The sequence below is a fragment of the Ammodytes marinus genome, assembly GCF_949987685.1.
Source record: "Ammodytes marinus genome assembly, chromosome: 10".
NCBI lineage: Eukaryota > Metazoa > Chordata > Actinopteri > Uranoscopiformes > Ammodytidae > Ammodytes > Ammodytes marinus.
This window is the reverse complement of record NC_137214.1, coordinates 25,099,670-25,171,299: the sequence shown is the minus strand read 5'-3', so window position 1 is coordinate 25,171,299 and position 71,630 is coordinate 25,099,670. Positions and strand designations below refer to the sequence as shown.

Genomic DNA, 71,630 nt, shown 5'->3' with positions numbered 1-71,630 from the left:
TGGCTAGTGGCGCAGTGTTTAAGCTAGGCTAACGTTAGCTTATGTGAAAGTTAGCCTTGTGACAAATACACAAATAAATAACTACCAAAAAAACGTACAATAGTCTTAGTCAAACTCAATATAGGTAGGGTTTGTATCGGTTAATATTAAAGGGATAGAGTATAGAGATTTTCTCCGTTACGATGTATGCCTTCAGTCTTGGAACCTGTAGGAGACGACTCATCCTCCCATAATGCCTTTCTTCTGTCTTCTTGTTCTTCTGCCACACATCCTTCAATTAAAGTTTAATTCAGTTGAAAGTGAATTATGACACAAATCAAATCCCTTTCCGGCTATTATGTTAAAATCCATTTAATCTCTATGCAATATAATCATGTTTGCAAGATTTAGCTTTATATATTTAAAATATGCATTTTCCCAATGTTTCAGTGAGTTGAAAGACGTTTCATAATTCCCCAAAGGACAATGACACACACACAGTAAAACGAGGATCATTGTAGCGATTTCAATGGCCTCTGGCGATAAGAATGGGAAGGAAACTCAAAGGAAAGCAAATTTGGGAGGATTATCCAATATTACGCATGTGGCCTTCAAAGTGGTTTTGTCTCTCTAATGCGGTGAATTACAAAGTGGGGTCATTTAGTGGGCTGGAGGGGCTCTACATGTTGAACCACTGCATTTGCACATAAGACCACAGCAGAATACAAAAAAAATTAATAGTTCATTATTATGAATAGTAATAATCTATTACAATGTAGTATTCTGTGGTGTATGTATCTTTACCATGGATGAAATGATTCATTATTTTCAGAAATTCAACAGGCATAGACTATAACCTAATGTATTGTTATCTGACACATAAATAGTTGTGGGGACCTGATCTCAAGGCAAATATTTACTTACATACAGTTACTGTGACTACTGTATGTGTCTCCATATAATCCACATCTAACCTAAAGGACGGTACTAGTTTAAAATGTTAGGAAGTTTCTTTCTTTGATGTCTTTTTTCGTGTGATATTATCTTAATCTCATTGTGTGTAGGTGGTGTAGTAATGCATTTTGGACAGACTTTTCCTCCTGCTTCCAGTATTTGAGTTAAGATTATTATAAAATTATAAAATAATTTGAAATGCATTTCTTTGCCCCTGTAGAGCACTTTGAATTAACTTGTGTCCGATGGTGCTGTATAAGAAACATGCTTTGCCTCTAAATTGCAACAGCAAATATGTTTGAAAACCATTTTTATCAGCATAATTAGTTTCATTTTCAATGAACATATATGTAAAGTTGCTAAATGTACTTGAATATTTTTAGAAAAAATATAGCACTTTTTGTAATTGAATGAAAATCACAATTATTTCATATCCATAACCACACGTTTTTGCAAACCTTGTTATCTGGTTTCAAATTCCTGTAAGCTGTACAAGAACACACCCACTATGACCACCTTGGCATAAACGAACAAAAAAATTGTGATGTAACCAAAATCAACCATGACAATGAACAAGTGAAGTGACTGTAGTAGCCGACTGTTTCCCCATGGCGACAAAGACAAAGGACTTCAGACTGGACTCTTTAAATCAGTGTTCCAAGTTTATTGCAGGAGTTTCCAGAAGACATACAGAGGATTTCAGAGTGAGCATGATAGCAGCAGGCTGAGAGCCGCATGGCACCTCTCTTTAAAGTTACAGGACTCGTTTATATCTGTGTGTGTGGTGTATCAGGTGTGTTAATATCTACAAATAGACAGATGGTCTCAAACACAAGTCCTTCTATGGGTGCTCGTTCTCCCCCAGTGACCCCAACCTTTAAGACATACACGCTCAGCAAACTCTGGTATTAACCATTCAAAATCCACCACATGACAAAATAAAGTTAAAGCAAAAAGGAGGTCTTTATTGACAATAACCAAAACTCATAATGCAAACATGTTTAAAATAAAAAAATAAATAAAATCAGAAAGTCAGTAAGTGCTCACAGCGTGAGTTTTGTATTGTTCTTATTGCTCTTCAGAAGTTTCAGTGCTGGAAGTGAAGATGGTGTCTAGATTTGGAGCAGACCAGTCCAGGTAGCCACAGTGCTAGATGTGGAGTGGGCCTTTAGGTGCTGGATGATTGTGCAAATGGAGGAAAGAGAGGAGCTGGATGAGACACTTTTATGGCTGGCCAACAATAAATAGCTGCAACACAGAGGCACACTGCAAGCACAGACACACAGGCACAACACACACACACACACACACACACACACACACACACACACACACACACACACACAGTGTGCTTAAATGTCCTCGCATGCAATTTCTATAATTGGTGATAGAAGCAGCTGAGAGGGCACACAGTTTTTACGAGTGAGCATGTGCAAAATGCTAATTCATGAATGGTATAATCTTACAGATTAGTCTCATTGACAACAGGAGAAAGGAAATAATAGAATTAGAATTTTTACCAGATGATCTGGGTTTGTTTTGCACAGATTCATAAGCATGAGATCAGCCTGATATGTAGAGCATCGGGGAGGACACAGAGACAATGACGGGCCCAATGCCTTTTGTTCATGTATTAACAGCTTTTCCAGCTTCACGTACAGATCACACACCGTAATCAATGAATCCATTTTAATGATGAAATGTTAATACGCACACACTCACACACATATAAATTATCACACACACAAACACAAACACACACAGAAAAAACTGTTACACCCTTGTCCAATCACACAAATTGCATGCCTCTCTTTTCACCCCCAGAGGTCATTCAACCTCATGGCCTGTTGGGCAACAAGCTGTTCAGCTAATCAGTGGAGAGCCTCCTCTCTCCAGGGAGTGACATATGGTGACATCACAACAAAAACAACCGCTGTGACATCACAAAATAAGGCTTTACAGTGGTGTCGTAAATCTCTCTGGGAACACATCTGCCTCTACCATGGAGGTCTACTGCCACACTGGCTGTAGGGTCTAAAGACATGTACACAACCTCACAGTGAGAAGAATATGTGGTGATGATTTTTAAGTAATGTTATAGATTATGAAATAATTTTATTGAATAAAAAACAACAGGTAACATACTCTGACACCCATTTCAAATCATGCCAACCATTAGAGTGTTAAACTGTCATTGTATGATGGAAAATCACTGTCAAAATGTGCGAGTGTAATGTATGTATCCTGGCAAGCTTCACTGAGCCCCTCCTTGTGAAACAAACTGCTGAGGTGCAACGTGCTCTTCTGTTTGCGTAACTTTACTTGCTTTATATGCACCACAGAAAATATCAGGGAGGTTCTGGGGCCCCTTCATTCCCCACTGAGCAAACTTAATCATGGCAATAAGAATGTGCAATTATTAAGATGAATTATACATTTTAAATATACTCATGGGGTTCCACTGAGTTGTTCACATGAAAATTGGAAGTAATAATAATATTAGGATTTTGGACTAATGATAACCAACAACTACTTGTTTATTCTTTCAAAACAGAATTCATCGGGGGCCGGGGCACTTGTGGAGTAGTGGTTAGAACCCCCTCTAACATAGGCTCAGTCCTCATTCCAAGCAGACCCGGGTTTGAAATCCGGCCTGGGTCGTTCTCTGCATGTCAATCCCCCCTCTGCCACATTTCATCTCTGTCTCTTGAAACTGTCTATTAGTAAAGCAGAAATGCCAAAAAATTCTCTTAAAATAGTAAAAAAGTATTCAAAAGAAAAAAAAAGCTCACAGTAATGAATTTTGGACATTGATTGTGATATCGTGTGAAGCTAAGCTGCCTTAGTTCTGAGTGAAGTAAATGAAAGTGATGCAGTGATAGCCTTGTTCTACTTTCCGTTTCAAATGTAAAACACAAACGCTAAGCATAACAAGTCCGTACCATCTCACTACTCTGACTGTATTTGAAAGGAGGCATGAAATAGGAAAAAAAATACCTTTAATTTAGACAATAAAGTTGTCTAAAATTCAACATTTTAAAAAGAAATAATGTAATTTGCATGTCAGTTTAAATGTGTCTAGCTACACAGCTGTAGCCTTAAGTCAAATCAATCAATCCATCAATCATTACCTGTTTCACGTTTGCTTGTTAACCATGAGCTAACCTGACTGACTGTCCCATCCATCAATGTTCATCTCTCAGGCTGATGCTGACATTGCGTTGTGTCAGTTGCTTACACCGGTCCTGTTACAGGGTACGGCTTAATTATAGGTCTGTAGCTTGAACTGTCTGCTGAATGGGAAACCCCACTCTATGGATAAATGTATCTATCTAGTTTTGTTTTTACTTAATAAACAGCGGACAACTCGGATGGGAGGACACAGTAATGTATTTGGCTGGATCCGGGCTTTGGCAGCTCCTCTCAATAAGCCTGAATGGGACAAATCTGTGAGGAACATCAGCTGCGTCGCTAAAACACACGTTACGTAACTAGGTAATATTTTGTTATTTTTTACGTGTCTCATCTATAAAACATGCCACCCTCTCAAAATGTATAAACAAATGTAAATTCACGACCAGAATCTCCCTCCTCTGCTGTGACATTGCTTGTAGGCTTGCTTGTTTTCTGCTACTTGTCAAGCCTTCTGTTTGATGATACTGATCAAGTGGATCATGCTTCTGGTGCAGAGAGAATCTGCGTGATAAAGTTACTAACATGAAATACACTGTTTTATCACATTTAACATTAATAAATAACTTATATCCCACCAGCTGCCTCATGTCTGTATGCACCTGGGTACAATCCGTATGCCTGCCTTAATTGTAAAATGAATAGTCTAGAAGAATAAAGTAAGCGAACCTTATAAATATTTCATAATAGACATGCCCAAAGTGAATAATCTTTCTAAAACTAATTTCAACATATTTACATATGCATGCCCCTTAACCTTTGCACTTCTCAGTATGTTTCTTGTTTCTCAGTGTTCTTGGGTTGAGGTCAGTTCAGGGAGTATAAGGCAGTGTCCCAGTTCAGCGGCTGCATTCTACCAAGGTGTGTCCATCAAAGTAGGACTTGGGACTACAATGAGTCAGTTGAACCTGCACCATAGACTAATAGTGATTTTTATCCCCCATAAAAATTAAAGTGATTGTCAACATATCAAGGGCACCTATCTCACTTACTGTTAAATTAAATGTCTGCTGTTTGCTGCCAAGCAGGTAGTGTATAGGGGGGTTAATAGCCTTTTCACTGAAAACAGCTTCTGCTGGAAACAAGGTTGTTACGTGCTGTGACAGTGAATCAAAGCAGCAAAGTCGGGGTCTGCAAAACAATGAGCTGAAAGGCACTTCTTTTCCATGTAGAGCTGTGGGGAGTCGAAAACACATTTAGAAATAACATGCTATGACATGAAATGCAATTAAATTAGTTTGGCTTAATAAAAATGTTGTATTACCAAATCAAAAAGAAATGTCATCTTTATCTTTACATTTGCCATTATTTGGCAGATAATTCAAAAAATCTGTAATTGTATTTATTTATGTTATAATTAGATACACCACAGCTGCTTCTTGGCCCAAAACTTGTTTGGCTTCTCAAGTTTACCAGTAGTCAGACAAAGGCCATGTCAATTTCAGATAATATAAAGTCCATCTGATGAAATAAAAATTGATTTAGGCGTATTTCTAAAAATGAATCCAAATTAAAAAAAGTATTCTGCCAAGCTTTGTGACAATACAGTCCACTTTATCCTGATTGTGAATGTAGAATGCTATAAACTTTTTGGGTGGTGATTTTGTAGACAAAAATACCTATTGTTTGGATCACAGCTGAAAGCAACACATTCGGTGAGCAGGAACAACTTAGTCAACAGCATGTCCTCTGAATGTGTTGATTACAATAATTGACTTCCTTGTGACTCACAGTTTAATTATAGTGAATGGATAGTTCATTTCTGCATGTGTGTCGCCTCATGTTGGATATTGCAGAGCATTTTCTCTTGACAAAATTGGAAGAAAAGACAGCAACAGGAAATGGGCATAACCTCAAAATTGCTCAGTGGGAATACAAGCCCTGATTGTGCCTGTGTGAAGTGTACACGGCTTGATGTATTGTTGCTTAGCTGCTGGAGCAGCAGCTTGAAGCTATGTTTTGCTTGGGACTAAGGTGTCTTTTGCTTTTGTTTTTGTCATAGGAGATGTAGATATTGTCACTCTAACAGTAAAATTATAACGTCCAAACTACCCAAACTAAAACATTTTGACTATTAAAAGAACAATGAAGCATATGGCATCTAATTCAACATTTAAATAGAAATGCGTTGTTGAAATCGGCAACAAACAGAAAATTGTACATGCACTTTTAAACAATAGAGGTTGCCACATAACACAAGATAATTCCCAATAAAAAAAAACAATAAAATAGGCGACATTCCTATTGCACAGAGATTATATTGTTTTTGAAAATAGGATTTTACAGTGAGTGCAATTGTTTCGCTATTAATATGTTTTTGTTTTTTTACAGATTGAGTTGGAGAACAACGGATGGTTATGTATTCTTTTTGCCCACAACAGCCTAAATCTACTGTATCTTGATTTGACATTTTGTTTTGCCAAATGAGACTGGATTTGATCTGGTCAGACTGACTTGGTGCTGATGGACTCTCACTAAATCAGGGCACAGGTCCATGGTGGCTATTGTTGAAAGGTGTTTGTTTCGCAGGTGAAACTCCCCTGGATTTTAGCGGTGACTTCAAAGCACCAACTACCTCCTCTCTCTGCTGTGTTGCTCTGGTGACAAAAAAGGACACATAATCGGAGAGCATTTACAGGAGGGGGTGCAGATCCATGTAGGCATAAAATAATCAAAAATTGGTACCAAATCTCACAAACAATTTCACATGAAATTCCTCCCACTCAACCTTTCCCCTATCTCTAGTACCTACACCTCTCATTTTCCCTGGTAGCCTTTGTCTCTCTACCCATTTATCTCTTGTTGTTCCCCTCACCTCTTTCCTCCTTTGTCTCTCTCTCTTCCCTCCCACCTCTTCTCAATATCTCTCTGCCCTCCTGTCTTTCTCTCGTTAGCATTTTATAGGCTTGTTAGTTCCACATGAAATGCCAAATGACAAACAATCTAAAGCCAGTGAGCCGCTACCTTGCTGCCCTCGTAGAGTCTAAACAAACAGGATATGAGCTGAAACACTCACACAGTCCGCCCCCGTCCGCCCACCATACATCCTCATAAACAGTAGGTTTTTAGGCACTTAAAAACACATGTGTGGTGTAATGACAAAAACAAAGTCGGTTCTAACCTTTGAATTCACAGCTTAGTCTGGTAACGAGCAGGGTTAGGTCAGGTGATGCATTATACTTCTCATGTTCAACGTTGAATGATTCCTTTTGATGAAATATTTTTAACATTATTAATAATTTATGTTTGTATTTGTAAAAATATTTTCTTTTAATTATGCTGAGATTCATTCACTTCTTAATCAAAATGTTGTTTTCTGTTTCTTGGTCTCATCTGCGATCTGAGCACTCCCATTCTTCCCGGCTGCGACTCAGCAGGTGTCGTAATAACATGGGGGAGAAGTTCCACCAGCAAGCTGCTACTGGGTATAACTTTCTGAGTGGGATACATATTTAAAGACAAGATGGCTCATCTTAAATGTTGAATGGGACAGGCATCTGAAATCTGACTTTTTGAAAAAGGAAAAGAAAAGCGCAATATGATGTGATACAGTCACTAGTGAGGAAAGCATATCGGCTATTACTCATCAAATTATAGTTCAAAACACACAAAGAAAGTGTCAGAAAGACATGACAAAAAAGTGCAAAGGATATGATAAATTAGTGTAAAAGAAAGAGATGGAACAAACAAAAAAATCCCAAACAACAAAACAAGAAAAACTGCGTAACGAGTAAATGTAAAAGTGACCCTTGAGCTATGCAGACGGTTTGTGAAGGGTTGTGGTGAGGTGGGTGTGTGTGTGCATTTGAAATAGTTCAAACTGCTTCTGGGTGGAAATGACTTTTATCACGCATTTGTGTTGTTTTGGTGAATGATCATTTTAGAGTTATATTCATTTGATTGATTATTTTTGTTTGATGGATGCAACATTGCAGCATCAAGACATTACGTCTGTTTCCAGCCCTCAGTAAGGCATGGTTGAGAAATAACTAAATAAATATGAGCACCCACGTGAGCCATAAAACAACATGTGACCCCCCCAGCTCCAACACATAGAGCACTCGTCTGCTATCAAACATCTGCTCTTCCTGTGTTGTGCTGTTGGCTCCGGGCTTTGCTGAGTGACTGTTCCATGCCACTATCAGAGCCATCACCACCCTGTATGTGTTCCTGTGTGTGTGTGTGTGTGTGTGTGTGTGTGTGTGTGTGTGTGTGTGTGTGTGTGTGTGTGTGTGTGTGTGTGTGTGTTCCTGTGTGTTGGAAGTGTGTGTGTTTGTTTTCTGTGGCGAGTGGGGGGTGAACAAACATGTCCTTTTGAGTCAGTGGCTACACAGCTAATATTGACCAGCACGCTCTGCGACATGCAGCAGGTCAAATTAAGCACAGTAGCGACTGGCACGGATCACAAAGAGCCAATGACTTCGCCTTATCACCTGGATGAATTAGCCTCCGTCTGTCAGACTGATGGCCCACACAGCGCGCAGTGAGGGAGGGAACCGAACCAGATGTGAGCAGCAGGTATCTTGTGTTGTATTTTAAAAAGATACTCATTTCCCTATTCAGGTATATGTCCTGTTCCATTACCATATTTACAGGTAAGAAGATGTGTTGGCCAAGAGAATGGAAAAGAGAATGCTTAAAAAGTGGCACAACACTAAATAATACTTAAAAATTGAGACCACCGGAATACAGCTGTTTTTCTAATGAAATAGGTTTGACAGGACTTTTTCACATCTGTTAAGTTATACAGTGCATCACAAATATGAAGAAAATCCACACCAACTCTTTTAACTCCAGAAACTAGCACACTTTAACACAAGTAAGGAGTCTACGTAATTGATGACCCTTTAGAGCCACCGTAGCTCAAATCTCACACCTGAAGGGAACATACAGTATGTCACTCTCCTTTACCCTCATGGGTGTGCTATTCTGGGGACGTATACGTATGTTGGGTGTGCAGAGAAGCCAGTGGAACATATCTGACCATATATTGAAATAGTATGGTGTTAAAAAAAGAGATCATATGATAACACTTAATACCGTGAAACAGAACAAGGACATGAAAAGCAGAGCATCCCAGCAAACATGGAAGACCATAGTGAGAGTAGCTGCATCATGGTGTGATAGTCACTGAAACAGCTTCCTAATTAGCTTTAAAATGAGTATGTACTGCATCATGGCATGTTACAGTGAATTGTTTGAACTTGCTGGGATGTCATATGGTTTTAACAGCATACAAAAAAAAACTCTCTCAACATCAAAATGCGTCCTGCGCTGTAGGCTGAGTACGCGTATGCACAGGTCCCTTGAGTGGATTTATTGAGCTTCTTATCGTTGCTAATTGAACACAGCAGTTTCAGCAAGACGTGTCTCGATGCAGAGAGACAAACAAATAAGTGGGGCGGGTGGTTAAATGAAGGTATAGAAAAGATCTCTGAGCTCAAAGGGAAAGAGCTGTAGAAATGCAAATATGGGGCTGTGGGAATTGGAATTCACGTTATCAAAGAAAAATCACAAGCTATAGACAGACAAGAAAAGGAAAAGTATAGCCTTGAATGTATAGAAAATATCACTTACCACAACCACAACTATACTCCCCATGTTGATTAGTGAGATTAAACAGAAGAGAATATTTCCAGTACAATGTATTGTTTTCAACCCAAATAAGAACAACAAAGCAGACGTTGATTTATGTATTGGCCGCTTATTTCTGACATCAGCAATAGAGGAGAAACTAAAGCACCCAGGTTGTGTTAGTATGCACACCCTTGTAACTGCTGCCGCTGCTGGAGCCTAATTGTATTTTAAAAGATTCAACTAATTACATTACAAAGGAAACAAAAGCCAATTTACCTTTTTCCTGAAACCAACTAGAGGGCTCTTAATTAGATCAGTGAACAACAGGATTCATTGGAATGCCCCTGTTTCATGTATTTAAAGTATAGAGAGGGCGATTATATACAACACTGAGTTTATGAAAAAAATTAAATTTTCCAAACTTTTTCATGTAGGAAAGCATAGGCATACCTTGTTAAACTTCATTTTTATATTCAACAGTCACTACTTTCAGATTGGTGGGCTGTTTGTCGAGTTGTCATTTGATACATTGTTATCATACAACATTGGATGATATAGTTAAAGTTGAGTTCAGGTTTACTTTACAGGTCATGTCAGCTGAAAGACTGTTAAATGAAGAAGCCCCTCTTCATATAGAGCTGCCCTAGGACATAGTATCCATCAGAGCCATGCTGTGTGTTTGGATATCCTGTGTTCCTTAAAGATAGTGGTTGTTAGTTGCTTAGTCGGGAACTTCAGGAACAGGTTTTTGAGAAATGTATGTACGCTATGAAGCACCCTTATTGCATTTGGTAACTTTTTAGTAGGCAAGGTAACTTTATTTGAAGGGTAAATTAATTTTGCAGACAGATGATTACATTGTGACATCTAATCGCAAAACAAAAACTGAGGATCACCTCTTCCAACACACCTTTTTATCGCAGTCTTGGTTTTAGTCATATTTATTCATACATCTCCGCCTCATCCTCCGCCTCCTAATCCGTATAACACTGCAGGTGAGGAAGGTGTGAGTGGAAGTCAACAAGTCTTCTATCTCCGGAGACGCCATCTTTGCTGAGTGTACGCCCACCTCTGGATCATCAACCAAATCCCTGAGCTATTTTAAATCAGATCTCTCTCCAAATGATACCCTTTGCAAATACTCTGGTTTATGTCACATCACAAAAACTAAAGATGCCCTGCCAGCCATTTCTCTGCCTGTTAGGAAACTCACATAACTTATCACAGAACCACAAAATAAAAAATCTGTAAAAATTAATTTTTTTGAAGAGTTGATAAAAAATAAAGAAATAAAAGGCAGGAAAAAGATGGGGCAATGGTGTAAATGCACGACTGGGCCTCCCAACATCAAGGTCCCCTTCATTACCAAGCAGCTGTTGAACTGCGGTCAGATGACTCAAGTTGATTTTCAAAGTCTTTAAAGAGTTGTCGCAGCCGGGGCCCTGGCTTGTTGTGTGTATCGGAGGGGAATGAGGATTGAAAAGTGATGGAGAGCGACAGGCGACAGATTGCCAGGCTCTCGCAGCTCGCCCTCAGGTGAGACTGGGGAAGACAGATCACCCCTGCTGATGTTTAGAGAGGGAGGTGGAGAGAGCACAGCTGTGTGTGAGAAGCGGGGGGGCAGCATGAGCATACACACACAATCTTAAATTCGTACATGGCAGGAAATGTGTGTGTGTGTGTGCGTGTGTGTGTGTGTGTGTGTGTGTGTGTGTGTGTGTGTGTGTGTGTGTGTGTGTGTGAACATGCTCATATACTACGCTCATTCTCTTGCGCTCCCCCTCTGCACCCTGTTGCCTACTACCCCTCCACCTAACACACACACACACACACACACACAATCTTAAATTCGTACATGGGAGATAAGTGTGTTAAAGAGAGGGGTTTGGCCTGTGTGTGTGTGTGTGTGTGTGTGTGTGTGTGTGTGTGTGTGTGTGTGTGTGTGTGTGTGTGTGTGTCAGACAAGGGCCCGCGGCTCAGGATCTGCTGTCGCTAAGCAGCTGACACTTCTAAGCGACAGACTGACAGATTTTCATAAACTAATTTGACTCTAAAGGAAAACGACCCTAGACACTCATGAAACTTTTCACATCCTGCCAGTGGAGCGTAATGAAGATGATGATGGTGAAGATGAAGAAGATGATGATGATGGTGAAGATGATGATGATGATGATGATGATGATGATGATGATGATGATGATGATGATGATGATGATGATGATGATGATGATGATGATGACAAACAACTAGTGTATTGAAGGCCTGAACAATGGTCTGTTAAAGCTATGGTGCGTTATTTATGTCGCCCCCATGAGGAATTCTGAGTAATTACAACAACACTGTTGGCGCATCTACCTGAGGTAATCAGTGATCGCGCATGGATTTGATTCAATCATTTTTTGGGCGCTTTTTGGGGGTGATTCCTCTGAGCTCCTGCGCCAGTGTCAGGGGGTGACACCAGTGTGTAAACGCTGCCATACTAAGAAATACATGCAGAGAGATTTTTGTGGAGCTTATAGGCTTAATCAACTTTGTGTCAAATCATTTGGCAGTGGCTCGAATATAACTGACATTCATTTGTATGAAAAAGTTACGCACTATAGCTTTAAAGGTGTAGTGTGTATGTTGCATCGCCAGGTTCTTCAAAAAGAACTACTATAAAATAAATAACCACACACATCTTTACCTCATCACTTGATGTTGTGGAAAGACTTGAGGCAGTGGTGAACGATGCCATCTTTTGTAGCTATGTCATTTATTGTTCTCAGGACTCAGATTCTCAAAACAATGTGTGAATAAAGCAAGAAACATCTTTTCCTTTTTCTGTAATAAAACGGTGGTTCACGTCTTTCAAAGGTCTCTAACACTGAGAGTGATTATGAAAACCAAACCAACAATAGCAAATGAGCGGTGTGCCACTGTGCTTCACAGACCCGCTTAAAGAAAATAACAGGTTTCTAAAACAAGGCTCAGCGCTTTAACCCTGACTCAAGTAAGAAATAAGTATCACAGTCCGGCGCGGCTATAAGTTTCAGCCTATGCTGCTTTATTATGACACACCAAGGCCAATGAAAGCAGTTCAATCCAAAGACACACAATCACCGGGCTATCCACACGTCCCCTCATCAACCACCCAGGCATCAAGCTCTTGTGGGAAATTATAGGGCTGACACATCACACAATGGACCTGTGTGTGTGTGTGTGTGTGTGTGTGTGTGTGTGTGTGTGTGTGTGTGTGTGTGTGTGTGTGTGTGTGTGTGTGTGTGTGTGTGTGTGTGTGTGTGTGTGAGTGTTCCGTGCCAATAAAAGAAAAAGTGTTGATGTAAACCTGTGGCAGAGTAACTTAGCAACGACCCAGAAAAGAGCAGGAATTAAATGCCACAAACACGCACAGGGCCACGTAAATCCAACCTCTGTATTAACTCCACGGGGACCCAGGGATGGTCAATAAAAATGCCCCGAGACCTTGATGCAGATCTGATTGTCCTGAAAGCGGGGCCCGGGCCCTCTTATCTGCTGCGTGGAGATAGGCTACAGTAATTCACTTAGATCCCAGATACTTCAGATAAACTCCTCTTCTGGGAACACAACAAACAAAAACAAGACAGACATGGCAGGAGGAAACCCCGTATTCCCAACTCAATATCCTCCCCGGCACACCTCCCTCCTTCCTTCTCTCCTTCCTTCTCTCCCTCTTCTGGTCTATCTATCTTTCCATCTGAGATGCTCTCTGTCGCCCTTTCTAAAATACCTAAAAGTCCTCTGTCTCGTGTATGAACTGCTGTACTCTTGCTTCTTACCTCTCCTCTTTCTTCTCATCCGCCATCTCTCTCTCTCTCTCTCTCTTTTCTTTTTGTTTTTTTGTTTATTTTCGCCTTGGCACAATGAACCGAGCCGACCACATCCTGCAGCAAAGGCATTATCTAAAAAAAAGAAAAAATCCATAAAAGTCATCAGTGTTTTTGTTGTTTTTCATTTCTGAACCCGCTGCTTCAGCGAGCTGTGCCCCCACCCCGATGCAGTCGTATAGGGAGAGAGAGAGAGAAAGAAAGAGAGAGGGTCAGTTGATCGGTAAACCTTCAGAGCAATGCCAGCGCTACGTCTTCACACACACACACACACACACACACACACACACAGTGCTGGCAGTCAGCTCTTGGATGCGAGTACAGTCAGTGGCTCAGGTCTCTCTCGCAGCTTGTTTTTAATTCTGTCCCTTTCGAGAACAAAACGCCCTCGTTTAAAGCAGTTTGGGTATAGGCTGCTGCTCAGCACACAATTCACTCACATGCACTGTGTTGACTTCAGAGGTGGAGGATGTATAAGAATAAGAGCCATTAAACAATGGAACTAGTTGTACTGAAATGACCTTCTAAGTCGATATGCCGGGTGTGTAGCATTGTGTAGCAAACATATACACACATTCTGGGAGTTTATGGCCACTTGAAAAAGTAGGATTTATATGAACTTTCTCTTTTGACTCTGTTTTTGGTCTCTATACTAACTTCTCAGACACTTAGCACGAGCCCTTTCTACTCTATACAGTTATTAATTAACCCCTGACCCAATCTGGCAAACACTTTTTGAAAAGATGTTATTAGGACATAGGCCTACTGAATATGTGCCAGAAAGAAATACAAGCAAACTGTAGCTTATTGCACACAGACATACACACACACACACACACACACACACACACACACACACACACACACACACACACACACACACACACACACACACACACACACACAAAGCTATGTACGTGTCAATTTGGTATGCTAACACCACCACCTCAGAGGCGATCTCACGGGGGCTATTTTGTCACAGTGACTTCCACTCTGCAGCCTCTTCAAGGCCACATGAATGTGTTCATGCTCTTCATAAAATCAAAGCACACATACATCACACTCTGTGCAGAGAAATGTCTGCTGAGACTGCTGACAAGAAAATCAGAAGCCTTAATTGTACCGCGGTGCAACTATCGGGTTTGTGAAAGCACTATTTAAAACCTTCCTCCATCTGCTTCACTCAACATTAACACAGTATCTAGTCAGTAATTTTCACTTCAAAAATAATATTAATTTAAGATAGTAATAGACATTCTAGGGAATACTTATATGTTCTTGTTTGGAAAAAGGAAATAGAAAATGGGCTTTATAAAGTCTCAGAAAATAACCCTGCCAATGTCAATGTAATGTCTTGGGCATAACTTCATTGTTTCACTTTTCACCAGGGTACATCGGCATGGTAACTTATACTGCACACCTAACCTGCTCCCGTGCAGGTAAAGTTTGGAGATATACAGTATATTACAAAAACCACCTACAGACCAATAAATTATCTTGGAAAAATGACATATCCGTTTGTAGAATATCCCGTGGACCTCAATGCTCGAGTAGGGAAAGGGTCTCTTTGGAAGAGCAGAGAGAGACCGAACAAAACCCTTTGGCTTTCCCTCATCAGTCTCTGTATGAAAGATATAGATTCTCAGTGGAGGGAGTGACTTATCTTTGTCACACTTTTAACACTGCTGGGCTGCGGCTCAACGAATAAGGTTAAAAAATGTCTTACAGGCCATTAGAAACCGTCTAAGCAGCACATGCATTTAATGGAATACATACTGTAATTTTAGTCAGATCTCGTGCCTTACTGATGAGCAGTGATATTGATAAGCTGTTCATTTATTTCACCAGCTTTCATTTCAGCCATAGGCAGCAGCAACTGTGTTTCTTATTGCCTAGATATAGCATTAAAAATGTTGGTCTGGTAGACTTGTCGATGGTTGTGCCCTGTTCATGTGTGTTAATGAATCCAGCTAATAAAAATGTACAGTATCCTGGGTATGTCAAATTTGCTTTTTGGAACAGGCCCCAGAGGTGTTTGCGAAAGCCACAATTATTATACCGAATGATGTCATAGTGATGTCACCAAATCTATATTATCTGAAAGTCCAAGATATCACAACCTCCGCTGCACTAATTCTACCTATTCTTTCAGTTTATCTGTCTTTTGCAAGTCACTCAATTCTATGAAAAATACAATACGAAATCGCTTGAGATCAGACGTGAGATTAAGGGGCTAAACTATTAGGGGCCCTCAGACTTCTGGGACCACAAGGCAGTCGTCCACTTTGCCCTGCTAGTAATCCAGCGTCTGTGTTTACAGAGCGAGAGCTGACCTGTTATAATGTTCTGAACTGGACAAACACAAAGCAGTCTGCAGTATTGTGAAGAGGACCATGCTGGGGCTTTTTCCATATTTTCTACCCATAAACTATAAATGGCCTATTTACTGCCAACCATTCTCTAAACCATACCATATGTTTGTAGATTGATTTCCTCCCTTCCAGGCAGCCAGTGAACTGTGCTGAGTCTCAGAACATCAACAGTGAGAGCTGAGAGGAAATGTTGTGATCTGGAGGCTCTGCTGGGCACTTTGGCAGAACTCATTATACCTGATTGTTTTTGTTTTTTTTATTTCTTCTCATATTGAGGTGGATCTTGAATAGACCTGCGGGCTTCCATATTCCCTTGCACATATCCATGTTGTTCTTATTCTCTGCTTTTTGACATGATTTAAGTATGCATAATATTAAACAATATCAATCAAGGAGTGTTTGTTAACAGGACTAATGCATTTTTTTTCAATTTAATATTTTAAAGGTAACATATTATGCTCAATTTCAGGACTGTAATGTGAATTTCTGCTAGAAATCATTTTCATAGTTTAGTTTCCCAAAAAAAACATTTATATTTCTCACAGTGCCTATGCTGAATCTCAGCTTTTCATCCTCTGTCTGAAATGCTCCGGTTTAGCTAAGCCCCACCTTCCAAAAAGCCCAGTCTGCTCTGATTTGCCAGGTCCCTATGTGGGGGCACAGGCACTGCCCACCAGCTCAATATGGTGGACTGCCGGTTATATTCAAGTTTATTTGGGTGTGAGGTAGTGCTGAGTTAGGTTTGTAATGAGGGGGTGGGGATTCTCCCATTATGATGTCATAAGGGGAGAGAAATCTGTTAGAACACAGGTTTTCCGAAAAAAAAGGAATAGGGTTGTTTTTTTTCTCATACTTTGGGGTCTCTAGTCACACATATTAATGTTGAAAAGCCATGAAAGAGTGCATTCTGCATGAAAGTTACCTTTACCTGCATGGCTTTTATTTTTTCTCCCATGGAAATTCTTCTTTCTCTGTGTGATGGCTTTGATTATGATCATTCTATTAAAATGGCGAGCATGATTTCAGCTACACTTCCTCATCGTTACCTAAACCTCAACTGAAATTCTTATGCTAATGCATTATTTCCTCAACCTAACTCTAAATCCAAGGCCTAATCCTAGACTAAACCCTTATAGGAACTGAGGAGTGTATGAAAATGTTTTCAAACTTCTCTCCTTGTTCTCACAGAGATGGAAAAACCAAGAGCAGACAGACGTATACAAACCGTCAAGCACAGACGGTTGTCACTAAATAAAACATTTGAGACATGAGTAAAGTCACTTCTTCACCAGCTGAGGCCGAGCTCCAGGAGCGGTGTGGGCCTTGATGTGCAGATGTGACGGGAGTTGAATGAACAGCAGGACACCTCCCTCTCTCAGTGCACACACTCAGATAGCACTGCATGTCCCATCACACACGGTCACTGCAAGACAGCCGTCACACTACTGACTGACAGACAGACAGACAGTCCAGCCTATATGCCTGTCAAGTCACAGATTCCATTTAGTGTGTATGTGTGTGTGTGTGTGTGTTTGTATGTGTGTCCTTTACATGATGCATGACTAAAAAATAGGAAGTGAAAAAGTAGTTTTACCACTCTATCTGTCTGTTAAAAGTGTAAGCGATCCCAATCCAATACACTTTATGTCAAAATCAAAACTTAAAATGTACAATCGTTTTACAACCTAATTCTCTTCACAGCATATTTAAACTAAAGGTGTAGTAAAGGAGAGATCCCTATCGCTCTTTCCCTCTCAGTTCAAGATTTTTCAGGGGAGCGCGAATCTGTGTGTGTGTGTGCGTGCGTGCATGCATGCATGCGTGAGTGTGTGTGTGTGTGTGCATGTGTGTGTGTGTGTGTGTGTGTGTGTGCGTGTGTGCGCGTGAGCAGGAGTCTGTGGCCAGACACACAGGCGGAGAGGACATAGACGGTCTGTAACTAAAACAAATGGCTCAGCTGAAAATCAAAGTCAGCGGTATGGCAGCCTTTTGCTCTCCCTATCAGCCACTGTATAATTCAGCGTTTTGCTGTCTGAAAATGTTTGTGCAGCTGACAAAGCAGCAGTCTTCCATCCATGCCAGACACCTGTACTTTATCCTGAGATAGCAGCAAATTGGGAGAAAACTCCTCTCAACCTTCAAACCTCTAATGTTTGCAGGGTTCATTTAAGTTTATGGTGTAGTATGAAATATGAAACCCAGGTGATTTAACCAAGGTCATGTGTTATTAAACAAATTAAATGTAGTCTGGCTCTCTTAGTTTGAAGAAAAAACATATATGGTTGGTTTCACTAAGCTTGTTTCAAAGAAGGTGGACAGTTGGATAAAGAGAGGTGTATGTGCTAAAAGCAGAATGCTGCACAGATGAAAAGTAGGGGTAGTCCGCCCACTTAAATTTGAATGGTCCCAAAAATATTTAACATAGATATGTTTTAACATTTTAACTTAAAAATAGAAAGACAGCCCCACCTACAATCATAAGCAACAACTTACCCAAACAAATTATAGAACATACTAAGAACACAAAATGTTCTTGAAAATGGTCTACTGTAATATACTACAAGACATGCTCTGTGTCATACTTAGTTTAACATTTTCTTAAAATGAGGCAAAACTAAATAATGTTATTTAAGATGAAAAGAAACAGGTTTGAGCAGGTTTAGCACCTAGGGGAAACATGCTAACATTTCATATTCTCATGAGTAGTTTTTTCTATGGCGGTGATTTTACCTTTCTCACTGACAGTATACCTTAGGCAGATGCGTGTCAAATCATCAAATCAAATCAAGTTTTGTAATTAAAAGCCGATCATATGATGAGTATAAAATAACAAAGCAAATAAATAAATACTTAAATAAATGTGTCTTACTATAAGAATTTGTTTGAACAATGTTTTTCTTATTTCATTATTCGCTTGTACTTTCTTCAACTTACTTTCTGATTTTTTTTTCTTTCAAACATTGTGTTTATCTCTATCACACTAGAAGGATTTCTCCTACATTCCCAACAAAAGGGAAAACAGACATGGTCCAACACTGACCCCTTGTGGAATGCAGTATACATTACATGTGGGTCTAAAGTCACAGACAGTCCAAATAATTAGGTTTCCTAAACAAAAGAGGGGCAAAACTCCACTTATTTTAGTCGTTTTACCAATATAGACCCTCAATAGACTTTATTAGCCTAATTCAATTCGTTTACAATCACTGTATACCATGGCCAAAGACTGCCTGCCTGTCACCTCCTTGGTTCAATGACCTCTTGTCTAATTGACTGTGGCGCTATACTTCCCCAACTGGTGGTCCACATTAAAAATACCCACGCAAATACAACGAACAAAAATGGCTTCTTCTGGAACACAACTTTCTAATAGTTGGCTACAGTATAAGCTTTCAGTTTTAGACTCGTCCTCCATAAATGCACTTACTAAAGTCTAGTCTCTTGTAGGCTTCTTCTACATTCCTACTAGCCTAGCCTACTTGTGGTCTGATTTGAAATGAATATGCGGCAATTCAGTTTCGCCAATTAGTCCAGGCAAAATAGCGTTTTTCATAGAATAAATTGTAAAAGAATTTTTTTCAGCTCAGATAATTTCTATGAGGTATCCAGAACAACATACTAAAAGTCCTAAGAAATCCTAGTTGGGGAAATATGTTTAATTCTCATCAATCCGAGATGTGTGCCAATAAGGCGAGACACCAATAAATCCCAATGGGGCTATTTTTTTCCTTTAGTCCTATCAAAATGAAACTTTACACAATGAAAGTATCCATGAAAATTTAAATGTTTTGTATTACAAGTTTCTTTGAAAATGTATTTTAATATGCAAATGAGCTATACACTAATCGTACACGCCCAAAATAAACCCAAATAGGCTTAATTTTTTCCTTTACTACTACCACAATAAAACTTTACATAGTAAAAGTATACTTGAAAAGTAAAACATTTTGTATTACAAGTTTCTTTTTAAATGAATTTGAATATGCACATGAGCTCCACACTTATTGAATATCCAATCATCGTACTGCCAATGGGTGATGGCGATGCTGCTTTTAGACTGGGCTCTAACCTGAAAAACTGCCTGGCTTACTTATAACAGGTGCCTCTCATGAATTAGATCCCCCCCCCCCCCACCCCCCCTCCCTAGCTAGTGTCATTTTTTACTTTTTTCAGTGCCATTCCCTTTCCAATGCCAAATAGACGAGACGTAGAATCACAGCCTGAAATGGCATGGTGAAAGAGGAGATTGTCACACACCTTGGGACCAATTAACTCGCCTTTTGGAATTTTATTTATTTTGACTATCATTAATTAATTCTTATCAATACCAGTATTTTTTATATGAAATAACAGATTTTTGTTTATCAATTCCACATTTTTCTTTACCGGAAATCAATTGTTAAAACTGATAAAAAATTAATTATTTGACAACTTTTGTATGTGCAAAAGTTTGTGAACCCTGAGCTGCATTGCTTAAATGGAGCAGGTAAACACAATCAGGTGGGCCAAATTGAGTGATGAAATGGACCAATGTAATGAGAGATCTTTAGGGAAGTAATTGGGCGGCACCAGATAAAACAGAGATAAAACCAGGTCAGTTTAGGCTCACCAAAGTGAACCCATACAGGTCAGACATGCCAAAAGGGAAAGACAATCTCAGAGGATCTCAGGAAGAGAGATGTGATGTTGCACATTTGTCTGGGGACAGCTATACATTAATTTATTTGGTTCTTGTGCCATAAACAGCTTGTGTGCATTCAGATCAGTATGATGCAACAAGAGTACTAACAAGTCTGTGTCATCACCTACTGAGACTGTGTATTTTGTTCTGGCAGAGGCAATGGCAGTTTGGACAATGAGCACATCTGCATCGTGCTTTGCATGGTTTGTGATACACCATTTTTTGTCTTAAAAGTTTCTTTGAAAATGAATTTTAATATGCAAATGAGCTATGCACTAATCAAATATAGGCTACCCAAAATATATCTGCATAGGCTTCATTTTTACCTTTACTCCTACCACATTAAACTTTACACAATGAAAGTCTACATGAAAAGTAAAACATTTGTATTAGAAGTTAACTTATAATGGTCAAGGCTTTCCAGAAGGGGTTGGTCGAACGTCAGAACAGGGGTCACATCATACTGCAGAGCTTGAGTTGCCACAAACCTCAATGTTGAGTATATGCAGGATTCATCACTGGGATCAAGATCAATCATTGGAAGTAATGTTACTGAAGCTCTCCCAGGGTGTTCATCTAGAAGATGCAGGATCTGCATCATACCAGACCATGATGGCCTTTGAGAGTGAAGGAGTAGGGATGTCTTCCACAAAACATCCAGCTGTGATGTTTTGTTATCTGCTGGCAACAGAGCCAGTGTCTGATACTCAATAGGTTCACGTATAGGAGGAATCATAAAGTACTGAGTGTGTATGCGACCAACCGCAGCAATATCTGCAGCAGTCACTTGGATCTTTAAAGGAAAAAATGAAGCCTATGCGGATATATTTTGGGTAGCCTATATTTGATTAGTGCATAGCTCATTTGCATATTAAAATTCAATTTCAAAGAAACTTGTAAGATAAAAATGGTGTATCACAAACCATGCAAAGCACGATGCAGATGTGCTCATTGTCCAAACTGCTATTGCCTCTGCCAGAACAAAAGATACAGTCTCTGTAGGTGATGACACAGACTTGTCAGAACTCTTGTTGCATCATGCTGATCTGAATGCACACGAGCTGTTTATGGCACCAGAACCAAAGAAAGCAACAAAAACAAGACGGATATGGTGCATAAAGTAGACAAAGGAGTTACTTGGTCCCAAGATGTGTGACAATCTCCTCTTTCTCCATGCCATTTCAGGCTGTGATTCTACATCTCGTCTATTTGGCATAGGAAAGGGAATGGCACTAGCCTGGAACTCCAGACCTGCCACTAGGCGCTGGCAAATTAAATGTGCTGCGCCTGTTGGTCTGGGCACTCTCCATTGAAGCTCATTAAATATGTCAAGAAATCCTGAGCTGCGTTTTAATTGGTTCTATCTGATATGGGCGGGCCAGAGCCCTATGTATGGTGCTCTGGGGCCTCGACCCTTTACAATTTGGAAGACGGCACTCAAATCTTTCATTAGCAAGTAAGAGGAATGTTCTGTTTTGCCGACCAACGCAAAAGTTCAATTTAACAGTTAATCCCGCTGTTCGCTAAACGAACGGGGCTTAATACGTCACATTGTTCATTGCTCTGATTGGATGTAGTGCTATCAAATTGCGTGCAGTGGTATTTGAAGAGACAAATCTAATTCATGAGAGGCACCTGTTATACCCCTGGCAGGTAAGCCAGGCAGTTTTTCAGGTTAGAGGCCAGTCTAAAAGCAGCATTGCCATCACCCATTGGCAGTACGATGATTGGATATTCAATACGTGTGGAGCTCATGTGCATATTCAAATTCATTTAAAAAGAAACTTGTAATACAAAATGTTTTACTTTTCAAGTATACTTTTACTATGTAAAGTTTTATTGTGGTAGGAGTAAAGGAAAAAATTAAGCCTATTTGGGTTTATTTTGGGCGTGTACGATTAGTGTATAGCTAGTCTCGCAAAGCCAGACCAAACTACAGCAAGTAGTAGGGTCTGGAAGCACTCTGTTTAGAGCCGTCTATTCGGATGGGGAAACCGGGGAAACTGGGCTAGCCTGTTTGTATTTGTTTAAACCAATCACAATCATCTAGGGCGGGGCTAACCCCGGGAAGCAGCAGCGGTGTCCTGCAAAATAGTGCCGGGGGAGGACTTATTTTGATGGAACGTCTTTACGTCCAGAGACTGTCAGAGAAATGGCTAAACCCGCAAACGCCACACAAAAACTATTAAAGACAAAAGGAATATACATAGTGTGTTGCTTTCTAACCAGCATGTCAAGACACCATACACTTTAGCCCCCGAGGAGCTCACGGGATAACTTAACCGGAGTTAACTAGCCACCCACGTAGTGTTATCTCTGGTAACATTATCATCGGCGGTTGAGAGGACGGCTACGGCGGTCGAGTAGAATTTTTAGCATTCGAGAACTTATGTCACCACCTCCTATCGCTGTAGTCAGAGCCGTAGTCCGTCTGTTTACAGGCAGAACAGGGTTTTGACGTTGTGAGCGCTACACCAACTGCAGCAAGTAGCCGTAAGAGTTGCTAGGTGATAGTGGAAGCCGTTGGAATCTTTCCCCGTCGCTAAAACACCGCTGCATAGTCCCTAATTCACCAAAGAAAGGGAACGGCGGATCTTAATCTAGCTGGTTATAAGGTCCGGTGCTCAATTCAAACCCCCACGCTTCATTTTCCAGAGTTTATGAGGGTATTTCTGCCCGGGGGTAGTTGTACAATGAAGTTGGACAGCTAGGCTAAGCTAGGATGCATCCCGGACCGCCGCCGCCAATATTATTATCCCGAAGTATCGCCACACTTTATATCTGTCTACAGTAATGTGACTTCTCACACCCTGTGTGTGTGTGTGTGTGTGTGTGTGTGTGTGTGTGTGTGTGTGTGTGAGAGAGAGAGAGAGCGCTGCACATAAGCACACGGGTTGACTGAGCGAATTGTTTCCGAATTTGAGGGGGATCACAATAGGGGAAAGCCAGCAACCGGGGGCTGCGTAGCTTTTCGACGCAAGCGAATAGACGCTGGCGGAAGTGGTCATGCCAGACTAGTGTATAGCTCATTTGCATATTAAAATAAATTTTCAAAGAAACTTGTAATACAAAACATTTAAATTGTCATGGATACTTTCATTGTGTAAAGTTTCATTTTGATAGGAGTAAAGGAAAAAAATAGCCCCATTGGGATTTATTGGTGTCTCGCCTTATTGGCACACATCTCGGATTGATGAGAATTAAACATATTTCCCCAACTAGGATTTCTTAGGACTTTTAGTATGTTGTTCTGGACACCTCATAGAAAGTATCTGAGCTGAAAAAAATTCTTTTACAATTTATTCTATTTTTGGCCCCAAAATGCCTTACTTTGCCTGGCCTAAATGAGTTTGCGATGGGGGCTGGGTCAGAGAGCGAAGGGCGCGAGCTATGGCGCGAGCGGTCAGTGAAGTCAATGGTTGGGTGTGAAGTGTGATTCGCCGGCCTGTAGTGGGCTCCAGTTGCGGCCACGGGCGAAAGAGTGGCGTCAGTGTCCGCGCGAACATAATATCAGTGGAGTCGAGAAAATGGAAAGCAAGCAGAGTCAGGTAACTTTGTCAACCTTTTGAATTGTCGTTCCTCTTTTAAATTGCTTATGGGTGTTTAAAAGTTAACTAAAATGTGTTTGCACACCCCCTCAAAAACAGTAACAATTTGCTTGAGCAGCAGCGACGACACTAGACAGTTCATTAGTTAGTTTGTATCGAGCAGTTTATAAACATGCGCTACATTGTGTATATTTTCAAATGTGTCCTCGCGATAGCCTGTGCTTTACAAATTTACTGTTATCTTTTACTGCGGCCAAATAATATTATTTTGTTTCGTTCTTTCACCCTGCACTGTCGTTTGGTTGAGCCCCACCTGCCGCTCATTACGTTAACATAACCGCGCCATCTTTTGTTCGTTTTACAAGCCACATTTGTGGCCGCACAGGTCTCCTGGCTATTTCCAAATTAAAACAAGCGTTTTAGATAATAACGTGTGTTTTTAGTTTTAAATTTAAGGTAGCTTTGTTATTTCTCCGTGGCAGTTTTGTGTGCAGTATTTTAAACGTCGACGTGTTGCTGGGTTTAGCTATAGCCTACTTTGGCTACATTTCGTTTTGCATTGGGCTACCTCACAACTTTGACCACAGTGAAAGCGTCTATGGTGTTGACTGTGTTGGGTTATCCAACTGGAGCACAACTAAATAAATAAATAAATAATGTTAATAAAGAGAACCGTCACTATACAACGCCTTTGAAGAATATATGACCATGTATTGACTTATTTTGAATAGCCTAAATGAATGTGAGAACATTGGATAGGCTAATGCATGCACACTTTGTAGAATATGTTAGCCCCGAGAAAACTTGTCTTGTTAATACATTTCTTGGCAATAAAACACTACTTTAATTAAAATGTTACTTTTGCGTACCAAGTATGCAACCGAGTGTAGGTTCAGCGAACTGCAAGTTGGCATTTTCCGCCTTGGAACACAGCTGCCTTCCTTCTCCTTCCACCATTTTTGATATCCAATATATCCAAACTGTTTTTAGAAATAGTCTCCATAAATATACATGATTTGGAATACAGGGGTCAAAGCATAGCGACTGGCACTGAATCCTGTTTATATGGCTTGGTCTTTCCTGGAATCAATTTCTAAATTGTCTTCCCGTCAGGTGCTGAACCTTGAGCGTGTGAAGGCGCTGGAGACATGGCTGCAAACAACCAATACAAAGCTATCTCAAGTGAACGGCCAGAGGAAGTATGGAGGACCACCTGAGGGTGAGAATGGCTGCTTTGCTCATACACTAACCTTTACACAATACTGAAACCAACTCATTAGAGAAGGAGGAAGGACATACAGTGGATACAGATCCCATCACTTTTGCAAACTGTATTTTAGTTGTGGTTTTTAAAGCACTCTTTGCTAAATATGTTAGTTAATAAGTACAGTTACAATAACCTGCAATGACAATGTGAAAATAGGTTCTTTCTTACACAAGTTGCACATTTTAACAAATGTCTTGTATAAGTAATTCGGGCCTTTGCTGTGGAACTCCAAATTGTAGTCAGGTGCGACCTCTTAGCTCTCATTAACTTATCCTGAAGATGTGTTGAGAACTTGATTGGAGTCCGCAGTATAAGGTCCCAAAATACACACTGCATTTCAGGAGAAGAATAAATAAGACATGGACTCCAATGAACTCTGTAGATCTCACCACTGTGCCCAGGGTTTGTCCCCAGGTTAGGGTGCTTCTTTGTATGCTGTCAGTATGTGGCACATACTCACAGCCTGGCTGAGCCTGCTCGCTACACTCACCCTATTAAGATTTCTTGTAAGCAAATTTCCGAGCTCAATGGAACGCAGCATAAGACAACCATTTGTACTACTTCATTTCAAATGCTACTGCACAATTGATTCTTAATATTTGTAACATATTGAGGAATCCACCATTTTGTGCTCTGTTTTGATGATAATATATTTTTTAAATCCAACAATGATTCTTATTCGGTGATTAACCAACTCCAGCCTTATCCTTTTTAACAGAAGTTGTAAAAGATAAGCTTGATTGTTTATTTTTTTGATTCTTCACTTGACCTGATAATAGAAATGTATCAAATAAACCGTCAACATCACTCACTCCCATGTCCTGTCTGTTGCTACTGTCAGGTTGGGAGGGTCCGGCCCCAGGAGGTCGCTGTGAGGTGTTTATCAGTCAGATCCCTCGTGATGCCTACGAGGACCTGCTGATCCCGCTCTTCAACTCTGTGGGGCCGCTCTGGGAGTTCCGTCTCATGATGAACTTCAGCGGGCAGAACCGCGGCTTTGCCTACGCCAAGTACGGCTCAGCCGACCTAGCTACCGACGCCATCCGCCTGCTGCAAGGCCACATGCTGGAACCTGGCTTCCGCCTCAGTGTGCGCCGCAGCATAGAGAAGAGGCACCTGTGTATGGAAGACCTGCCAGCCGCCACCAAGCAAGAGGACCTTCTGCAGGTACAACAGCTGTGTGGCTTGTATTGGTGATAGAAACATCATTTTCTGAACTAGCCTGGGCCACTCCACTGGCCCCTTGTGTTGGACAGGTAATGTTTGATCCACAAAGGCCTGGAGTTTGTTTGTTAAAATCCACTTAACATAAATATAAAAAAGAAAACATTGCCTTCATGGTACACACTCTACCCACTCCGAGCCACTGGGATGCCTCAATAATTAGTTTTTATCTGTTTCAGCGACCCTTAGCTAGAAATGTGGAGTAAACACAAAACCTAAATTTGAAAAGTAAGAACACAGGTACAAGCTATTGTAACTAAAGTTTGCTCCCAGGTGCTGCGCGTCCTGACAGATGGGGTGGAGAGGGTGTCTCTGAAGGCAGGACCCGGTATAGAGGGGATGTCTGCTATAATCGCCTTCTCATCCCACCACTCTGCTTCAATGGCCAAGAAGGTGCTGGTGGAAGGTAGGGAAGCTCCTGTTGATGCAGATGGACTGACACATCAGTGTACAGCCGATTATATGGTTCCATTTGATATCATGCAGACTTTTTGATTTTTTTAATCATAGATCGACATTTTTAAAATGATCATAAAACATATGGAAAATTAGTGAAGATCTCTCAAAGTGGGCTTGTGATAATCTGTACATTATTACATGTTAAAGCAGGGTTTTTCCTGGCTCAGAATGGGCCTTTGGGGGGTCAGTACGCCACCAACTTTTTTTGGGGTCGCGACTATGTGCAACAGTAAAGGCAAACGGTTTGTGTATTTTAAGAGGGTGTGGGGTTGGGAGAGGGCAGTTTCTGTCCAGATAAAGAGCATTTCAGTCAGCCTGTCAATCACTGCGTTACCATGGAGCTCACTGACACTTATGAAATCACAATAAACAACCTGTAGATATGAAGTCAAAATACTAATAATGACTAGGCCTACCTATTTAATACTTTAATTGTTTCTAATTGATCTAAACCATGGAAATTGCAAGAAGGTAGGGCTGCTCAATTATGAAAAAATCATAATCATGATTATTTTGAGTAATCACATTGTTATCACGATTATTAAAGACAGTTAATCATTGATTTGAGAACATTATGCATTTATTTTCCTTTTAACAAGGTTTTTTCTAATAACACCATGACTTTGGACTTTAAACAAAGGCCTAATTGAACTGAAAACAAGGAGAATAGAAATAGGCTAAATAAGTGAAACATATTTTTAATAATTGAATAAAATAAAAATGTCAAAATAAAAATAACCAGTTGTAAATGGTGTTGATAGGGCACGTCTTTTGATAACATTAAATGTAAGGGCATGATTTATTTATGTCAAGGAGCAGGGTGGATAGGCAGTTGCATTGTAGTGTTGACAGTTGTGGTGGCAGGAGTTAAGGAGCTTTAAACTTCCTGTTTTTTTATTCATTCATTGATTGCTTGGTCAGTCATAGACCACTATGATTCGACTTCCGCGCGTGACATATCTTGCACATTATTTTAGTTTGTTGTGAGTCTGAAGTGTTTTCAGACAACACAATTAGTCTTAGGCCAGGACACACCGGTCCGACTACCCGAAAATGGAGTCTGCCGTTTCAGGCAGCTCCAGTCTGCCCGTCGCGGCCCAAAAAGTGCCAAGAACACACCGAGCCGACTACTGACTTTCCGTACGTTCTGCGCTTGCGCGGGACGTAATGTCTCCATAACAGCAGGTGGCGCTAATCTGTATTGTGGCTCAAAAAAATACGGAAGCTGGAAATGATGGGACAGCTCTCTAGACCATAAACATAGATAGAAATACGTATTTATATTTATGGACCATAAAGAGCACCATTTTTAGCAGAGTGTCGAGCATGGTGTCGAGCAGTCAACAAGGGTTGATGCATGCGAGTACTCGCTGAACGAAACAAACAAACACATTAAAACAATGGCTAACTGTTGTTAGCTGTTTGTGCTACCTGCCTCACTTCCGGGCTTCACTGATTCGCTAGCCCTCCACTAGGGCTGCACAATATATCGAATTTTCATCGCGATGACGATATTGGCTTCCCACGATGACGTGTACATGAATGTGCGATATTTTAAATGTGTGCTCAGCTGCGAAGCAAATCAATCCCTCCCCAAACCACTCGCTGATCATGTGCCTGTTCATGCTCCAACCTGGCAACCCCAGGTTCCCCGAGAGCTGTCAATCAAAGTCCAGTGGCTCCGCCCCCAAAGTGTGAACAATTTTCTGCCCGCATAGACAGAAAGCACTCCAAGAGCCGCGCGAAGAAGCAAGCTGCTGCTGCTTATCGCGCGAGCGAGAGCAGACATCTGCGCTTGTGAAATCACATACATCCCCTTGTTAGTCTCTTTTTTTGTGTGGGACCGGATTTATAACCCATTATTACATGACACTTTGCCAGGTCTGTTATCCAGCCAGACAGACCGCTGTCAAGAGTATAATGTATAGCGAACGGGTCACCTAAGGACCTACGTCATAGTTTTGATGGATAGACGTCCACAAACAGGGCTACTCGTTCAGAAAACAATGGAATACTTTTTCAACACGTCTTTGCATGTATCAGGAGAGCAGGGAACACAGGAGTCATGGTTAATGTCCGACAGGACTCCAGCAAGACGACGTGAGTACGTTTTGCTTCAGGCTGCAGCCCGCCATGTAAATGTTCGGCAGTCATTTTCTCCGTGAATTGTTATAGATTTTGGGGAATAATGCTTTGTTTGCTAGATGGAGCTCTGGTTAAGCATGTTGGCTAACAGCTGAGCCGGAGCCTTCAGTCAGCTGAAGCAGTCTAGCTGGGCGAGTAGACTATTCCACCGTTGCTAGTTCGTATCCTTGGTCGTTCCTATTTGCTGGCGTATTGAACTACGTTTTCATTACATAAGAACCTAGTGGGTTTGCAATGACTATTCCAGTTATTAGACAAGCTCCCAGGGTTGCTAATAACTCCATACAGTCAGTGCCTCAGCGTACACACGACCTGAAGCGAAGATGAAACCTGGCGTTGGGAGTAAAGGCATGAGAGGCAGCAACATTTAACTAACGTGTTGCTGAGTGTTACCTGCCACTTCCCGTCTCCGTCCTTTCAAATTAAATTCCGACATAGTAGAGCCATATAGGTTGTGATTTATTTTGACAGGGCGCAGCTCATAATATACTTATTTTAGTTATACATTGTGGGCACAATTTTATTTAGTTCAAAATCAAGTTTTATACACATCCATCATGCAGGTACAATGAATGGAGTAAAATATTTTATATTTTTGCTTTTAGGAGATGCAATGAGGTCAGGTGAGGAAACAAAGATGTGTTATTCAACAGAAATGTAGCACAAGGAAAAGTTAAAGCAGTGCTCTGTTGATTTGATTTTGAGTAAAGTTTTGGTGCAATATTTTGATTTATATTTTCTTTGTGGAAATGCATTGACTTCAGGTAAATATTTATTATATTTATGCAAATATATGTACATTATCAGTAATATTGCATAGCCGATCACATGGATATGAAAGCGCTGTTATGTTTACGTGACAATCCAATAAAAATATTTTACTCACTACAATTACTGAATAATCGTGGTAAAATATCGTGATATCAATATTGACCAAAATAATCGTGATAATCATTTTGGGCAATATCGTGCAGCCCTACCCTCCACCAATCAAATTGCATCAACTGAAAGACTGCCCGCCGCCGATTGAACATGTTCAATCGGCTCAAAAGAAGCCCGATGACTTCTACGACGACCGACGTCACGGCACACACCAAACAGATTTGTGTCCCCGCCCCTTCCAGACTCTCCGACGGCGATTATCGGGCCGGTGTGTCCTGGCCTGTACCTTTTTTTATTCTCTCTGGACCAGCCGACAGCTAAACCATCAGATGAGGGTGGGGCCGAGCAAGCGCGCGGCTCGGCTGAAAGGGTTCGCTGCATTTAAAGGCCTGAATGCCCCGGCGTGCAGAACAAAGATAGTTTAATAACGATTATTTTGTTTTCATGATTGAGGTAAGCCGTAATGGGAATCAAAAATTAAATTCAAGTTATTGCCCAGCCCCTCAAGAAGGATGCCTTAAATTGGGCTGAATTTGGAGAGGTTTTAAATAACTATATTTATTCTCAATCTTTATCATTTTGGCGCTCCTGATTTTCCTTTGGCGCTGGATAAATCCGCTTTGGCGCGCGCCAAAACTTTCTCTATGCAGGAAAAACCCTGCATGTTAAAGCAACAGCTGCAACACAAAAGCCACTTTGATAGGACAACACATCGTATGAATCATCTTTTTTTATTTATTTGATAATTATCACATATGACACAATTACTATTATCAGGGTGTCCGCGGAAGTCTTAAACAGTCTTAAATTAATGTATCTAAAATTAAGGCCTTAAAGTCTTAAATTCATTAAAAATGTGATATGCTGGTCTTAAATACATTACTCAAAGGTCTTAAATTTGTCGGGGCAGGACTATTCAATGTTATATATATTTTTTCTTCCGCGACTTTCCGAGAAGGAGATGTAGAGAGGCTACTTTCTTACTAACTGCTCATATAAAAGTCCGACACTGTGTGTGGCTGTGATCCGCATATAAACGTAGCATAGAAGAAGAATGTGTGTCCCCTGCCTCCGAATTTGAAGTCGGTCGCGTGAAAGCAAGAAAGGGGAGAACGACCCAGGGAAATGCATGCCCTGCTATTATAAATTCAGTGAGAGGTGGAGGGTGGACGACAAATATCATGGCTGGCTTTATTCACCCCGTGACCACACACTGCCGCTACTCCGTAGGTGTGCAACCACCCGCCCGCTGGCGATGTAGGTAGGCTACTGACCCAAACACAAATCACACAGAAACAAACGGATTTATTGTGTTTAGTAAAAATGTTTATGTTTAAATATTAATTGATAGCTGCTCATCAGACGGTCATTCGGGTCGCGTTGCCGTGAGCTCATAGAGTGAGACGCGAGTCTCTGCTTCTCTCTGTCTGTCGCTTTCTTTCTCTCCACTCTGCCCTCCCTCTCTGACGGCTAGTTAAGAACTATTGCCGATCGTCCCGTTAATCGCAGACAGTAGCCTACATTTCCATCACCATTCGGTACAACCCTAATACCCGCAGTTTATTAACCTGGCTGCCTGCAACAATATGAAGAAAATAAAACATTTCGCCAATTACCACAGGTCCCGTTGCCATCCCCCAGTTATGCAAACCTGTATGCAGTAGCCTATCCTATGCCTACTTTACAGTAGCCTATTTCCCGATTTTGAAAGTGCAAAAACATTCACCGGTGGAACCAATTTTTAAATAGTTTCTGCCATAAGTTCTGAAAAATAAAGTTAATGGACTAAGTTTGTTGTTTATTGAATAAGTAGGCTAATTAAAATTTGAATGACATTCTTCCCCATAAATTACCAGATTTTTGTATTTCATTCTAATACTGCATGCTGCAGCTAACATTTTCTTTATTGATTAAACTGTTCTTGTGACTCGATTAATCAGAAAATGTCAATCAATTGATACAGCTCTATAATAGGTTGAAAAGGTGGTAATGATGGGTTTTCACGTTGCCTTTACAGTGATCTCTTATATTTATTTGATGGTAAATGCGGGGGGACATTGTCTTCATTCAGACTGCTGAAATTTTTTTTTTTTTCTGTAATTAGACAGCAGTTGTTAGCTAAAGTGCATTGAATATTTGATATTCAAACTTAAAGGCCTACTTCACCGGTTTGAATATGAAGGTGTATTGAATTCTGAGATCCTATGTAGTATAAATGTGCGAAAAAAAATTGAAATCGGTTCATCCTAGCCTGAGAAAAGGCAGAAAGAGTGTTTTTTTTAACCCTATATTTCTCTTTCTCGTGACATCACAGAAAGAGAAATATAGGGTTAAAAAAACTTACTTTGTAAATATTACTGTGATGTCACAGTAAAAGACATCACAGTAATATTTACAAAGTAAGTTTTTTTTTAACCCTATATTTCTCTTTCTGTGATGTCACGAGAAAGAGAAATATAGGGTTAAAAAAAACACTTTTTCTGCCTTTTCTCAGGCTAGGATGAACCGATTTCAATTTTTTTCGCACATTTATACTACATAGGATCTCAGAATTCAATACACCTTCATATTCAAACCGGTGAAGTAGGCCTTTAATAAAACTCTACAGAGCATATACTGTAGTGTAGTTTGTAGATTTGCCAAGGTATTGGTGTTCATTAGCGGTCTTAAAATGTGCAGATACCCTGAGAGAGGCTACTTTCTTCCTAGCTTCTGATATAAATGAGTATCACTTTATGTTCAATAAACAGACAAAAAGTAAACTTGAATGAGTCTCATTGAGTGACACACAAGCTATGCTTGGGTTGTAATACAGCTGGACCCCCCAAATATCGCCTATATGTATTGTGTTTTAGGTCTTAAATTTCATTCAAGGTGGTATTAAAAAGTCTTAAATTTGACATGCTGAAACCTGCAGATACTCTGATTATCTTATCTTAAGATACAAGCATTTAAAAAAGAATTCCAGCTAGTGAGCTTGTGTGGAAAATAAGCTATTATTGTGTCCTCTTCTGTTTGTCTCCAGCGTTCAAAAAAGAGTTTGCGCTGACTATCTCCATCAAGTGGCAGTCGGCAGTGAAGCCAGGCCTGAACGAGCCACCGCAGAAACCCTCCAATAGCCTCCTGCCATTTCCCCTGAATCCTCCGCGTCACGCCCTCTCCTTTCCAAGGCCCTCTCTCCTGCCTCCTCGTCTGGCTCGCCCTCCATCCATCCCTCCGGGTTTCTGCAAAGCAGTGGGAGGCCGCACTACCCCCCAGAGCCAGCCACCTCCCCCCACATCCTCCCCACCCCAGGGGCATCCACCTCCCCCCACATCCTCCCCACCTCAGGGGCATCCAGTGTCTGCAGGCTCCCCCATGGTGTTCCTGGGTATGATGTGTGAGGCCACTGGAGTTGGCCAGCCGCTCTATGAGATGCACTACAGCCACACCGGGCTGGATGGATACCTATGCTTCACCTATAAGGTGTGTATCCCGGGGATCACCATGGCCTTCAACGGAATGGTCATGCTCCTGCCAGGACCTTCTGCCTCCACCGTGCTGGAGGAAGCTCAGCGGGCCGCAGCCCAGCAGGTCATCCAGAGGATCTACAATAATCAGCTTGCCTGACAAGCTTATTTATGCTATGCATGCTTTTATTAGAGTAGTAGACTTGTTTGTGTTGTTTGAACTATATATTTTTTATGTTATACTATTTGTTTGTATTATGCATGCATTTTATTGTGTGTTACTGTTGGATTGGTTCCTCATTTTAATTAAATGAGATTTAACTAATGTGTGATTGTGTGGCTTTACATACATATGGTAATGTGTGATTGTGTGGCTTTACATACATATGGTATGAAGGATTATTGGAAACTCTTAATTAAGGTGACTGACTAATCAATGCTTTAAAAATGTGGGCGTCGCCAGCAGGAAGCAAGAAGCTTTGCTGTTATCAACCTTTTTATTTGCATGCAGCTAATTCTTTGAACAGTTTTGATTTGCTAAACCTGGATGAATATCAGTATTATGCTCTTTATTTTGAAATTAGGCTAAATGAGTGAGGTAAAATCATAATCAAGTGTTAATAGGATTTGCAAACCATGTATTATATAACATTAGATCTAAAACCAGTGAGTGATGGTAAAATAAAAAAGTGTAGTTTAATACAAGTGAGGTATTTTTCATCACGTTCCTTGACAAAGCAAGCACACAACTTTAGATCAAAATCAATAGTTTTTAATATTGAGAAATGTGTTTATTCCAGATACTTGACAGTACAGGTATGTTTGATGAAGGTAGAAGTGAAAAGAGTTAAACAGCCGATCCTCTAATTGGTTCAGGAAGTGAGTAAATGTTTGTAACAGTTTCCCGTCCTCGGTCCTCCTGAAGCATTTCTGGAGGAATGCTGCTCTGAAAGTGGATTTTTGTAATGAATCATTTTAAGACCAAACTGATCTCCAGCAGCTGTCTTTGACTTCAATAATGTGTTCCCTCAGAGCACACTATTATACAATGGTGACACTGAAAGCAACAACATAATCCAAAGTACGTTACATTTTGTTTGAACAGGAACATATTTCCTGAATGGTGTTCTTTTAAGAAGCATATCGAGTTAAACACCATTCCAGTTGGCTTCATTGTTTGCAAAAGAACAACATAATATCTGTCTATGAGGCTGCTATGAAAATGGTTGGATGTGTGTTTTCAGGTCTGCATGATGTCCAACATGCTCAAAAGAGGACTGGAAAGAAATCTGCATTGTCTGTTTGAAGCAGGTGATGTCGGTAACCATGACGGTGTGGCTAAGCCTCAGAGGTTCTCCTCTTAACCTCAGCTATAAGATCTGCTCTGGAAATGTCAACCTGTGGAGAGAAAGAGAGGAGGGTTTAGTCCTGCAACCAAATCTACTCTATGGTCTAATGTAGAGGAAGGCTACCGTTCCCGGTTTTTCTGCTTGTAAATAAAAGGTAAAGCGTGTGGGAAAAAAAAGATTGAATTCAGACGGTCTTTTGTATCAGTGTTTATGTACGTGACAGCAGGGATACAGTGTGGTTATTCTACATCAATTGTACCTCCTCTCTGCTGGACACAACGCGCAATTTAACCACTCCATCCTTCAGCTCCTGTTCTCCCAGTATGGCCACCAAGGGGATCCCAGACTCTTCACAGTGCTGCAGCTGACTCAGCAGTTTGGGGTTCTTCTTGTACATCACCTCTGCCTGGAGAGAGACACACACACAACATTCCTCTTATTTTTAAATAGTATTAAACAGTCTATGCTAAATGAAAGCATGTTTTAAAAAGTTGGTGCCTTCGTAAAGTCACCACCAAAATAGGGAGTTGTGTAATTTATCTATAAAACATTTTTTACACTAACTATAATTGGTGTGGGAGGAGACATTTTGGATTGAGTAAAAAAAGTAATTCTAATACTATAATAATAGACAGCAATTACTAAATGGAGGTTAGCCGACAAAACGGGAGATACAACTAGTAATGTCAGTAGAGACCATACTAAACACTCTCACACACCTTAATACCAGCAGCCCACAGCTCAGAGAGCAGTTTGAGTCTCTCCTCCAGCAGGTTCTTCTGAGCCGACACCACCATCACCTGAACCTCTGTGGTACGAACCTTCTCCGCTGCGGCCTGTATAACGCAACACTGTTACAGTCTGGAGAACTACACAGACGTTACAGATGTAAAATTGGCAGACAGTAGCCAAGACATTACCTCTGCCTTTTGCTCCATGATGGAGAATATCCTCTCGATGCCGATGCTGACGCCCACACACGGCACCTTCCTGCCCTTGGGGTCAAACATGCCCACCAGGCCGTCGTACCGCCCGCCTCCGGCCACACTGCCCACGCTCACACTCTCCTCTGAAGCCGCACCGTTCTGGGCTTCAGGGGACACGGGGGCCACCACTGTCTGACTCAGCACCCCCTCATAAATCACTCCTGTGTAATAGTCCAGACCACGCGCCAGACTGAGGTCAAACACCACCTGTTAAGTAGAAAAAAAGTAGAAGTTAAGATGTAACAAAGTGTAAAAAAGAGAAATATCATCCATCTTTGTTATGCGATGTGTGAATAACAAGCATGGCTCACCTTGTCTGTGACCTGGAAGAGCTGCAGGTAGCTGAAGAGCAGTTTCATGTCAGTCAGGCCAGCACAGGCCTGTTTACTCTTAGACATTTTGGCGTCCTGAAGGAGGCGCTCTGCTAAGTCCATTCCACCTACAACGTAAACAGTCGCCTATTTAAATGCCTATTAAAGCCAGCAGGCACAGAGCAACATTATGATGAATACAGGCCCAATATTCTCTCTCTTTAAGCTCCCTATTTGGCTACTGAAAAAAAAGTATTATGATTGGGATTCAATTATTAGATAAATGAAAGTAGTTCAAGTCCCACCTTGCATACTGACGTACTCCCCAATCTGGTCGGCAGCCTCCTCTGACAAGCCCTTTTCATTTACCATCTCCTTCTTTACGTCCTCCCAGGCCATCTAGGTTTGGACCATAGAAAACGTCATAAGGAGATGGGACATTCAAAGCCAGATATTGGTGAAGAGAGAACAGAGGAGTGTGGATAATCTATAATCTATGCTGTTTAAGTCTGCTAGTATGGACTTCATAACAATAGCTGACTTTGTGGAGCACCAAACTCTCTGTAAGTGAAAAGGCCTTCTCATTGAGTGTCAGGATTCGCACAATTGAGTGTGGAAGTGAAAAGTTCAGTGTGTGCACAGCAGCAGTGAGCCTGCGTACCTTGTCCAGTTTATCCACAGTTGAACAAATGGTGCGGAACTTGTCATCTGGAACACCACACACAGCAAACATGCCATCCAGGATGCGTCTGTCGTTGACCTGGAAATGGAGAAAGTGATTATACAGGCGTCACTTGATACTCATCATCATAGAGTGCAATTTTTCATCTGTGAATTTCACTGAATAGACGTGACCAACCTTTATACGGAAGTCTCCGAGGTCCAGGTCACTGAGGATTTCATGGACGATCTTCAGACACTCAGCATCTGGAATCATGGCGTCGTACTGCCCTGCTATGTCAAAATCCTGAAACACACACACACACACAAGCACATTAGTTCATGTAAGTAGTGCAGACAATGTCACAGCCCCATCTTTTGCCCATTGTGGTGGGACTCACGCATTGGTAGAACTCCCTGTAGCGTCCGCGTGTCATAGCTGGGTTGTCACGGCGGTAGACCTTAGCGATGTGGTAGCGCTTGATGTTGGTTATCTTGTTCATGGCCAGGTATCGGGCAAATGGCACCTGAAAGAGTGCAGGTCAAGGACAACACACCGCTCTTTGCTTTGATGGAGACAACAGAACATTTGGTGGTAAGACTAATAGAATAATAGTAGTGATTAATTTGTCCATTCATCCAAGTCTTATTCAATAACCAACCATTAAAAATAGTTTTTTTTTTCATTAGTAACGTTAAAGGTTTTCCCTGTGAATAAGTAACACTTTTTTTTTTCTTTCACACGATGTGAACTACAACCTTCGCCTTGGTATAAAACTTCCAACGTAAGGTGTATTAAGATGATACATAAGGGATGTACAACACATTTTTTTAAATGAAAAAGTGTCCACTTACTAGCTGGGGCTAGTAAGTGGACATGAGAAACACCTTAACAGAATTAAAACATCTTATTCTAAAAAGCAAGCCAGTTATTTAAATGAATACATGTTATTAAATGATGGTCTGATCTGTTGTTTCAGGCAGAGAGCAGTGTGTCTACTTGTGTTCCCATTTACCAACAGAAGGATACAGTGAGGTCATATCTAAGGGACAGCAGCTCTCCTCCTTGGTCTTTGAGGTCATAGATGAGCTTGGAATCTTCTCCATACTTCCCCGTCAATGTTTCCTACACACCACAGGGAGGCAACACATCTTCATGTTTGAATGTGAGATCATCTTAATACAAGTCATACACTCAGGGCATGCCAGCCGTGGTTAATCAGATTAAAGTTTGTGTGGAGGTCTACCTTTAGCTCAAACACAGGTGTGTCGATGGTCTCTGCTCCGTGGCGTTTGAAGCAGTTGATGATGGTGTTGAAGACTCTCTCTCTGATGGCCATCTGCTTGGGGTTAAAGTCCCTCGTTCCCTGAAAGAAAAAATACATTTGCTTTGTTTGTTGAGAGTTTTAGAAAGGTATTGTTCTGCAAAGGTAATGTTGCTGATATTAGGTTTCAACTGTCTTAGTTAAGACATTTTGGATTATTCAAATGTGGACTCGGACTGTAATGGTGACTGTATATATATAGGGATGGTGTGCATGCAGATGAGCTAAACAGATACATATTTTCTTGAATACCAGGTGGGACTTTGATCTTAGCAACAGATTCCTCTTTTGCTTTCTATACTTGTGTGCCTTGTATACAGAATGGGTATGAAGACAGCAGCAATGTGCTCTTACCTTTGCCGTCTTGAGGACAAACTGATGTTTGACATTGTCTCCTCCTATCTGAGCCTTCAGTTCCAGCAGTTTGGCAACCTCTTCATCAATCTGCAACACACACAAGAAGAGAAGAACCTTTTGACACTTGCTACAGCCGAGAGTGATACTGCATTGGTCACCATCAAAGAAAGATGACATTTCACTACAAGAAATGATGCCACACACACCACCAGAGGCCTACCTGAGCCACAGTGATCCCAGGGAAAGAATGCAGATATCGGGCATGTGTAGCAGTCCGACAGCCCGCCACGCCAAAACCACGGACACAAAACATCCCCAGCACGTTCATATCAGTTCACAGGAGATATAAAAACATATGGGTAAAAAAATAAATAAGTCCAGAAATTGGACAAGCCAAAGTTCAGGAGTGCATCATGGGTAAAGCAAAAATATCCAGTGTTATTGTCCAGGGCCAGCCATAGAACAGCAGCCAATCACAATGGTCGGTAGAAGGAGAACCAGGAAGTGAGTTGTGCAAAGATGTCCATGGGTGGGATTCGAGGTAGATGAAGGTGATGGTGAAGGTTGAGGCCGGCCGAGGTCATCCGGGGAAGGGCAGGAAGAACAGGAGAAAAGTGGTAAGCAACCCTATCACTAGGGGAGGGCGGGGCATGATGCATCATCAGCATCATCATCATCATCACAGCGTGGAGGATAAAACATGAGATGTACCAAGTCAATCAAAGCAGCAAGCCCAACGCAGCCCACACACACGCACGCACGCACATACTGGTCAGACACTAGAATCAAATCTATGTGTGAAGTGTATTTAGTGTGTCAAGAATTTTAGAAGAATTATTATATAATTTTCCTAAAATGTAAACCAATACAAACATTGACTCAAGATTCTTAGGACGTTTGTCTGAATAAGTAGAGAAAAGAGACATTTTGAGACTGTTCATTCGGACGATTCAGTTAAAACTAGTTCACTAAGTAGCAAGTGCACAATAACTCAGTGCATGAGGGTTAAACCATTGTCAAGATGTTTTTCCCACACAACATTTCTAAGTTCACTTTCAATGGCTTTTAGTTTGGGCTTTTAACATTGAAGTCAGCATGAAATAAATGTTCTGATTGTAGTCCAGGAAAGCTGACATAAAGACTGGCTCCTGAACGTGAGTGCTTTCAGATAAGTCTCATAAGTCACGTAGCCTACGCCTATGTGGCATTTAATGTGGCACCCATCACATCACAGGTCTGAAGAAACCTGAGGAGCAGCCATCAGCTAGCTTAACACATTGTGGATGGACACACACGTCGTCGTTTAAAAATGTAACATGAAACTTGGGCGAGTTGCCTCAAACCTTTTGCAAAATAAAAGTACCATATCCGGCTTTTGAGACGGTTGGCTTCTTTTCAGTCACTGAAGTTAACCCTAGCTACATGTAGCTAACTCAACAGCTAGCGAGTCATTGCGGTTAGCGGACAGCTCCGCTTCATGTAACGTACTGTGACGGACAGATAGCTTAGCGGTTAGCCGCTTCAGCTAAAATGAAAACACTGGTAAGAACAGAGCGACAGGAAGTCTATTCTACATGAAATGTGTGACTTCTATCTGGAATATAAAAATGGCAGGCCAAACAGCTAGTGGCCCCCACCCGGCGCATGAGGCTAGCTGTCATGCCATGTTTAGACCTCTTTTATACAGGCTATGGTTTAGACATACTGCAAACATCGCTCAAATCTACAGCAATGTCATGCTAAGTCACTTGTGAATGAATGAACACTTATATTTTCAATATAACAGGTGCCATATGTTCTACACCGTAGGTTTCTCTTTCAATTCGGCGTGTAATACCAGAAAAATAAGTTCTTATTTAAAAATGACTGCGGATAGCGTTGTTTTATTTTGGTGAACGTAATGCATGCTGAAAAGAGAAATAGCTCGTAATACAGCAGTAGTGACAAATATAAGATAATTGAAAAGAAAGTGACCCGGCGTTTTACTCTGAGGATTTTCAGTTAGCTGTATCATGCCGCCACATGTTGGGATATCGCCATAACATCACCATTGCAGATCTCTGCTAATTCGAAATACTGACCTGATCTTTGCTCGCCTTCTCTGACTTTAACTTCCGAACGACTTCGCCTTGGACTTTAATCGCCTCCTGTATCTGCGCCTTGTCTGCCATGGCTTTCTGTGATGTATTTCCACAGCAAATAATCACACCTCCAGCCACACTACAGCTGTCAAGAACAAGGAAAGGACCCGGAGCGAGAGGATACGGAAACAAGTCAATCTTCCGGTCAAAATTTTCAAAGTAAAACCAACCCAAAACCTAAAACACTTAGGCTACTGAAGGTGTGTAGTCGGCTACCAGTAGGCCTACTGTACACTAGATAACAGTGCAACCATTCTTCATTCTGACCTGCAAGATCAGTGTGACCTGTGCTACTAAGGTTGTATTTCAATTCAATGTAGGCCTATTTACATTTCAATGTAAGTAGGCTACTAATACTTTCAACAAAGCCCTAGCCTAGGTCATAGGCCTACTGTAAGATAGCCTATAAGATGTAAAGGAAAGGAAATACAGATTTAGGCCTACACAAAGAACATGTGTAGGCTGTTACACACAGTGTATCCTTAATCCAATAATGAAATCAAAGTCAAGACTTCATGGCTACAAAACCAGAATCCAAGAGTCACTGGATTATTTAAAGGAATACATTACTAATATAGGTTGTATAGTGTATATAAATACCCCCAAATGTCAATGTACAGAATATTCACATAGGACTTTCAACTCTTCAAACAAACATCTTCCTGTTCAAACAGTGACCACAGAAAGTGCAGAACCAAAGTCCACTTCATTTCACTGGAGTGAATGGAGACCTGCCATCATCATGTCTGTGAGTAGGCCTGTCATCATATTACTTTATACAGCAACTCAATAGATAGATCATGGACTGTAGGGGAATGCACCATGTTGGGTTATAGACAAAACAAGTGCAATGCGAGGAGGCCGTCAACAGTGTGATGCATGGTGTACTTTGAACTTTCAATAGTTTCACTGGCTTCGGTGCGGTTTCAGGAGTGGTCAAAACAAAAAGCAGATCAGGAAATGTTTAATTACTTGAATCAAAGGATAACTATACTGGCAGGGGTGTAGCTGGGACGTTTAAAGCTGCTGTGAATATATTACTCAGTCAGGAGGACCAACCTGAGCTTCTCATGAGTGTATGATAAAGAATGTGAGCATGAGATAATGGAATTAATGCATTACTTATTTACTATCTCTTTTATTGAGTCCGGTCCTTGAGTGCACCTGGATTTCGTTGTATGTGACAATACAAATGACAATAAAGAATCTTATCTCATCTTGAAGCAGCAGGCTTTTTTTTTACCCTAAACTCCTTCTGTACACTAGCTGCTCAGTAGCAAACAGCAGACAAAAATAGTTAGAGACTAGCTGGTGAACATAGTGGAGCATTTAGCAGCTTAACAGATGGTGGTGGAGACCCAAAACAGAGCTAAAAAGAGGAAATATTGGTCTTACATTGGCTCTGACTCTTCATGTGTCCACAGTGTCCAGTGAGCATGGAGCTGTCTCCCCCTCCCTCAGGTCTGAAAGTAGAGTACGAGACACTTTTCACCAGCGACTGCCTGCTCTTCCTCCATGAGCTGATCTCCACATTTGATGGGGAGGTGGATCAGGTAGGACAGCTGAAAGATCCCCTTTAAATGGAATACATGGGACACTTGTCTAAGTCACTTTAAGGCATCTTCTCTAATGTGCTCAGGTCCTGCGGTTACGAGCGTCCAGAAAGGTTCACTTGGACCTTTCAGGTGACCTGCCAAGCTTTCTTGAAAGCACCACACACATCAGGAGTGACCCTGAGTGGAGGGTGCTACCAGTCCCTCCCAGGCTCCAGAGGAGACATGTCGATATTGGGGATCTGGCTCCTTGCGATACTCAACGCTTCATAAATGCTCTGCTGTCACCTGCACAAGGAATACAGGTACCGCCATCTTTGATTCACCCGTGACCAGCATTCTCAACCATCTCAATTTACTGCTATATACGAATAAGGATTGTTTTTTCTTCTTGTTCTGAACCAAATTGTCAACATTTCCTTGACCATCACCTTTAATAGTAGAAAAAAAAAAGATGTTAACCTTCTAACCCACAATAGTGTGTCTGTAATTAATAACCTCTCATTGGTTTTGGCAGGTTGACTTTGATGACGGGAACTGCCCTACATATCACAACCAGATCAAGGGCATTCATAATGTTTATAAGGCAGTTCACAACCAGTTCTACAGTAAGTGGTTTACTTTGAATTGATTCCCATGTTGGTACAGCTACACAGTATTGTACATTAACAAGAATATGTGTGTGTGTGTGTGTGTGTGTGTGTGTGTGTGTGTGTGTGTGTGTGTGTGTGTGTGTGTGTGTGTGAAACAGAGTAAACATGACAGTATTCATACTCTCCTGTGCCATTCACCCCACCTCCTTCCTTATGTTGACAGATGTTCCACACCTATCCCAGGCTCCAGTGTTGATGCTTCGGCCGCGTGCCTGGAACATGGTGGAGCACAACTTGATGGTAGTATAGCATTTGCTAGACTACAGGTCATTGTACTCAACCTACACTGGTTAGGAAGGATACATTGTGGTGCGACAATGTTTTCTGGGTTTTAGCTCCTATTTGTGGCATTCGAAAATGTTCAATTGGCTTCTCCTAGTTGGATTATTATAAAAAGACAACGTGTTGGAAACTGCGATTGTCTCAATTTTCTGCATACAAACCTCTGTTATATGTAAGGAAACAGTCCACGCGTTACTAATTCTTACTCTGTGGCTGTTTGTCAGGTGGAGGGGAAGGAGGCTCCTGGTCCTCTCTTTGACTTTGGCCTACTCATGTTTCACTGTGGAAAGACACTGTTTGAAAACAAGAGTGGACCCTTTTTCTACCTCTCAAAAGTAACACACACACACACACACATACACACACACACACACATACACACACAGTTACCCAAGTGACCAAATGATGTGTGTAATACATGGATGTAATATTGTCACCAGGACACTTAACTTTGTCTCCTTGTTTCTTTTCCAGGTGGAGAGCTTCATGGAGGCCAGACTATGGAACAATATATTTGTCTGGACACAACAGAAGGTCTGCACGTGTGTCAGTAGCCTCGTTCGACTTGGAGCCGTCTTGCTCAGACCTGCGCAACTATGACGCTCGTCTTGCTGAGCGCACAACAAAAATGCTGCAAAAATGCTGTGCGCTCAGCAAGCCGAGCGTCATAATTGCGCAGGTCTTAGCAAGACGGCGACATCTCAAACAACAAGGCTAATGTTTATGCACATATCAGCCAGCCACCTTTCTGATGATGTCATCAATCATCTTTTCATTTTATTCCATACTATACCTAAGCTTAGTGAGATGATTCACCAACACATTCTCATTCCATGCACACACGCTCACCCTGGTGTCCAGAGGTTATTTTGCCAATTATTTTAAGCCCCCCTTTAAGCCAAATCTTACCACCTCCTTATTTCCAAAGGCAAGGTGATTTAGAAAAAGAGCACCTGAACTTACAGCTTTAAATAAGATATTTTGTTTCAAATTTCTACTTTTTTGTTTTCAATTTCCATTTCATTTTGTTTTATTTCTTTTTCTTTTAATGTTTATGAATGCCCTGATTATCACCAGGAGTAGGATAGTAGCGATCACTCGTGTGTAGTTAATCCTGAGTGAATCTGTGTGTTTGTGTAGCTGGGCCTGCCGCTGGGCTGTATCAAGGCCACCGTGCTTATTGAAAACGTTTTAGCAGCATTTGAGATGGAGGAGATTCTGTACGAGCTGCGAGACCATTCAGCAGGACTCAACTGTGGCATCTGGGATTACTCTGCCTCCTTTGTCAATAAATTTGGTGAGACAAATATTCTGTCTTTAAGCTCCTCCCAAAAAAAACAATGTGTTTGCCCGCTGTGTGTCGCCTTAACTAAGTTCATAAACGGGTTGTTCAAATTGTACGCCAAGGACACATTATGAAAGAAAGAGCCATCTCTTATTAGGGTCAATGGGTCATCATGTGTGTGTCTCTCCCAGGACACAGACAGGCCTTCCTGCTGCCCGACCGCAGTAAATATGTCAACATGGAGAAGCGTTTCCTGCGCAGCTACATGGACCTGCTGGTTCAGACGTGTCATCGGAGGGGAGCGCTGGCCACCGGAGGCATGGCCGCTCTGCTGCTGCCTCAGGACATAACCAGTGACTCACACCAGAGAGTGATGGCTACTGTCACCAGGTATAGGAACATCACTCACATGCTCAAAGTCCAGAATACAAAAGCATTGCCAGGAATGACTAGGATGGACACCACTTTAAAGGTGCTCTATGTAACTTCTTCTAATATGTAACTACTTCTCTGACATACCCAGTCAGAGAAGTGAGCATTTTCTAAAATACATTCTCATATCTGATAAACAAACTTTCCTCACAAGAAAATTGGAGGGAAAAAAAATGCTGACAACAATACTTCTGTACTTTTCTGTAACCTTTCTGATGGCAGGTCTTTTACTTGTAATGGAGTACTTTTTACTTGATTAAATGATCTGAATACTCCATTGCTGCACATAGCAGCTCAATTAAAGTCTAGCAGATGTCAGTCACTCTGAACTGGTGAGGACAAGATCATTTTTGCATTTTTAAATATATTAAGCGCTGGGACACTCTTTTCTCCCACGTCTTTAGGCTAAAGTTGCTGGAGATTGAGGCGGGCGTGGACGGTTTCATGGTGTATGACCTGAGCTTTATTGAGCCCATGCAGAAAGTAAGCACTTGATCACAGGAAATGTGAAGCTCTACAGACATGCAGTGACTACGAATGACTTAAGCGTTCTGTTCATGGTAAATTCTTCATCCTTTCCAGCTCTTCAAGCTCCACTCTGAAGGTGATAACCAGCTTCAGCAGCTTCGCAATGATGTCACTGTGACTCCTGATGACCTGCTGTCAATGCCTGCGGTCAGTCCTACACTTGCACCAGGATATCTTGTAAAGCAGTTTCATTTGAACATAACTACCCTATTCATTCAGATTAAACTATTGGTTCAACCCTTCAATTTCCAAACAGAGGCTATAACGTCTTGGCTGCCTCCAGAACAATTTATAATTATTTCTCATTTATTCTTAATAGTAAAGTAAAATGAAACATTTTGATGTTTTTTTCCCCCTAGGGAGGAGTCACCCTCTATGGTTTGAAGTATAACATTGCCGTTGGTGTCCTCTTCATCAATGCTTGGCTATCAGGTACATGTACATTCACCTATTCTTGGTGTCCTCATTTTAGGGAATAGACAGGATGAAGAGAGGCAGGGCAGGAACTCAGTCCTATCATGGAGATTGTTTAACATGCTCTGTTTGTTTCTTAGGTAACGGACACTTTTTCTACAGAGGCCAGGTGGAAGATTCAGCCACAGCAGAGATTTCCAGATCACAGGTGAGCTCCAACTTTAGCATACCCCTTGAAAACCATTGTAAATGGACCCTTTACATTGTTTTGCTTCATTCACCCACACGTGTGTATGTGTTTGTGTGTGTGTGTGTGTGTGTCAGGTGTGGCAGTGGATCCGCCATCAGACTCGGCTGGAGGACGACAGCAGGGTGGTGAGCAGGCAGCTGGTGTGTGACCTCATGAAGGAGGTCATGATGGAGCTTGGTGTTCTCTGTCACACTGTAAAGTAAGCACACACTCCTTATGGGACAATCCTGATGTGGAAATGTGTCAATCATAATAAATCACTGTCTCCCGTGGGGGTTTAATTGTATGTTAGTTTGTTTTTTATTCATCATCTATATCCGTGCAGATACTATACTGCTATTCTCTTTGTCTGTCCGTCTTCTTCAGGGCTGTACAGCGGTTACACACAGCAGCAGACATGTTCCTGGAGGTGGTCCTGAAGAGAGACTTCCCAGAGTTCATCACCACCTACTTGAACCAGGACCACACCTTCCTCAGCTCCCAGAGCGCTGGACAGGTGGACACAGACAAGCCCCAATCCAAACTGTGAAGGGTCAACCTGGAAAATGGCCTCATCTATCTACTGTATATCACACTTTGGGCTTCCAGAAAGTGCAATGGAATTTGATCGGTTAAAGGTACAATTTGTAGAATTGATTGGCATGTTTGCAGAACAGACTTGGTAGAAATTGAGAATAATGTTCATTAGTCTATATAGTTTAAATAGTGTATCATTGCTTAAAAATCATCTGTTTGTTCCCGTAGAATGAGCCTTTTATATATACATAGGAATGAGGCGCTGCCATGTTCCAACAGCAGCACAGAATGGACAACTTCACAGCCTTATGTGTTTTTATATATTAAGTGTGTCCACCGAAAATGTATTACTACTATACAATAAATAACTAAATACATCTTCACCTCATCACTCGCTATTGTGGAAAGACTTGAGGCAGTGGTGGATGATGCCATCTTTATAGCAAGTAGCTTGTCATTAAAGGCCACTGTAGCTTCTTTAAATGTGGGGTTATCAAAAGAGCATTGCAATCTAGAATGCTTGAGTATTAAGTCAGTTATAAGAGATACCATGTAAAAATCATGAAGCTAACCTTTGACTGTTCCTGCTCTCCTCATGTCCTAACATATGGCAAGCTTTAAAGCAGCACATATAAACTATTCAAACAAAACACACAAGTTTGTTCCTTTCTTCAGTTTATAATCTTCTTAGCTTGACATGTCCAATGTTCGACACAGTACAACTATCATTTTTATTTGGTAAATCTCCAAAGCTTCAATAGTCAAAAGAGTGAAGGCAGAATTATGAAAAGCAAAAGGCTTAACAAAACTTTGCTTAGTAGCAGATCTCTAAACAACTTTCGATAATTGGGAGCAGATTTGTTTTACTCACTTTGGTTAAAAGCTTTGTCTTGTTCCATCAGAAATGGAAAGAACCATAGATGACTTTCTACGGCTGCGTTTGTGTGACTGGAAGACAAATGGATTGTGATCCCATCTGCGTACGCTCAGCAGCACCATAACCAATTTATTGAATCTAGCCTGCTCTATGTCTCATTGCAATCAATTCAAAACGACTCCCTTCAGAGAAACGCTTTTATTCAGAACCCCTGGATGGTTGATAAACAGGAGCGGGTTGACTTTGTGCTGAATGTGCTCAGACTTAACTGCTGCTGGACACAAGTGGTTTTCATGTGAAACCTCAGACCTTTTTCACACCAGGATCGACACAAGCAAAAGGATCAGTTTAAATACATCTCTGGCATCTGTAGCTCATTCAGTCCTGTGCTGCATGTCCCATCGTCCTCCTCTTTAATTGCATGTTAGGAGCCGGCAGCGCCCTCATGAGGAACGGCTGAGAACTGCAGGGTTGAGTGGGCAGCAGCGACTTCCCTGGAAACATCATCCGCTTTTTTCTATCTCGTTTGTTTTTGTCTATCAGTAGCAGCTCACATTCTGAACAACAACAATCCCCCCCCCTCCCAACTTCCCCCACTATCACAATGGTACCGTTTGGTTTTGCAAACATTGTTTTATTAATCCATTTGTCAGTTTGTAATATATAAATTACTTTTAAAAACGTGAGAACCAGATGCACCTTCGAAGGAGGACACGGCGTGAAAACACAGGAGTTATAGAAAACCTAGACTGTGTTTACGGTAGCCATCTTAGCCAGACAATGTCCACTTTTTTTCCCCCAGAATCCTTTTTTTGCCTCCCCATACCGTATTTTATCTGTTTGTTTTTTTGCAGTTACAGAACAACTGTGGACTGGGCCTTTTTTAATTAAAAAAAAAAAAAAAAAAAAAGTTAAGTGGGCATCGTCTTCCTCCATGTGCCAGCTTGCTTTCCAGTCTCTCGTTAGGCGCTCAGTCCATCCAGATCAGTGCAATGTGGGGGCGACTCACAGCAGCCATAGCCCAGGGACTGGATAGGGGGGAGTGGTGGGTGGGTGTGTGGGGGGGGGGGGGGGGGGGGGGTTGGGGGATTGGGTGTGTTGGCGGACCAAGGCGTATGGCAGTGTGTTCGCTCCTCCCCTCTCCTCTCGTCAGAGCTCACATTTCGTTGGCCATGTCGTCGTGCTCTCCTGACGACAGGTCGCCGTTGGCACTGATGGTGGTGCTGTTGTCTTGGTAACCGGGAGGCATGAAGGCCAGGCTGTACTGGAAGATCTTATGGCAGGCGGCGCGGTAAGCCTCGGCCGCCTTCTGCTGGCCCTCGCCCAGCTGCCCGTCACGCAAAGCCTCCAGCACATCAGTACAGATCTGTCACACACACACACACACACACACACACACACACACAACAGTGAGTCTAAATGACAGTGGAGATGCTTTAAAGACGGCTGGGGTGTTGTGAAATCTGGTACCACATACCTGGATGCCTCTTCCAGTCAGCGACTCATCCAGGGCCGTGGCGATCTCACAGGCCATCTTATCAGAGGAAGGCTCCAGGTACACCATCATCTTAGCAGCTGGGAATACAAGAGAGACACACTTAAGACTCATTGCAAGTTGTTTCAAAAGATTTGCCCCTAGGTAGGTAGGCTTGATGTGTGTGTTTGTCTGTTTGTGTGGTGTACCAGCGAGTCGGTGTGGGATGGAGTTGGAGTGTTGGCTCAGGTAGTTCTTGTTGAAGCTCTGAGGGTTGCTCTCCCCAAACAACCTAGAGATCTCCTGCTTCAACACTGTCCTTGTCGCCTCTGCTAGGTCTGCACTCTCACTCACTGTAAAAACACGCAAGACAACTTTATTTAACATGTGCTACCACCACACTGCCGTTTCACAACCATGTCACACAAGGAGGTTACAGATGTTAACAATTATCTTGAGTTTCTAAGTAGCAGGAAGAAAAAAAGATTGATAAAATCCTTCTCCCCATATCTTAGCATATATTTTTTACTTTTAAAAGATTAATTTAAGACCTATGAAGGCCTTGTTTTTTTTCTTTTTAAGGATCTTTTTTTTTTTTGTGGGAACCCTGTGAGAAATATTTCCCCCAGTAATAAGCAGCAGTCGTGGCTATGAAACACCAGCTCAGTGTAGTCTGTGCTCACCTCCTCTGAAGAAGCGCACCAGACACTGGTGCAGCCATGGGTTGTCGGGCTCTATGGCCACTGCTCTCTTTATGGACTGCAGCATCAACAGGTACTTCTCTACAGGAATGAAAGAGAAAAACAAAACTGTTAGGTCCATTGTAATGAGTGTGTGAGACGTGGTTAACTGGCAGGCTGACGGTATCTGTCTGACCTTTCCTGAAGTAGATCTCAAAGGCCAGCAGGTGAGTCTCGATCTGGTTGCGCACCAGGGTCTTCAGAGGGATCAGGAACTTCACTGCCTCCTCCAAAGGATTCTCCGGCTAATAAGAAATAAACATGTTACATTTTTAATCTCTAATAAATAGATCAATCAGGCACCCTGCACTTACACTTCCATGCTTGTAAAAAAGTATCCCACCTTGGAGAGCTTGTCCGGTATTAGCTCCTCCTTCGGCCCTCCTATCTCCTCGTCATCATCCTCCTTCTTCTTCTTTTGGTTCTTTAGCAGTTTCTCCTTCTCGGCGTTCTTCTTCTCCTCCTCTAGCTGGGCCTTCTTCTGGGCTCGCCGCTGTTTGTTGCGCAGTTTCTTCATCTCCTTGTCGTTGAGATTTTCTACAAAGAGCAAAACGGAAAATGTTTAGTTTTTTTCAGTTTATTTAGTATAGTTTTGCACACTCTAGGTCGTTTAGACAAACCCATTACAAGAACAACGGAATTAAAGCCCCCTTTCATGAATTCATGTTTGTGCTTCCATGGCAACAGAAGAAAAAAAAAATCAGTCAATTTGTCAGCTGACACTTAAAAAAAACTTAACTTGCATATCAATCATGAGTGTAAATCCCCTTTACATTAAATAACCCATCTGGGGAACAATCACCATTGAAAACTGATATTTGAGAGGTTTTATTTTTCCAACAGTTTAACCCTGACACACAGTGATTCTGACCGTTGTCTGCCTGGCTCTCCTTGTTGTCGTCAGTCAGTGGTTTGTCGTGCAGGGCCAGGTAGATCTGGATGGCGCTGCGAGCGGCTTTGTAGTAGAAGGGATGCTGCCGCAGCACGTCCTCCAGCTTCAGCAGGTCCACGTAGGAGCGCAACGTCATCTTCCTCATGCAGTAGGTGTGGAAGTCAAACTGGTCGTCTGTGATCTCCACAAAATGCTGATGAAGAGGAGGAGGAGGGATGAGACAGTGTTCAGTTCGGCTGATGTTAGAACAATGAATGCGCTGTGCTCAGACAAACAGGACAGGAGTGAAGCAATAGAACTATATATCATAGCACAGTGACTTTCGGCATGACCGTCTGGTTAGATGTTATTGGTGACTGTAGCCTTTACCAGTTTTATTATGTGGATTTTGACTTTCTATGGATTTAAAACTGCTAAGAGATTCATTTTATGTCTCTGAGTTATTCATGTGTGTAAAACCAGAGGTTTAAAGGTGTTGAATGTCATGTTGCCCGGGAGAATCAAAATCAGATCTTTGGTTTGGCTAACTAAGGCACATTTAAGGTACACTGAGTTGCTATTTTGGTCTGTCTCGCTAAAACTAAGTCAGTCTAAATCAACAGTACAAGTCCAGCAATACATCCTCCCTTTGTGTTGTACTGACTGGTGTTTCTATTCTTTAGTCCACCCTAAGTTGATAATGGTGACTACATGTATAGAAGCTCACCCTCTCGATCTCGTGGCACTTTTTCAGGGCCTCTCCCAACTTGTTCATGTCCTTGTAGGACAAGGCACACTCTGTCTGGAACCACATGCACTGCATCTCATTCAGGTTCTCCACTGCAGACGCCCCCTCCTGAAACACAACACATGACACGAATGACATCTGGAATCAGTGTTGTGACTTTTGGTTATGCCTTATTGGACTTTTAAAAATGTTCACTGCTTAATCCAAAGAGTGTGTTCAAAAGCATGCATATACAAGACTTCAAACTGACACAGAAGCTCACTCCCCGTCACTTACCCTTGTGAACTTGGAGCACATCTCCTCTGCTTCTTTGACCAGGCCGGCCTTCAGCATGTACTTGGCACACTTTGAGTTGATGAAGCGGTCGGCGGTGTCCAGGGCCTGAGCCTCGTCCATCCACCGAGCTGCTTCCTTTATGTTGCCTGCGTGCTGCAAGGACACAGACAGAGAAGGGTTCATACTCACCAGACAAAAGAAACTTAACACAAAATGACATACGATATGCAAATGTAAATACTTGATAGGTCTGGATACTGAAAAGGTCTACACGATGCGCATCACAACACACATTCACTGAAAATGTGAAAATAGCTGAAGTTGCTGTTTACGATCTGGATGGTCTTAATACATCACATTGCACTATGTTCATAATTCAGCAGACAAATTGAGTCCAAACTTTTTAATTCAAAACCTGAACCCAACAACTAGCAGCACCGCAACACATACAGTAGCAGAGGTTGAAGTCCACAATCCGTTTGAAACTTTTTCCAAATATACATTTTTAGAGCTGACAAAACGCTACAGGAAAATCACAAAAAAAATGTACATCGTAATATAAGGCCCTCGTTCATAATGTGTAGAGTTGTTACTGAACCTTGTAGATCTTGGCCTTGATCAGGAAGAGCTCGATGAGCGTGGGCGTGCTGTCGATGGCGGCGTTGATGTATTCCAGAGCGAGGCTGTGCCGGTCTATGAAGTCAAAGTGCTGCGCCAGAAAATACTGAACCCACAACAGTGTGGTGGGGGGCTCTTCTTTCCCATCATCTGGACACACAGTGGACACATGAGTCACAATGAGTGGATTCACAGCTCTGCTCCATACACCACTGCCTTCATGTGGCATTATCATGGTATGGAGTCACAAATAAAAACAAATCGATTGAGGCCGATAACGACGAAAAAGACCAAAGAACACTTACCATTTTCACTGAACATCCGACAGCTTTTTAGACAGCTTTCATAGCCAACTACTAAATCTTCAATGATTTTAACCTGCGGGAGGAGAGAAATGTTTGTTTTATGTCAGACCAGGAACAACAGGCATTTCAGGGCTGTTAGCGGCACGTTATAAACAGCACCCGGGCTACCTTTTCTTTGTCGTTGTAGAGGTTTTTGAGGGTGGTGAAGACAGGTGGGCAGCCTTTACTGAAGTTCATCCTCAGGTAGCTGTCCAGACATTCACAAAACTTCTCCCCTGGCCAGCACAACACACAGCAAAGGTACAATAAAGTGAGACTTGTACTGCCACACAGCAAACATTGACAATACATAGGGTTTGATCCAGCATGCATCATCAAAAAAGACAATAAAACATGAAGTGTTTGTATGCTAACATGTAACAAAAGCCATTCCATTTCAGGTAAAAAAAAAAAAAATCACAAAATTCCACCATAGTTCAGGTTCCACAAAATATAAATGCTCTAGCTTGGACATCTTAACACCATATCCACCAACTGGCTTCTTATGTAGCTTTCAACCACACTTCATGATTGATCGTAAGACTCACCAGGGCCATAAGACTGAGGGTATGGTAGTGTTTCAGGCAGTACTGTGTTTACCTGTGAGGAAATTTAAAGGCAGTCTTCTGGGAATCAGGCCTTTAGGAAACTTCACCCACGAGTCCTCATATATCTTCTGACGCTCCTCTGTACTTCCTGGAGAGACAGACACACACACACACACACACACACACACACACACACACACAGTGTGTGAGTAACAACAGCCAAATCTCACTTTGTTCATTGTCATTCAATCCCATGAGTGCACTAGTGTTCACCTGGCTTTAAGGCCTTCTCCAGGCCCTTGTAGTAGGCCCAGTTCTCTGGGTTCCTCTCCTGAAGTTTCGTGTAGACCTCACAAGCCTCCTCAGGCCGCTCCAGATTCAGCAGCAGTTCTCCTGCACAGACACAAACGCACTCATTAGCAGTTTTAATTTTCAAAATAACTACACACAATGTCGGTATATTTAAATGATGTCGCTGTATGAAATCAAATCAAATCGTTTTCTCAGCAGCAGCAGTTGAACACACTGTCCAATGTCTGACGTTTTTCTATGCCTCTACCAAACACACACACACGCACCTCTAGTTTCCTCTACAGCCAGTTTGTCACATATCTGTTTCTCGTAGTTGTTGAGGTGATCCAGGGCCTCCTTGTGCAGGCCGGCCTCCCTCAGAACCTGGTTCTGATACAGCAGCAGTTCACTGTACTCGTAGTCCACCTTGTCTGGAGACGTCTGAACAAACACAGAAATAAAATAAAAAGGCATTAAAACACATGAGGGAGAATGCCTTTGCACTTGGTCAATATTAATACGAGGAATGTTCAATCTGTCCCCACTGCCAAACAACCGCAGTCTGTTCAGAACTCGAAGCAGGGGGCACATTTCCACTAAAAACTAGCAGCCTTAAAAAAAAATAACACAAATAAAATCACAATTCATATCAGTGGCTTGTTTTTGTATTTGTGACATAATATTAGTGCTTCTAGCAGAGATGAAGATACATTCCAATTGACTGGATGCCATAGTACAAAATACCAATGATATAAGATGTACTGTATAACTGTCTGCTCAAGAGCTGAGGAGACAAGTTCTGCTGAGTAGACTACAGCTTTGGCCTACCTGTTGCGTTTTGCGGAACTCCTCAACAATCTTGGCCGCCATCTCAAAGTCCTCTAACAGGTGATAGGCTACAGCGTATCCGATCCACGAGGCCCGCTGGGCCGGACGCAGCTGCAGCAGCTGGTACCGAGTCTCCTAGAGAGAGGGAAGACCATCACAGACGACTGTTAGCAATAACACTTCTGGTTGATCATCCTGTCCACCATTGACATCTACTGCGGCAGGATGGGTGACTGTCCCTGACCCCCCTTCATATTTCCTCATGATTGGTCGTATTAACAAAATATTTTTCCGTCACTGATGTTATATTTTTAACATTGACGTAAAAATTTGACTACCGTCAGTTTGATAGATAAAAACATGTGGGCTGTATGCATAATTGTGTCACTGATTCACTTATTGCCTAGCTTGTTCTGTCTTTGTTTTATGTTGACATTCTGAATCTTTGATTATGATTAATATACGTTTTTAAAAAAAAGAGAAAGTGAGTTATACAGCTAATTGAGTACACGCCTGTCCAGTTGGTGGCGAGTACACGTATTAATAAAGTTTTTCAGAAATGTCTAAAATTGTCTTCGACGCCTGCCGTCACTCCTGGGGGGAAAAAAAAATTCCTGTCTGGATTACTGCTGATATGAAGCCGAAGCTGTTTCTACTCTTTATCCTTCGGGCCTTTGTAAAATCACAACTTTCAAACTTGTTCTATGTATACTTTATTAAACTGGAAATTAAATTCCATCAAATATGCCTTACTTTTATTTCATGTCATCCAGCGTCCCTCTATATCTGGACAGTTCTGTTTCTAAACCCAACTCGTCTCTGTGGAGAGCCTCACCCTGTATCCCTCCAGGTCTCTCATCTGGATCTGCAGCAGGGAGAGGTCGCGTAGGATCTGCAGGTTGTCCTTGTCCCACTTGAGAGCGTTGCGGTAACACTTGATGGCCTCGTCGTACTTTTTATCCGAGCGCTGCAGCAGGCCGTACACATGCCAGCCTGGGAGAATGAGCCAGTTCAGGAAGCAAACACACCAACGCTAACTATCTACCAGACGTTTGCACGGGCTGGTTAATCATGAGACACAAATACATTTTAAAGGCTGTTTTACGCCCTCAACAGAGAGCAAGCACACAGGGATTAGGTTCAAGAGCATGTTCTCAAAGGAGGTAACATTTCAGTTTAAAAGGTGGAGTCAGCGATTCTGGAGAATGCTTGTTGTCATAATCACTTGTTGTCATAATCAGTCATTATATCCTTAGGATCTGCTACCTGTCGGCACTGTGTGTGCGCTGAAAACAAATCTGGTGTTAATACACAGCCTAGGTTCTGTAAACCTGTATGTCCACAAAGGGGGCCAATCGAAGCCAGCAACATGCCTGTTTACAGAGTCTAGGTTGTATTGTAACACTGAATTTTTTGGAATGTCACACTGTTGTGTGTGGAATACATCCAGGTGCCTTGAAGGGCCGATGGAAGGATACAGACATGGCTCTTGAGGTCGTTGCGTAGGCCTCTCCTCACCAGCTCGTAGGCGTCCTCCTTCTTGCCCAGACAGTTGAGGGTTAAACCCTTCATGGCTTGTGTTTCTGGAGCACACAAGAAGAGTGACATGAGTTGTTAAGAATGACACTGCTCACATACTCCCTTCATTCACATTGACTGAATGCCTTACAGACCATACTTTACTTTCAAGTATTTACTAAGTCGGTTTGCCTGCTAAATAACATCATGACAGGCTTACATATCAAAAATCCTGCCTCTGTGACATCATGAGGCTAACACAGCCTGAACTACCAAACAAATGCAAAGGTAGACTGCACATTGAATATCCTTATGGAACAGCCTATCACATACCATCATAACTCTGCGCACAATGCACATCAGCTGATAAGGACATAAAACAATGCAGGAGTCGTGCCATTACAGTATGTTATCGCTATCATTATTTTTTTTGCCTTGAATATCCAGCATTGGTTGGGTAACAGTAACAACAACAACAACACTGGCTGTTGCAACATCCTATGAACAACCTGACAATAAATGAGGCACCTCAGGTCTAGAGCCCTCAGTTTGCTGGCAACTGCTTTTGACAGCTGTTTTGAAGTTTGATTTTACTTTTCAAAACAAGGTTACAAACTGTTTTATATTAGTTGAACCAGGAATGAAAAGTTTGGTTTCCCACACCTTCACTCTTCCTATTCAGAAGTTCAGAACCACAGTGACACAAATGCCATTGATAAAACACCATGAATATTTTTTAAACGGCTTGTATGCTTATGACTTTTACCATCTGATCTTCTGATCAAGAGAGAGAGGATTAGATGTTCCTACTGTAATCTTGGCAGAATTAGAAATATTTTACTTTATAAAACCAGACATTCCTCCCAAATGGCTATTATTTTGTAAGTAAGATCAGTAAACCTGCCTTGAAAATCATTTCACAATCCATCCACTTTATTCTACACATCATGTGTTACACAACGGTTAGAAAGATGATGTTGCAGGGTTCTTTTTTCTCCTACTGGCCCGCCAGGCCAGTTGATCCGAGTTTTACTGGCCCCTTGTATATTTTCACTGGCCCTGTACACACTTTTTCTTTTCTTCATAATTTAGTGACAAAAAGATACTGAACTGTGATTGGCCAGTCAACTTGCCCTGCAAATGATTGTACTGGCCCCGGGCCAGCGGGCCATTGGTTATGTCGAACCCTGTGTTGACACTGACAGTACTTAGCTTAAGTCTTACCTCCATGCTCAGCAAACTTTGGGTTGCCCAGGATCTGTTTGCAGAACTTCAGGCCATTTCTGTACTGCTTGTGCTCGTAACATCTCTGCAACGAAAGACAAAGAGCAGCATTTTTACATCACTTACGTATAAGGGACACCAGCCTGCCCTCCTTTTCTGCACTTATCCACAGGAGAGCCTTCAAGTGCATGAAAAGGACACCATTGCAGTGCACTGACTTAAAAGATAAAACAGTTTGTTAATGGAAGAAATAACAGGTCCTTCTTAAAGGCATAACACACTCTGAACATTGCCAGCCCAGAGATAATTTATGAATGAATGAAAGAAAGGGAAGTTGAGAGGACAGCCTGGGTGATAGAGGGCTGTTGATGAGATGTAATCAGACAAGCAGCCAGATGGATGATGTCCCTGGCTTAGTGAACCCACCGGGGAGCTCACAGCCATTTTCACCAATCTATGCAGTTGCTTTTCTACATTATAATTAATTTACTGTGCGCTTTTCTTGTTATGCTTGTTGACTGCTGTCTGTGTTCTCATTGCTAAGCTCAGTTATTTAAAATTGTATTTTAAGTGTTTTATATCCTAGCCCTCCCCCTGAGTTGCTTGATCTGGCCGCCATTGTAAATAAAAACTTATTTTAAATGGCTTGCCTGTAGAAACCAAGGTGAAACAAAATAAAGCCCCGACAGTAATCCCTCCGGAAACCCCGGCTACAATAAATGCACTCAAATCCCTGACACTGCAGAAACCCAGCAACACTATTGGTATACTTATTCTTATACATGATTTGTATTAAACTGTACAAGATAACTTTCGAAAATTACAGAATATTTTTTTAAATCATTACGCCAACGACTGGATATTTTCCGTCCATGTCATGTTGTAGAACAGCAGGTACCGGTGGCTAGCTGTGTGTGTGGCTTGACCCCCCCAACTGCTCCAACTAACGAAAACTATTTTGAGCAAAAATACAGGACAAATGTCGACATACTTTGCTGACAGCGCAGCCGAGTAAGTTTCCGAACTGTAACTATAAACCAGCAAGCTACGCCGATTGTCCACATGCAGTAAGTTGTGTGTGGCTGTCATGTGTCAGGCAGCATTGTCATTGATATTACTTTGGATTTGTTACAAGGCCAAAAGCACAGCTTAAGCACAACATGATCGGCTGTGATCTAGCATTGCAATTTCCTTAATTGCCCTGTCACAAATACTAGTTCATAAAGTAGAGCTGCTAACTACAATGCATTTGGTGTACTGAATATTTAAGTTAACGCACTAGCAACACACTAGCTACTTGCTCTGACTGCTACAACTGATTGCTACTTGGCAAAGTAGCATTAGCTAGCATGCTAACGTTATCCCAGGTTCATACCAATATTCTCTTGAAGAGAGCATTCTCCTTCGGCGGTAGAGTGATTGAGGGCATTGTGTTGGCTTCCTATGCCTCTGTCGGCTCACACATGAATAATATCCACTCGGAGTCAGAGATCCTGGAGTGTTTTAGTCTCTTCGGGCTCCTCTCTCTCACGTGTTGAAGCCGAGGCCCCCTTCCGAGCAAAATGGCCGATGTACTTTCTTCTCCTCCGGGTCAGGCAGCTCATTGAGTCTGCGTGCCAGACACAGGCCAGACTACATGGATAAGGTATCACATATTCTGATTGATCTAAATACAAATACTTGTTTTCCTGTTTATCATTTTCTAGCAGTCCAAACAATACATTTTATCATTCACAAATGTACATTTACAGGAAATAACCCGTGTTTGGTGATTCAAACAAACATTTCAAGTTCAAACTAAATTTAACCTCCTCATCCCCAACATCTCCATAAACCATAAATGCTATGTTTAATGGTATTTACATACGTTTTTATCTTACCTTCATTTCGTTTTATATTGCTTTTTAAAATGTTGGGAGGAGGGGGGGATATATTGTTGGCTTAGTTATGTGTTAGTGTACATAACCTAGTGATGTATTCTGAAAATGCTTTGTACACATCAGAGATTTTGTTAGAATTTTTTTTTATCACATACATAATCAGTCTTTTAATAAGCATGACACTAGGTATTTTAAACAGACATCAATCATTAAATTAAAAGGAAACAGAAAATAATACAACCCAATATAGGATGGAGAGTGTGAGTAATCGATGGTGCTGGAATCATCTGCTCAGTCCTTCCACTCCAGGAAAGTTAATCGATCTCCGTGTGGCTAGACCGTAGCATATGAAGGGAGCTGTTCTTTAGCTAAAATGACATTCAACCGGCTATTATCTAGGGCTGTTCTTGTCAGCAGAGGTAAGATGATGACATATATGCTGTTAAATAATGGTTACTGTCGTGTAATGCCTGTGTTTTATCTTGCTATTTCCAACGCAATCGCCGTGTTTATTTTGTAGCCTGACCTTAGCTTAGCTTGTAGCACTACCATCACTACCCTCCAAAGTTATGCGTTTACCACCAGTGTTGCTTGACTTAATACTTTCGACCAAACTGTTAACCCATTTCTTATATATTATTATACTGTGTAGCTGTTTAAACTGTAATAAAGTATTCAGTTTTGTTCTGTATTCACGCCAAATCTCTTTCTAAACGTATGACATGTAATACAGCTCTGCAATGCATATTGTAAATTCCAAACGAGGACTGAAGTTTATTTTCTTTACTGTGAAAAGAGATACTTCTTCAATTCGGCTTTTAATACTTAGACAGTCCACAGTTACTCCCTCATCCTTCTTCCACCTAAACACACCGCAAAGCTCTCTAAACCAACCAAGTCCTTTCAATGCAAATACAATATCATTTTAAATTAAAGAGCCAAATCAACCTATTACCTTGGGTTTATAACTGTCAGATTCCAATAAGTTTGTTCTTTCTTGTTGCAAGTAACCATTACGAACATTAGGGAATGATCAGTTTTACTATTATCATTGAATCTGCAGGGGGTTTAATGCTATTGTGGTATTTTTCAGTTGGATCCAGGTCATTCACAAGCTCCAAGCCAGACACCTCTAACCCCAACTGGTTGCGGGTGGGTCTCGCCTTTGGATCATCTGCTCTCCTCTGGGCCCTGGTAAATAGCCACATCATTTCACACTGATTTTTTTAAATAATATAATCTCCAAAAAAAGGATAGTTGTATAGTTTAAAATTATTTCCTGATCTTTTTTTTTCTTAGTCCAATGACTGATTTGTATGTAAAGCAAATTCTGTTCATACACAAATCATGTAATTTATTCCATAACCTAGAAAGAAATGTATACATGTCTTACAGCACAAACTATTTTTTTTAAATCAAGTAGAAATCAGGCAACATGTCGGCACAAAACACTTGGTAGACCATGCAGCAGTTATTAGCCTCGATTGAGAAGGAGCCGTCTTGCTAAGACCTGCGCAATTATGGTAAATGGTAAATGGACTTGACTTATATAGCGCTTTCTAGCCGATTTACATATCTTACCACATTCACCCATTCATACACACACTCATACACCGATGGTAGAAGCTGCCATGCAAGGTGCTCTCTGAACCATCGGGAGCAATTTGGGGTTCAGTGTCTTGCTCAGGGACACTTCGACATGTGGCGGGGAGACGGGGGATCGAACCTCCGACCCTGCACTCCAGAGGCGATCGCCCTACCGACTTCGCCACTGCCGCCCTACCGACGCTCGTCTTGCTGAGCGCACAGCATTTTTGCAGCATTTTTGCTGTGCGCTCAGCAAGACGCGCGTCATAATTGCGAGGGTCTGAGCAAGACGGCTCCTACTCAAATGAGGCTATTGTATCTCAAAGGGTCCACCATTATTTCACCCAGGAGATGGCAGCAATAAGCAACAACCTATCTTTATTTTGCAAGAGTACTCCAGTTGGATCAGGACAAAGGACGGAACAATGAACTTGCTCCTCCATAACATAATGCAGTATGACATATAATTGAATTTTGTGTGATATTCTCATCATAAAAGTTAATTATTTCCTTGGGTTTTTTCCGGTTTCCCAACATGATTAGTTTAGTTTTAAAGAGATGTATTGTATTTTAGTTGCTCCTTATTCTGTTGTAAAATGCTATGTTTTGCATTTATTCTCTCCCAAAGTCTTGAGTTAATCATTTGAAAGCTACATTGAAGACAAACTTTATTTATGAAAGATATCCGAGACACTGACAGTGAAGAATATCATTTAATGATGGGAAAAGTTGAATATAAAGAATGCATATTTGTATATAATTTAAACAGTTTGTACATTGAAATGACTAGTGGTATCTGTCTTTCCCCCACAGCTCTTTAAGCAGCACAGCACAGATGTACACGAGTACAAAGTGAGGAATGGCCTGGAATAACCCACAACATATGCTATGTGAGTGTCTCATTGTTTAAATGATAGTAAATATGAAATCAATGTAACATCACTTTGTGTTTTGATACCTCTATTGCTATATGGTAATATTGGTATTCTGTCATCCATTGCAATATATTCAATCTATAAACAGATGAACAAATACACCCTAATAATGATTTAATGTTTTTATTCTGTGCAGGAGGTGGTCAGGTCCTGTCTATACGATGCACTTGTGCGCTTCTGCTTATGTCCTGGTCTCTCTCTCTCAATTCCTTGTAAAATAAAGTTTTGTCATGTGAAATGTACATCATGAGTCGTGATAATTTTGTTCACATAAATCACATTAGCTGTGGTATTGGAATCGATACCAACAACTACTAGTAGATTTGTAGATTATAAATATTTGTTCTGTACTTCTTTATTCATTAACTTAATGTCTAAGATACATTGTGTTTACCTGCTTTTCCCAAAAAATATATAATTGATTATGCAAAGTATCATATTTGTCAGCCCTTGCCTTTGAAATACAACATGCATAAAGATCACTTCTTCCCTGTGTGTAACCATCAAACAATATCAACAGCGCTTGTCTTCTGGTAGGTCTACGATAGCCAAAATTAGTAATGATTGTACTTGATGTGTTTTAGTAAACCTTTGACTGGTCACCAAACTCACTGTTCTACAACATTGGTAACATACACCACACCAAAGGCCAATTTATTGTCATCAATTCACCCCTAATGTAGCAACATGCATACATAACATACTGAAAACAAAAACATTTCACATTAAACTGCTTATATTTGTAAGTAAATGGATGGATGGAGAAAAGAACACTACTGCCTTGTCTCCAAACGATCAACTTTGCAATAGATGCTAAGCATTTAAATAAGATCATACATATGAATTAGAAATGGTTTTCTAATGTGAGAAATGTTCAAATCAAAGGCAATATACAGAGCTGTGTCAATCAGTGATAGACCGCAATTATCTGGGCAAGGAAAATATCAACAATCCACTGCAGCGATATTATTGGGAGCCTGGAAAAGCAGAGATAAATGCAGGAATTAATAAATGATCAAATAAATCATATACACTCAACAAAAATATAAACGCAACACTTTTGTTTTTGCTCCCATTTTTCATGAGATGGACTTAAAGATCTAAAATTCATTCCAGATACACAATTGTACCATTTCTCTCAAACATTGTTCACAAATCTGTCTAAATGTGTGATAGTGAGCACTTCTGCTTTGCTGAGATAATCCATCCCACCTCACAGGTGTGCCACATCAAGATGCTGATCTGACATCATGATTAGTGCACAGGTGTGCCTTAGACTGTCCACAATAAAAGGCCACTCTGAAATGTGCATTTTTTTGCTTTATTGGGGGTCTGGGGACTCAGAACCAGTCAGTGTCTGGTGTGACCACCATTTGCCTCATGCAGTGCAACACATCTTCTTCGCATAGAGTTTATCAGATTGTCAATTGTGGCCTGTGGAATGTTGGTCCACTCCTCTTCAATGGCTGTGCGAAGTTGCTGGAGACGGCTTATGGTGGAGAAATGAACATTCAATGCACGAGCAACAGATCTGGTTGACATTCCTGCTGTCAGCATGCCAATTGCACGCTCCCTCAATGCTTGTGGCATCTGTGGCATTTTGCTGTGAGACAAAACTGCACATTTCAGGGTGGCCTTTTATTGTGGACAGTCTAAGGGTGTATTCACACATGCCGTGTTTAGTTCAGTTGAAACGAACTCAGATGCACTTCCGCCTTCGGTGCGCATCTTTCAGACAGGTGTGAATACAGCAATCGCACTCGGGGGCGGACCAAACAAACGCTCCGAGACCCAGTTGAAGAGGTGGTCTCGATGCGCTTCAAAACGTACTCTGCTGCAGTTCGTTTGTGGTGTGAATTTGGCCGGACTCGATCCGACCCAATTGCAGGAAGCACTGTGCCTTTTCTTTTTTAATAAATCGCTGTCAGCTTCACGTTATAGGAAAGTGTTGTTGTCGCCATTGTTAGGAAGATTAGTTGTGGTTTGACCGGGAGCCCCGAGCGAATATATTACATTTGATAGACAGGACGCGTAAACATGCTGATGTGTTCAGCTATCAGATGAAGGAGAGGGGAGCGTCTCCCGCACAGTGACAACAGGTTCACGCTGCGCTTTGTATGAAGTGCGTGTTTTTACTTTGCATCCCATGTTACGGTACCGTCAATACCATCCCTGTGTCAGTTTGGAGCTGAGCCGCGCCGAACTCACACCCAGCTGACACACGGCTAAATCAGCTGTGTGTCAGCTTGAGCCTATTCCTCGCGAGCCGCGCGTCCAGCAGCAAAAATACAGTAAATATTATGTTTCACATCGTAGGCTACAAGCCACACATTGACACAGGCCTACATATTATAACCATATGAAACAACACTAATTTGATGTTTTTTTAATTTTATTTATAGGCTAGATGTTGGCCTATTTATTTATTATTTTTAACCCCATATCGTATCAGTTATATATTTCGCAGTTTTTACTTCGTTTTACCTGCTTCTCTCCACCCCAGAATGTCTGTCCAATGAATGAATGACCTCAGATCACGTGTGGTTTTGCTTCGTGATGCTGGTTCACTTGCAAAAGGGGCACTATGAAAGTGGACCACACCAAACAAAAAAAATCTAAACTCTATTTGGTCTGGACCAAAGCAAGTGAACTAGCGGACTTTCCCAGTGTGAATACACCCTAAGGCACACCTGTGCACTAATCATGATGTCAGATCAGCATCTTGATGTGGCACACCTGTGAGGTGGGATGGATTATCTCAGCAAAGCAGAAGTGCTCACTATCACACATTTAGACAGATTTGTGAACAATGTTTGAGAGAAATGGTACAATTGTGTATCTGGAATGAATTTTAGATCTTTAAGTCCATCTCATGAAAAATGGGAGCAAAAACAAAAGTGTTGCGTTTATATTTTTGTTGAGTGTATTTAGAAGTGCATAATTTTGTCCTCTGTTTTCTATGACCTTTGGTACACTGCCAGTGAAAGTGTGTGGAGGGGAGGATGGAAGTCACCATTATGTATGGAGGGTGGTCAATGCCAATAAAGACCAGACATCAGATACAAAGGACAATAGCCACAGACTCTAGCCAACAAACCACATTAGCTTTCCTGAAGTCTCATTCTTATCTAAGAAGAGGGCACTAGTAAATAATGTCATAAGAACAATTATACACCCAAACCAGGTTGGGTTTGTGAAGGGCAGGACCTCATCTGACAGTGTCAGGTGCCTTTTACATTAAATCTGGAAAACAAAAGACATGAATACCCCGAGAGCTGCATTGTCATCAGACACGGTCAAATCATTTGATCTTGTTAGTTGGAGTTATCTTCTTTTTTATTAAGAAAGAATTTGGATTTGGTCCTGTATTTCAGAAAAAATAGCGTAGGGGAGAGTGGCCTAAGTTGTGCAACTTTTCACTCAAAGTGACTTTAAAGTAAGGCCTTGACAGTAAAGTCTCCAACTCAAATATGTACATATATTTCAGGGTGTTGTGCATCCCTGGCAATAAAAACTTTGGATCTGGAATAAACTGTTGAAGGAATATAGCTTTCGGAAAAAAAGTTGTCTTGATGCACAACTTGCCCCCGGTGTGGTGTAAGTTGTGCGGTTGGAGAGAATACCATGGGGTGAATTGTGCCATTGCTATATATCTCATAAACTGTAATGCAAGACAAATCCATTAGACAATTACTTATTTAAGGTTTATTTAAAGTAAATAGTGGACAAAGATTGAAGGACAATTTTCTTAAACAAGGCCTAGCAGATCTAATGGTTTTACCTGCAAAGCTCACAATTACAAAGTCACCATCATCATCTTTCTGGCCATCTGAACTCTCATCAGTGGTGTGGAATTGAGATGTCACTCTCTTCTGAGCTACTGTAGACAATCACTTTCTTTTGATGACCAGCGTATACAGCCATGCCACTGGCACAACTCTCAGAAATGTACTTTGCACTAGTTGCTCCGTGCTTGTGGAACCAACTGCCACCTGACAAATGTGATTCCCCTACATTTCTGCCTTTAAATCAAGGCTCAAAAGCCATATGTACACCCTGGTGTTTCCTCCCCATTAACTATCTTACCTCTGCACTACTATCTGTGTTTATGTGGATGTATGGGCTTTATGTCTTTTATTTTGGTTATTGTTATTTTACCTTCATTGTTTACCTACTGAATGCACTATGTACAGCACTTTGGACAGTGCAAACTGTCATAAATGTGCTTTTATAAATACATTTTACTTACTTACTTACTTACTTACTTACTTACTTATAACTCACCCAGGCCCTTTGGCACAAATCACCCCATCCCCAGAATTTTGGATAATAAGCATGATGCAGCAGTTTTGGGCTGACATCGTGCAACTGTATAGACTCAAAATGTAGCATACCAAAGCACTAAAACATGTGTCAAATGTTTTCAAACTTGTCTATAATTGTTCAGACACAATAATCTTGATCATGGAAATTTTACTTTGAAAGGCAAACACAGTTTTTTTTAGCTTAAATGTGCTTATATCTTATTCCTTGTGTCTCCCTTCTTTACAGGATGAGTCAAATGGATGGCTCTTCTTAAATATGTGGTCACATTTCCAATTTCTTCCACGGTTTTCTAGAAACAAGGGGTGGAACAACTTCCTAAATGCACAACATAGGCCACTCTCCCCTATACAGTCAGCCTGAATCCATGGTAACAACTAATGGTCTGAGGTCATCTGCTTTTCCTGTGGGACATGGAACAAAGCAAGACTGCCCACTCCCACCGCTTTTGTTTAATATTGCACTGGAGTCGCTTGCAGAGGCTAAAAGAGTAAATACAACTATTAAAAGCATTGCAAGGGGTGGCACATGTTGATATTTGCTGATGATAATGTGGTTCTGATGTCAGATCTGCAGACATCTGTGCCACCTATGTTGGATTTTGTTAACTCATTTTCTGATATTTCGGGATACAAAACAAACTGGACCAAGTCGGAGGTGATGCCACTTTCCAAATGCTGTTTTAGAATTCAATTTTAACATTGGAAATTTCAATGGCTACCAAATCTTAAATATTTGGGGATACTTCTCAACCCAGGACTTGACAACATGATGCCTAATCATTTTGGCCCTGTCTTGAATAAAATAAAATGTATTCTCAAAGGCTGGGCCAAATGCACCGCATGAGTTCAATTTGTGTCTGTATAGACTTTGTATGTTGCGTCCACACCATCATCATGGACATATAAAGAAACCACCATACATGCTCCGTCTCATCCTGTGTTTTAGTCTGGCTAACCGGATATAGACAACTACTAAAGCGCTCCCGGAAAATGGAGTGTTGTCACTCCACCCCTTCCCCTTCCCCGTTTATGCTCATCTCAGAACGGGAGACAACAGAAAGTTTGAGCTTGTGTTTGATACGGTTTGACAGTATCCAGCTCAAAATGTTGCTGCCACACACAGCACGCGTGTGTGTCATTAACGGTTTTGGGTCTGGACCTTTTATAAAAGGTCCTTGATTGGCATCAAATTGCACTATTTTTAAAGGGTGCGTTGCGGCTTCCTGGGCTTAGCGCTGCCCAAGACGATTGTGATTGGTTTAAAGAAACTAAAACAGCCCAGCCCAGTTTACCCCATGGACCTATAAAGACCCCCATAGTAGAAACTAAATAGCTTGGATCCAGACCATACTACTTGCTGTAGTTTGGTCTGGCTTTGCGAGACTAGCAGGATGTTAATGACTCCTCAGCTGCTTTCCAATAGCCATACTTCCCTGCTATTTAGTATGGTACAAACATATTTAGTATGTCCCAATACATTATGTGGGCAGATGCAGCATGCTGAAAAATACCAGATACTTCTAGGACTACTTCCGGTTGTAACTTTTAGGTAGGAAATCACCATGCTTTTTTAGTTTTCTTTCTTTCAGTATTCTTTTTTGACCCACAAAACATGGGCACTGGAGGTTATGTCACATTAACAGAGCATCTGCATGAAAACTACCAGCAATGCGTAACAGCCTAAGCAAGAGGAAAGTCCAGGGCACGATGTTCATGAAATAAGAAATTGATTCCCAATTGTAGGCTATGCCTACTGTATGCTAAAGGTGCTGTGAGCAAAATGGTTCTATTAGCTAACTGCAGTTAGCAGTCCCCTCCCTCATCCCTATCACCACATTAATGCACTGCAGTCTTCAAGCAGCGAGTTATATAGCATCATCTCTGATCCGTAAGTGCGATAAAACAAGATACAAACCATCAATACAGCCATTGGGAAGGATTTTTACCTGCTCCACCATTGTAGGTGCATAAACATTCACCCCTCTGTCGCTCTCTGCGCATGTACTGGCAGAGAGACGTACCTGCTTGTAGCGTTCTCTCTTCTGATTGGATATCAGGTTGTGGGATTCCAGAAAAGTTTATTTGCGATTACATGCAGAGTGGGTGACTGAGAGACCTGTGTTATGAAGTGTGCACACTAAGTGATCACTGTATGAATATAGAGCGATTTAATAGGCTGTATATAAATATATCGCTCACTTCACCTTTAACTACCTACTTTTATGATCAGCTGTACTAGGCCTATCTAAAATATAATAAATAGAAAGAGTATGCAATTTGACATGCAGGGCTGTACAGGTCATTGCCATTTTCTGTGTGGCATCAACCACCCTTCATATAGCCCCGCCACACATCTATTGCGCAACTGTGGGCAGGTTTGTCCTCCGCCTCCCTGCACGCTTCTCTCGGCTCAGCAGCCAGCCAGCCATTCATCCAGCGTCTGCTGAAGCTGCTGTATTCCCAGCATAGCCCTCCCAGAGCAGCAATGTTTTCCTGCAGAGCGGCCTGGCAAAAGTGCGGGCCTTTGGCACGGACAGCAGCCTTTAGGTTGCCCCGGGATGGTGAGTTTTATCGCCTTGCCAACAATTAATTTGGACACATAATTGAAGTAGTCTATTTTTGCTGCCTGACTGTGACGTTTTCTCTTCGTTATATGTAGCCGGTTCATTGTAAGCTGTGAAATGGTACACTTTGTCCTCGTGCAGTTCTTTGCATTGCTGCATCCTTAAAGTGGAGGATGGAAATGGCTGCCAATATGATGTGAAGGTCAACTTGGCTTTTTGGCATTAGTTGTGCTGAAAGGCCTTGATGGTGGCTTTTAGCCCTCTAATTTAATTGTGTGATTTATTAAACCGTACATTTAGGTTTCTCCTCGTGGTGGTATGGGGTTTTCTGACCTCTGTGTGGGGTATTTATTAATACCACAAGGACAACACCTGTATCTTCTGCCAGAATATTAAGCTGGTCAGCAGACTGCTAGATCAAATGTACAGTCCTTTGCTTGCCAGCTTCTTGCCACACTTTAAGAAACATTGTTACTCTTTAAACCAGTGTATTTTGGAACGAACCTTTTAATGCCGATACAAGTGGACGATACAAATGGTTTATACAGTGAAGCTTTGGTTGAAATGTGTCGATTTAAACGTTCATTTAAAGAATAAATACATTAGTATGTGACCTTCACTAGCATGTAGGTAGCATGAAAAAATGGTTGCCGCTGTAGGTCACGTGGTGTGGGTAGGCTACGTGTGACGGTGGTCTAATGTAAAGAGTGCAGAGCATGGACCTAGTGCAGTGCATTTGCACGAGCTGCATAGGCTTCCCACAGTCTATTATGAAGCTTCCGCCACTTGAGTTGTTGGATTTTACAACACGAGGCCTTCATCCTCGATAACGTTACATAACCATGGATGACAACTGGAGTGTTTTGAAAATGTCTGTCAGCAGGTTGGTGCAGAGAAGTGACGAAGAGAATTTAAAGGACACGTTATTTTGTCATCACCGCACGGTGTTATGTCTGAGCTTTGTATCCTAGCCTGCTTGCACCTTGAATGAAGGTGAAGAGTCTGTCAATACATTGATCAGGTTAGGATGTATTTTTGACAAAGACAGCGTCTCTTAACTGAAGGTAAATAGGTTAGCCTAAGTAAAGATGTAACTATTTTATAATGTCAGCAGACTAGCACATATACTCCACAAAGTACTTCACAAAAATGCATTTACCACAACATATCAGATAAAAAGGACGGTACCAAACACATAACCAGCAAAAGGTCCACTTACAGACACTTTCTGGAATGTTCTGCCGCAAATGACATTAAGTGGACATTGAGTTGTGTGTCCATAGTCCAATAGGTTATGTTTAGCTGCTAGCTACAGCTCAAGTTCTGCTTCTGAATGGTCCGGTGTAGCAGCCATTACATTTCTCTGGTAGATTACAAATGAGCTTTCTCCATAATGGAAGTACTTGGCCTTCTTTAGCATATGCCCTGGCTGCTATGTCCTCGCTGCCTCAGGAAACACCTTTCATAGAGGTTAACGTGTCACTCTCCACACCGGCCTGCCTATTGTCCGGCTGCCAGGCACTACTGGGAGCCTCTAAAGCCATTACATCAGAGTAATGTCCACTAGTGTCCACTATGCTATGTCCAAAATCCACTCCAGTGATGTGGCCAACATGCCGGACCCTGATGTTGCAGCCCTTGCCCGCTCCAGTGGTCCCACTTAACCAGAGGAGGGTATCGTGCTCTAATCCCGTGACTTCTTGACCTGCATCCCCTCCGTTGGTCATGAATTGTCACCACCTTATCCCCTCAACTCCTCCTGCCTTTATAGGCTTGAGCCGATTAGCCGGTATAAATAACAGGGTGGTAGGCAGTCAAATCCTAGCCCTGGATGATGGATTAGTTTCTGAGAATATAAAGAGTCTAATTCCCTCAACACTGTTCATGACAACGCTCTAGCAGTTTCTTTAAAGGTGGAGTCTGACACTTGTTGTCAAAATCACTTTTTGACAAAATTTGTGAATATATCCTTACTATCCTCTACCTGTCCCTACAGTGTTTGCTCTAAAAAAATATAGTATATACGGTGATAATATACAGCCTATGGCTCTGTAAACTGGTAAACAAAGGGGGCTAATTTGACCCTGTTTGACATGGAGGATGTTAAGTTGGGTAAACAGCTACTCATCCATTTTAGGAAGGACTTATCTATTTTAGGAAAGGTATTCCTCTGGGTGCTATAGTAGTATTGTAATCTCCTGAAGCACCACTTGCTTTACATGTTTTCAGATGTATCCCTGCTCCAACACAGCTGGTTTAAAAAAATCATTAATCGTTATGAAGTGCTGTTGCTGCTTGATAACGAGCTGATCATTTAAATCAGCTGGGTTTGAGCAGAGAGAGTTATAAAACATGCAGGACTAGTGGATATCCAGGAGAGGATTGACAAACCGTTTTAAAGCAATTCAATGGAGCTTTGTCTCTGTTGCGTATCGTTGTCTCTCAATTTTTTTTCCCATAATATTTTTGTTTATTTAGTGCAGTATCCTATTCGGGTGATTTAGTTAATATTTAGCATGTGTTTTGTTCACATGCAGTCAGACCTATTTGTTTCATAGCCAGGTTACTGGATAGTATACACATTGCTTTAGTTTACTTTGAACAAGCAAGTTCTCTTTACGAATGGCTGTGAAGAATGTTCACCTACGCATTGTGTTTGTTGGAAGTGTGATTCTGTGATGGAGTTATAATGTTTTTTGGCTTGCCTGCCTGAATTTTTTATTATTGCTAAATGCTCCACAAGAAAGGAAAATGATTGCTAAACCAAAAAACAGTTTTTCCCAGTCAGTGTGACGTTAGCTTTGTGCTTGACTAGTTGGCTAGAATCACCTTACTACTTATCAATTTTTTCAAGCTATTTGCGAAACATGGTTAAACTTTTAGCATGACGGGCCAAAACAAGGCGTTGTCTTTTCTTTTGCGTGTTTGTGTACTGTAGTGTCATCACCTAGCAGGCGTCAAACGAGCACTGACAGGCATATTTTAGGCATTCTAAATTTATTGCATCAAATCCAATCGGAGCGGGAGGCATCGTGTGCCAGTAAAGCACCTTAGGGGTCCTTTCTCACCAATCCTTTTCACATCCACAGCGTTGGAGCTTATGGGCTTAAGCGGCACATTATTCCTATCCTGTAGCATCCTTTTGAAAACCACCGGGCTGCAGTATCCTATTCGGGTCATCATCAACCCTACTGATGCATGCAGAGCTCAAACAATTACAAAACAAAAGGAAGAAATTGTGAGTTATCAAATCATTTGAAAAACGGGTTTAAGTCACAATCTTAACGCGTGATGTTTGGCCCTTTGCAGTTGTGCAGCGGCGGCAGATGTCCTCCGTCCCTGGGGGTTCCGGGGAGAACATAC

At 41.5% G+C, this 71,630-nt stretch overlaps 5 protein-coding genes across 6 annotated transcripts in view; 3 read left to right on the top strand and 2 right to left on the bottom strand.

The window, feature by feature from the left end:
* Positions 1-25,216: 25,216 nt before the first annotated feature.
* dnd1 (DND microRNA-mediated repression inhibitor 1) lies at positions 25,217-33,737 on the top strand (the record flags this gene model as incomplete). Its single annotated transcript, XM_080036094.1, has 4 exons — positions 25,217-25,370; positions 26,260-26,585; positions 26,916-27,048; positions 33,154-33,737. The coding sequence occupies 4 exons, from the start codon at positions 25,217-25,219 to the stop codon at positions 33,735-33,737; spliced, it is 1,197 nt and encodes a 398-aa protein (XP_079892220.1).
* Positions 33,738-34,339: 602 nt separating this feature from the next.
* hars (histidyl-tRNA synthetase) lies at positions 34,340-40,797 on the bottom strand. 2 transcript variants are annotated; one of them, XM_080035376.1, is made up of 14 exons: positions 40,647-40,781; positions 38,786-39,198; positions 38,563-38,652; positions 38,131-38,250; positions 37,914-38,009; positions 37,285-37,410; positions 37,083-37,190; positions 36,885-36,983; positions 36,529-36,622; positions 36,224-36,351; positions 35,847-36,119; positions 35,646-35,762; positions 35,186-35,332; positions 34,340-34,975 (listed from the first exon to the last, which is right to left on the bottom strand). In XM_080035376.1, exons 2-14 carry the CDS (start codon positions 38,891-38,893, stop codon positions 34,916-34,918), a joined length of 1,566 nt encoding a protein of 521 aa, XP_079891502.1. In that variant the 5' UTR covers positions 38,894-39,198; positions 40,647-40,781; the 3' UTR covers positions 34,340-34,915. The 2 variants fall into 2 exon arrangements, with proteins under 2 accessions (XP_079891502.1, XP_079891503.1); XM_080035377.1 differs by lacking the exon at positions 38,786-39,198 and having other exon boundaries at positions 34,341-34,975; positions 40,647-40,797.
* Positions 40,798-42,142: 1,345 nt separating this feature from the next.
* Positions 42,143-46,632, top strand: ugl (ureidoglycolate lyase; the record flags this gene model as incomplete). Its single annotated transcript, XM_080036092.1, has 14 exons — positions 42,143-42,259; positions 42,346-42,564; positions 42,777-42,867; positions 43,076-43,152; positions 43,419-43,529; positions 43,669-43,728; positions 44,335-44,491; positions 44,671-44,869; positions 45,316-45,394; positions 45,494-45,586; positions 45,799-45,871; positions 45,994-46,061; positions 46,178-46,302; positions 46,470-46,632. The coding sequence occupies 14 exons, from the start codon at positions 42,143-42,145 to the stop codon at positions 46,630-46,632; spliced, it is 1,632 nt and encodes a 543-aa protein (XP_079892218.1).
* Positions 46,633-47,484: 852 nt separating this feature from the next.
* On the bottom strand, positions 47,485-58,528 carry LOC307256176 (N-alpha-acetyltransferase 15, NatA auxiliary subunit-like). The gene is made up of 20 exons (XM_080035069.1): positions 58,352-58,528; positions 56,977-57,061; positions 55,713-55,817; positions 55,070-55,227; positions 54,235-54,369; positions 53,694-53,847; positions 53,389-53,508; positions 53,168-53,263; positions 52,697-52,803; positions 52,529-52,601; positions 52,204-52,373; positions 51,606-51,758; positions 51,309-51,437; positions 50,582-50,795; positions 50,054-50,247; positions 49,847-49,955; positions 49,654-49,752; positions 49,180-49,323; positions 48,974-49,071; positions 47,485-48,862 (listed from the first exon to the last, which is right to left on the bottom strand). The coding sequence occupies exons 1-20, from the start codon at positions 58,403-58,405 to the stop codon at positions 48,653-48,655; spliced, it is 2,607 nt and encodes an 868-aa protein (XP_079891195.1). The 5' UTR covers positions 58,406-58,528; the 3' UTR covers positions 47,485-48,652.
* An 8,165-nt stretch (positions 58,529-66,693) lies between these two features.
* The window catches only part of mgarpa (mitochondria localized glutamic acid rich protein a), a gene marked incomplete at its 5' end in the record, with an annotated part of 17,237 nt that continues 12,300 nt past the window's right edge, over positions 66,694-71,630 (top strand). The window contains 3 exons of the mRNA XM_080036091.1: positions 66,694-66,763; positions 68,079-68,264; positions 71,577-71,630. The exon at positions 71,577-71,630 is cut by the window's right edge and continues 47 nt beyond it. Of these exons, the coding sequence (XP_079892217.1) occupies positions 66,694-66,763; positions 68,079-68,264; positions 71,577-71,630 (310 nt within the window). The remainder of the gene's footprint in view (positions 66,764-68,078; positions 68,265-71,576) is intronic.

Bases quoted from the DNA above. Each gene is read 5' to 3' on its own strand.
- LOC307256176 (XM_080035069.1), bottom strand. From the start codon at position 58,405: ATGCCCTCAATCACTCTACCGCCGAAGGAGAATGCTCTCTTCAAGAGA. The intron at 52,374-52,528 runs GTAAGTGTTCTT...CTGTGTGTCCAG, and splicing joins TCGGATGTTCAGTGAAAATG to ATGATGGGAAAGAAGAGCCC. The intron at 49,753-49,846 runs GTCAGACAGATA...TCATTCCTGTAG, and splicing joins TGAGATCTACTTCAGGAAAG to AGAAGTACCTGTTGATGCTG.
- hars (XM_080035376.1), bottom strand. From the start codon at position 38,893: ATGAACGTGCTGGGGATGTTTTGTGTCCGTGGTTTTGGCGTGGCGGGC. The intron at 38,251-38,562 runs GTAAGAGCACAT...TTTTTCTTTCAG, and splicing joins TTGTCCTCAAGACGGCAAAG to GGAACGAGGGACTTTAACCC. The intron at 35,763-35,846 runs GTAATGTCTTGG...TGCGTTATACAG, and splicing joins TCATGGAGCAAAAGGCAGAG to GCCGCAGCGGAGAAGGTTCG.